The sequence below is a fragment of the Plectrocnemia conspersa genome, unplaced genomic scaffold (assembly GCF_051122295.1).
Source record: "Plectrocnemia conspersa isolate PC_06_02 unplaced genomic scaffold, ASM5112229v1 ptg000006l, whole genome shotgun sequence".
Lineage (NCBI taxonomy): Eukaryota > Metazoa > Arthropoda > Insecta > Trichoptera > Polycentropodidae > Plectrocnemia > Plectrocnemia conspersa.
In genome coordinates, this window is record NW_028277170.1 from 2,677,966 (window position 1) to 2,741,996 (window position 64,031).

General features: G+C 29.4%; 1 protein-coding gene across 1 annotated transcript; it reads left to right on the forward strand.

Moving 5' to 3' along the window:
* The first annotated feature begins 26,044 nt into the window (after positions 1-26,044).
* LOC148234040 (uncharacterized) lies at positions 26,045-59,972 on the forward strand. Its single transcript, XM_088187705.1, has 4 exons — positions 26,045-26,240; positions 37,287-37,396; positions 37,647-37,801; positions 58,857-59,972. Exons 3-4 carry the CDS (start codon positions 37,660-37,662, stop codon positions 59,771-59,773), a joined length of 1,059 nt encoding a protein of 352 aa, XP_088043831.1. The 5' UTR covers positions 26,045-26,240; positions 37,287-37,396; positions 37,647-37,659; the 3' UTR covers positions 59,774-59,972.
* The last annotated feature ends 4,059 nt before the right edge of the window (positions 59,973-64,031 follow it).

Here is a 64,031-nt window from a genome sequence, read left to right on the forward strand (position 1 = left end):
AAAGCAATAAAAATATCGTCGTTTTCGTAGTTCTAAGCTAGGCAAGCCTAGAAGTGGGACACCAAAAATCATCAATGATGACCGCATAGCTGCAGAAATTGAAATCAATACAGATATGTCGATTCATGAGTTACCAGATAAGACAGGGTATATTCATAGTCTAGCATAGTGAAGGCGCGAAAATAAGACGTGTGGATTCCACACGCATAAAGCGACGAGAACAATGCGACGCGCCTGCCTCATACTGTGAAAATCACGTGAGAAAAAATGAATAACGGTGGCGCACCCTCCATTAACTTTCAATATAGCACTAGCATATTTTAATTTACTTAAATCTCTACAACATAATTTAGATGATAAAATAAGTAATAGTGTTAGTGAAGTTAAAACATTTCTTTCTGAATATTTTAATTCACAGCCAGTCAGTTTTTACAAATGTTGGATTAAAAACTTGCTTGATCGATGAAAAACAGTTGTATCTTTGGATGGAAATTACTTAGCAATATATATTTTTTAATGAATAAATACTTTTCATTAAAAAAACGTCATTTTTTTTGGGTACCCCTAATATTTATTTTATTGTCAAAATATTCCGACAGCCTCATTTTTACATCGTCTGCATTATTTTTTACCATCTAGAAAGTCTTGTATTGATCGAAGTATATGATAGTTGGAAAGAGCAAGGTCCAGAAAATACGGTGGATGAGCTGACTGTTAAAACCAGCATTGATATAGGGATTATCTAATATGTACTTAGCGTTTAGAATTTACATGCTTTTATTATAACACTAATCACGCATTGTTCAATTGCCCTTATCCAGTCATTGTCTCAAGTAGTTTTGATAGTGTATGTACGTGATACAGCTTAGTGCTTCGTGAACGATCGGAATCGTTTATCTGGCCTAATTGGCGATAATGGGGACAAATCGGAAGACTATTCATTATTCGTTCCGATCCGGTCGTCGGTCAGTTGTGACGCAGAACGGGTGTCATGTCACACGAAGAGGATGAAGCATGGATCAGATATACATTATAGTGGATACGTAAAACGTATACGTGTACGTGATGTCACGCGACGATTGCTGACGTGAAAATTTAATTTATTAGAACAGTAAAAGCTTACGATTGACGAATTAATGTGAAAGCTTTAAAAAGCTCATAAATTGACTATTTAATCATAATGTAAAGCATTAAAACTTAATTATTAGGATCATAGATATTGAATGAAATCTGTTTTTAGTAAAAAAAAATTATTTATTCAATATATAATTATCATTTTTTCTTAGCTTGTCCGATTTCAGACGTTATCAATTTTTTTATAATTTTAATATTTAAGAACTTAGGACTCTATTAGTCAACTTAATTGCTTTCGATCCATAATCATCGTTCTTATATTTGTATTTCAATTTAATTCCTATATTTGTCTAACATGCATATACAAATGCAATACGTAATTTGGTTGTTGTATATATTGCCAACATTAACTGATTTTTTAAAATATGCCATAGATTATTAGTAAGAAAATATACGCATCTTGTTTATTTAGTTAAAGTGTGCTCATACTTTTTAAGTCGAAAGCCAAATAGATTTTATTTTCAAAAGAATAAAATACAGATTTTACTATATTTCATTTTAAAAATTCGATTACTTACGTATTTACATAATTAAATGTAACAATACGTCAAGTAAATGTTATTAAAAATAGAATATATGTTATATAGATAGTTGATAAAAATCAGAGAAATTAAAAAAATATTATATCTAATTCCACTTATAAAAATAAGCATTTGAGCAGTATCAATTAAATCTTCACTTTCATCGATGGCCAGTGAAAAATTTGTAAACTTAGTTGCCTTTCTATTTAGACAAAAAAAAATCTTTGAACTGTACTATCAGATAAACTTATATTGTCAAAATGTTATATTTTTGCTGAAGAAGAAGAAATATTTAATAAATTCGTTATCAATAAATGTCGACATTCCTTGGTAAATATTTGGGTAACACGGTAATGGCTCTATATTTTCGTTAACGCAGTCTGTTAAGAGCTATTCATTATTCATAATTGCGTTAATTAATTACGTCTCTACTATAAGCTGTAAAGCACACGATACATATATACGATCAATATACTTATCACACTCTGATTGATTGATAAATATAAAAAATATAGTAATGATTTCAATTGCTATAAATTTGTTTAAAATATAAACAGAAGTAATGATAGTATCGTGTGCTTTAAAGCAAATAGTAGGGTCATAAACCTAAACTTGCCACCTCTTTCGCAATTATGAATAATGATTAAATGGATAACTCTCGAACTGACTGTGTTAACGCAAATAAAGCTGCGGCAATATTTTTCTTTGTAATATTTTTTTAATTTTATTGATCTGTTAAGTTTTGCTTATTACGCAGTACTAGAAGTTCTTGAAATTTATTATGATGTTTACTAACGTAATGCTGTTTTAAATTGTAATCTTTGATTACAGCAACAGTTTTTTTACATATAAGACAAATACATTTACTTGTGAAAAGTATAAAAAATCCCTATCTACTGTTTTTTTCTTGACATTTTGGGTATTTTTTAAAAATCGAAAAACATGCAATCAAAATTTTTACAATGATTTTCTTCAAGTGAAAAATAGCTAAAACTTTGTTATCTGGCAACTATGTAAAAGTTCGGATGATCAAAGAGAAACGATTTTAATTTTTATTTAGATTTATTCGTTGCTTTTTGGCAGATATTTAGATACTATACTATATAATTCGTAACTGAACTTTATTTTTTAGGAAAAATTCTAGTCTTGCTACTATGAAAAAAAATTGACATGGTCTTTATTTTTTAATAAATATAAATATTTTTTTAATAAACATATACAATAATGTAATGGATAACTCTCGAACTGACTGTGTTAACGCAAATTTATTATAGTATTTTGAGATGTATGTACTGACGTACGAGTTTTTCAGGTAAAAATTCTTTTTACCTTTTTTATACAAAATAAAAAGAGCGGAACATTGCCTTCAAAAGCACCCACTTTCTAGGTAGTACAATAAACACTTTTATTCAAAGAGACAAATTGTAATTTTTTGACACGGCTCCGTTTGTGTTAAAATTTGTTTGCATATTATTGTTGCTATATTGCTTTTTGAACGTTTAAAAATATTAAACATGGGAAGACAAATTCAACGAATGTAAATTAGTAGCAGTAAATTTAGTTATTCGATCTGAATTTTCAGATCGACGAAAAATCCACATGATCACTAGCTGAATTATGCAAATTTAATGTTTTTATAGATTCTATTATTGTTTTTTTGGCAAATAGATTTAATGCAGCAAAATAAATAAATAATACATTCAGATTCATGTGGTTATTCCTAAAAAAAATATTTGTTACAATACGGCATTTCAGTAAAATAATATCGAAATACATTTTCACTAGTAGATATATATTTTTACCAGTGAAAATATAATTTATCTAGCAGATGCTAGTAAAATTATTATTTATTTGTATAAATGTGAATTTTTTGGTAAAATTATATTTTTACTATTAAAGTGCAAATACATTTCCACCAGTAAATATATTTCTAATAGCGAAAATATAAAGCTGATAGGCGCTAATATGCTGCTTTAAAATGTCTATGAAAGTCAATTTGACAGTTGCGAAACGTCCATTTTCTGTTCAAACCCAAACCTAATCTAATGAAAGTTCTAAAACTAATTATAGTTATAGAACTTACATTGTGTCAAGTCCAAAATACAAACTAAGCCACCTCGCCTCTCATTGCATCTCACATATTGCTCCATAGTTTGTCTGATTTTCTATTTTACACTATGTTTTAAAAAAGAATAGCTATCCTTACCGATATTACTATGGACTTCTAATATAAGAGGTCTGATCAACATATATTCAAACCTAATTTTGTTTAATAGGAAAGCGCAAAAACAAAAATCACTTCTAAGAAGGCAAAAATTCACGTCAAAAGCAATAAAATTGTATCGGCGCGTCGCTTATACGTCACTGTCAATTGTATCAATAAAGAATATGGACGCATTAACATATTAGCTGTTATTCAGCTGCTCTTAAAAGCCATGCCATTTGGCTTCAGAATATACAAAAAATATGTATCAATTTTCTCAGCACAACGTCTTAGCGTAAAAGTATCCGGCAGATGAACTAACGATAACTGCTGCAAGGTCTTGAACGCCAAGCTGTGGAAGTTTTTGCAAATTGCTAAATCGAGCGTTAATGGCCTACCTTTGCAATTGTATGTGTGCGTGTCAGGAAATTCTAAATGTACGTCGCGTTTTTCCAATACATCTAAAGGTATTGCCATTTTAGTTTGAGTGTCTACAACGAGTGTCTTGCGTTGAAATCCCACGCAACAATTAAGCAATCTCCGGTAGCGATAATTTTACAAATGTCCCTGTGAAAGGGTCTGCCTTGTTTTGGATAGTATGCCAAGATTAATGTGAGCTTTTTGTCATTATTAATAACAGAAACAACTACCGCTTTGAGAACACTACTGTAATGATGCTTAATCCTCGTTTTTATTAAAATTGCGACCCCGAGCCTATCGTTACTATAGCAGTCAATTAAGCGATTTTAAAATTTTGTTTCAGCTAGCAACATTATATCTGCATCATTAAATTTCTGAATACCATAAGAGCGTAGAACGAGACCATGCTATGCCTTTCTGTCATTGTTTATGCAAGCGCACAAACGCATTTCCTACTCAGACCCGATGAGATCAAACACGCGCTGCTTACATATATTTTTACACATAAAACAATATATTTTACAAATAATATAACAATACTTCTAAGATCTCGATGGAAATTTTCTTACTAGAAAAATTTACACTTAAGATCTCGGAACAACTTTTAAGAGCAAGTAGCAATTTTCTGCGAAAAACCACCAAAATTCTCAGCTTTAGTTTTACTTTAACAATACGGAAATTATATATAGTATATATATATATATATTGTTTATTGGCTATATTTAAAATTATTAAAAATTAAAAGATACAAGTTATTAACTTTTTAACAAGCTTTGATGCAGCAATTTTGAGTGTTCCTGAAAATCTAATACGAATTATTTTATTCAGAGTAATTGGATTGGCTGAACCAATCAATTAAAACCCTATTATGTGCTTTGAAACTAAAATTGTTGTTGACTTCTGCTCTAGGAGATTCTGCGACGCAATAGAAACCATTGAAATGTCAATTATTAGTCAACTGTAAAGGGAAATGTCTGCGTGCGGTTTCGTCTGATTTTCATTTCGGCTTACAGCGAAGGGTGCAATTAGAGACAATTATGTTACTAGATAACTGTTGACAACTATGTAGGCTTAGGAAATAGCGTTGCTGACATTAGAAGCACAAATATAACATTATACATAAGTAATTTAAAACGTTAATTAGATTTAATATGTCTGATTCGCGCTGACCGCTCGCACTGTTATAGCAGCAAATACTCGTTTTAACTTTTAAAAATATATCTACGCAAAAAAATAGTCCTTTTAAATTATGGTTTAGTGTTTTTTAATAAAAATAGTCCTTTTAAATAATTTTTTAGTGTTTCCATCAAGATCATATTAATAGCACAAGGTAAAAATGAAATTATAAAAATATATTAAAATATAAATTGCTCTGATCAATATTCATGATTAGTTTTTTATGATGATCAATTTTATTTACAGTAGAAATGAAATAAATTATAGATATGTTTTTAACACAACTTAGTTATAAAATAGCATATGAAATTTCATCATATTTATTTCGAATTTTTTTAGAGGAGAAAAATTGATGTCAATGAATGCAAAAAATTTTGCCTCCAAATATTCTAAGGATACTAATTCTAATAAAACAGTAAAAAATCAGGCATTGGCATTAATTCCAGATCTCAAGACAGTTTAGATATATTAGTGAGAATAATCCGTGCATACAATATAATACAGTCATATACTAATTTGGATATTGCGTTAAATTTTAACATTGCCGATCACTATAGCCTCTGCTGAAAGAGACTTCAGTTAATTAAAAATTAAAAAAACACATTTAAGATCCTCACTTGCTCAGAAATAAATCTAATATGGCAATTTATAATAATTTAATTGATAAATTTGCTTCAAAAAAATACGAAAAACACAATTTTTAAAGTAAATGGTAAGAGATATAATTTTGTTTTAATTTTAATCACTGAATTATTGTAAATTACATAACTGAAATTTTGATGATATTCTAAATAATTTTATGTGACGATCTCAAATATGTTTTTAATATTTTTTTACTGTAACTTTAACGAAATAAATAAAGCAAAATAACTATATAAAAATATATAACTATCCAAAATACAAATTTAACTGAAAAATAATATTTTTTTTGTTAAAGAGTCATTTTATTTTTAGTAAGTTCAAAACTAAATGATTTTACTACTTTTGTAATATTACTCTGTTTTATACTACTTTTTTTATATAATATGATCATTAATAAATCCATTTTATTTCAAAATTAGTGTAATATATTATTTTTGCTTAATATTATATTCATTGAAAGTAAAAAATTTACGCAGGGGCGCAAATTTTTCCTTTTGCCTCATGTGACAATTTTTAATCTCTGCCCTGATTTCTAACTAAATTGAATGCATGTTTATATTCTGAATCATGTTTTATTTGGAAAAAATGTTCTGGAGAAAATAATATTGTAAATTAAAATACAATAGATTAGTATACATCTATAAGACATGTATATCCTAATTGTAAAATTTTATTTCGAATTCTATTAATTTTTCCAATCAGTAAATTTTTTTTCCCCGTTACGATGCTGTAAAAGCTGGTTAATAAATCAAATGAGTAAAAATAGAATAGTGGGTCTGGCTATACTACACATTCATTGGGATATGAACCTAGATCCTGATTTGTTACGTCAAAAAAACGATAATTAGAATTTATTTTGTAATTATTGTGCTTTCAATTGATTGATAAATAACTGCATATTTAAAATAATATTCTCTTTTTATAAAAAAATTATTGCAATTAATCGGCTCTATATTAATATAATACACGATAAATAATTTATGCAATTGTCGGGTACATTAACTGAAACATTCTCTATTTATAATCATAAATAAGACCAGTTAAACTCATGATAAAAGCGTTTTATCCATCGAAGAAAAAATGGGTTTGTTCCTTAAGAATAAAACAACGTGGGAGACCACTTAACGGATTAAATACGCGCCATAAATCATAAGGATTAAATATTTACAGTTGACGCACCTACTCTAATATTAGCAAATTTCTAGTAAAACAACTTTATATTAGAACGTTTATAACACGAATGAGTATTGAAAAATTAGGTTATATAATACAATAGTATGAATAGAATAAATTTAATTGAAATATAAATTCTTTCCTGAAAATTTAACAACGGATGACGAATTATCTCCACGGCCAAAGGCAACTCTAAAAGCTATACCCATCAGCCGTGATATAACTAATTATTATTGTCAAACGAGATGGATTCTGCAGAATCAATTTGCAACACTAATCAATAGCTCGTGTAAATTATCTCTCCTGACATACTATAAACGATGAGGGTTTTTTGAGTATCCCTATTATTTTATTAAAATATCTATTTTATTATTTAATAAAATCTTGCTTAAGATAATCAGAGTGCTCTTCTCGTGAAAAAAATCTGCATATATTCGCCAGCGTTTTGAAGTAGATAATAACATATCAAACGTCCCTCATCATGACTTAATGAGAAATAATTGCCAGCTTTCAGCGTATATTGTCGTCGAGCTATCGAAATTGCCAGGGTTAATAGAGCAAATTAAACCACGGTCACTTGTGTGTGCTCGGGTACCATTTTGGCTTTTCCCTTTGTACAATTTGCGTGCGTTATGGAGTCATGGAAGCGGATAAAGGAACCGACCCTTCAGTGGCCATGGTAATTGACAGGCAATACTACAGTCGAAATACAATCATCGCATTTAACAATGTTGCTAAGTAACGCTGCGAGCAGATATAATAATATTTATTTACTAATGTCATACCTTGTGAACAATTAATAAATAGTGTTGTGAAACAAAAACAATGTCTGAGGCAGCAAATAAAAATGCGACTTAATAATTGGGAAATTACGAAGAAATAGTTGCAAGGCACGTTGATACAACATTACACGATTTATATGCAATTAAAAAAATAATGCATTGAAAGTAGCGTAAAAAATAATATAAAAAATTAATTTGAAAATAGACAAAACGATGAATTGAAAAATCAACAATTCACTTAATGCGAAATAATGAAATAAAATAAGTAGTAAAAGCAAGATGTACCTTAATCAATTTGATAAGGAAGGATTCTGATTCTCGGCAGTTGATGGCACGTCCATTTACACTATGGTGAAATCAAAATCCATGAAGAGCTACGTTGCTTTGAATGCCAACTTGTGCCACAACCCTAACAACAAATAATAACAAATTTTACGAAGAAGAAAAAAATAAAATATATTTTGTTTTTTTATTTTATTTTTAACGGTTACAATTTGATACATTAAGATTATAAATATAATTCGTATACATTAAGAAAAAATATACTAAATACAGTTAAAATATTTATTATTAAATTTCAAAAGAATAAATAAGAAAAATAGGAAAAAACAAAACAATAACAATTATTTAATGATTTGATATATTTATTATTTATTGACTACATATTGCATACATTGCTTATTAACACTTTACTACATATTGCATACATTGCTTATTAATTGGCGTCCTGAGTGTACCGAAAGTTAAACACCGCAGACGCCAATTGGCGTCCTGTGTATGTTTTCGTTTCCATGTCAAATTAAAAATATATGTTTAGTGTTTTATTTGCTTCTTTTTTAAGAGATGACTAAATAAATGTATGAATTTTTATTTTATTTTAATTTTTTTTTTTTTTTAATTATATTTAGACAAATGCGAATGTTTTATAAATATATTTTATATTTCTTTCATCAGGCAGTTTCATTACCAGACAAACTTATGTATCTTTTGATGTGGTCCGAATATTTTAACAAATTTTTCTAGACATGTTATAAATGTAACAATGCAGCAATTCAAGCCTTTATTTAGTGGTTCTAAACATGTGGTTCGCCGGAAAAAGAAATTATTTATTACATTTCCTTATTATTAGATTTTAAAATTGATTGATGATTTTAAAATTATAAAAGCAAATAATCTAGGAATTTAAATTTAAATAATTTAAATTGAGTTAACCAGCGGTTCTCAAACTTTTTCAAATTTTTAAAAACTTTTATCCAGCACACTTTTTTTTTGGACGGTGTAAAAAAAAATATGATATTTTATACACAAACATATAAATATGTATATTTAAAAATAATTTATTGGGTAAATGGGTTTATTTAGAAATAAAGTCAAATTACATAAAATTAAAAAATACGATGTACATATATAAAAAGTACAAGACACTAAAAATTTATCATATCATTAACCATTAGATAGTATTGGATTACTGAGAATCTCAAGATTGTCAGATTAGTAAGATTCTATTGTATTTTTTTCTATCCTGTTATAAGGAAATTCCAACATATTTTTTGTGAGTAAATATGATCTCCCGTCAGATATTACTGGCTTACTGAAAATACCAAATCACAGTGACACATTATTTTAGAAAGTGGGAATTTTTTCGAGTTATTATTTTTTAATTATTAGCACGATACACATAAAAACTTATGGATAAGGATTAAGTTTAAGTTATACTACCGTGTGAAGTGCATCTGGTTTTCGTTTGCTCGAGTGAATATTCAAAAATATTACGAACTGTTTATAAAACATAGTTTTTTAGTTAGATACGAGTGTAGAATCTACGTGAAAATAATTACAGTTTATGTTATTTAATATAGTGTTAAATATATATAGATATTCCAAGTGACAATGAAAATTATAGTGATAGTGATTCAGAGTCCTCTGTTCATGAAAGAAATCGTCCACATGCTATGATGCTCATGAGCAATGAGGAAGATGAACAAGAAAAATATTTAGAAGACACTTTACAAGACACAAAACTTTATTAAAGATGACTTGTTTCCCGTTATTGCAGAAGAAACGAATAGACACCATAATCAACACATCAACAGATACAAACTGCAAATAAAATCTAAAAATGGGTGGATGTAACAATAAATCCACTAATAGGAACCTTGATATTTACAAAAACCATGAGTAGAAATAGGTTTTATCAAATATTACGTTACCTGCGTTTTTCCAATAATGAAAATGTTCCTGATAATGTAGGATTACTGTTCAAAGTACAAAGAATAATTGATTATTTCTCCGAAGGATTAAAAAATATGTACAAACTAAACCAAAACATATCTCTGGATGAAGGTATGATTCCATGATGTGGAAGATTAAATTTTCACGTATACAACCCCAGTAAGCTCACAAAGTACGGTATAGTGATAAGAATGGTATGTGAATTAGTGTCAGGAACATATCGAAATTTAAAATATATTCAGGACCTGGAATTTCGTTACAAGATTCAATATCACATCTAACATCAGACAGTAAATACAAATGGCATCATCTTTATATGGACGATTTTTATAACAGTGTTGAAATAGCAAAAAAAAAATATGAAAAAAAAATAGAATCTGTGGTACCATAACGAAGAAGCGGGTTTTATCAGAATATCTGAAAAATGCAAAATTACGAATATTTGAAACCAAATATAAACGATATGGGGTAATATTGTTGCAATTGCGAAAAACGGTAAAAAATCGAGACACTTTAAACTTTCATTATATAACTAGTTATTGTGAAAAGTGTTTTACACGTGAAAGACAATGTAAATTATCTGTGTATGTGCCTGGAAAATTTCACATTACGATGGAGTGAATTACAACGGTTAGTGAATATTTTATTGCAAATGAATTATATATCAGTAAACTCGTATCAGTAAAAATGTCACAATACAAAAGAAAAGTTTTCTTGAAAAAAGTTTTTACAAATTTAAAAAAGTTTGAGAGCCGCTGGTTAGCTCAATTTAAATTATTTTTATTAAAATTTCTAGGTTATTCGTTTTTATAATTTTAAAATCAAGATAATCATTTTAAAAATCTAATAATAAGAAAAAGTAATAATTATTTTTTATTTCCGGCGAACAACATGTTGAAAACCATCTAATAATAACTTAAATTGATGCATTGATACATTTATAACATGTCTAGAAAAATTCAACGAAATATTCGGACCGTATCAAAAGATACATAAATTTAAATAAAAAAGGTAAAATTCGCGAAGTTTTGCGAAAAAGTGCCGGTATTTAGCGTAAGTCTGGTAGTGAAACTGCCGGTCGGTAAAGTGTTAAAAAAAAAATTTATAACTATTCCGAGAAATATATTTCGAAGAATTTGTGCCGAACTTAACAGGAAATACTTGAACGGTGTGTGTAAATCATCTGCAGATCCAAGTATGTAGCCATTTTAATTTATAATTGCTTCACTCTCTAGAATTTTATTGATTACCATTATTAGTACATATTTTGGTAGCACAGTTATATTTGTCATATATGAGCCCATATTTGATCCATGTCTCCGTAATCGACATAATATATGTTTAATTAAATGGTATATTGTACATCTTTAATCTTGTTTTTAATGCTACATGATAAATAAAATTTTACCACAAATCTATTTTACATTTGAATTAAAATAATTTCATATAAACTATTTTTGTGATACATATATACAAATTTCAAGCAAAGTTATTAATTGCTGCTACACATATGAACCCTTAGTTATTTTTTCACATGTACACTACTACTTAAATCATAATAAAACATACACATATATGTGTATATAATTATGCACCCACCCTCACACTTTGAAGGCGCGGGGGTTAACATTAATTTTATCTCCCATTCGGTCTTTTTAAAACGGTTGAATAATTCATACGAGACAATTCGTGACTTTTGGCGACAATTCGTCTAATCGCATTACACACACCCAATTTAGTCCTGTGCATCAAATTGGGAATTGTAATGGATTTGAGCCCAAAATTGGGATGACAGTAAAACGCTGAGCCGACCCCTCGATCGAAACAATAAAAAACTTTTTTTCCTCTTTTTACGTCACAAAAGTATAACGATAAATTTTATACCTTTTTCGCAACCGATCTCCTCCCCTTCTTTTTATATACATATATCCCACGCTCGTCTATTCGAATTAATATTATTATTATTTAATTATTTGAACTATATCATTCATCTCAAATTTAAATTATGACACAAAAAATATTATTTCTGTGGACTTCTATAACTAGTTATTTCTGAGGCACTTTTATAGCGACTTGAATGCAGAATCTTAATCACCAGGAAATGCAAAACAACCCCTCTCTATAAAATTGAAATCTTTTTGTTTGAAAAAATATATAATAAATGGTTAACTACTTGATATTATATAAAATACCATACCTTTCTCACTGCAAATGTGTTTTTGAAATGCTGATATATGCATATTTTAGTTTTATTTAAAAAGAATTTTTAAATAAAACTAAAATATGCATATATCATTATATATTTATATTATATTAATTATATGACTTTACTCAAAACATAAATATAAAAGATTAAAATATAGTATTATTATCAGTGGCTTTTATACTTTTGATTTTTTTTTTAAGTTTTTCAATATTTGGAAAACATACAGTTGACTAAAGTCAAACTATTTTGAACACATTTTATTTGAGATGCTTGAACACTAGAATATGGTTAATCAAATACTGTTGCAATTTTGCTTAAACATGTAAAATTTGGTTACAATAACGCTCAACATTATATTTCGTTAATGTGATCGTGCTTTGAACACATTTTAATTCTATTTTTTTTAATTTAAGAAATTTAATATATTAAATTTGAAGCACATTTAGATCCATTTGTGTTATTATTATAGCTAAATATTGAACCATTAGCCTTTAAATTCTTCAATCTCGCGTCAAATTCTGTTTTTATAGCACTGATATATTTTACAATTATATTCTTATCTACATCTTCAATGCTTTTGTGTGTTTTTATTCATAAAAATTATTAAAATATTATATTTTTAATATAATTTTCAAATACAGATAATTTTATCATTAAATAATTCTAGAACAGTTTATTCTGAAGCTGTAAATTTAAACTATTGAAGTAGTTTGTAATATAAGTAAAAATTAAAATCCAAGTAACTAAAATTTCTCGTCCAATTAAGGAAAGTTTTCTTCAATTTCAATTAAAAATATTTGAGTTGCTTTTATGCAGGCTTAAACCCTATTTAAAACTTTGCCTCTGCTAGCGAATGTCTGCATTCATTAATAAGTCTACATATTCCAACTCTTCCTCCAAATCACACATTAACTTTCTATGACGTAAAGCTGAACGTCCTACAATAATATTGACGATTTTAATAACAATTTGCATATTTTTTTTTGATGTATCATACAATAAAGCGATAATAAGGGTCTCCCGAATTTTTTCTTCAAATTGACAAATTCCAAGAGCATATTTAATACATCAACTCTCCTTGTGTTACCAAAACTTCACGGATTTTCATGGCGTGCTAAAATAGCAAGTATTCGAATCTCATTGATATTGTTGCTTTCATTAATTGTAAAACAAATTATGTTACTGCATAATAAATCATTCTGTATTTGCTTGTCAACATCTTTAGATATAGCTTCAATACGGTGTTGCACTATTCTGGTAGATAATGGTATTTCCTTGATTCTATTTAATATCTGAGTTTTATTAGTTTTATATATTTTAAATATTCACTATCTGTAAAAGGTTTGCAATATTTTATTATTCCCATAAGTGATGCTTGTTTACAAATTTAATATTTTGTCACGCACACATTTAATTTTTTTTTTACTTCCAATGCTATTTTGTCTAGTGAAGTGTTAATGTTTGAATGAATAATGTCGTTTAACATTGTCTTCCCAAACTGACTCAATGTTTCTCGTTTTATTTAACTTCAGCATGGGTATGAATAAACTGCAGTTAAAGAAAGAGAAATAATACACACGATCAGGAGTATTATAAGTGTTGCCACGTCATATTTAACCCTTTGAGTAGTGAGTTATTTTATACACATTTATTATATGTGATTTATTTAAAATTATTTTTTATTGCATTCATAGTAAATTAGAGAAAAAGTATTCTCAACGTTTCATTGCTTTGATTTATTAAGCTACCTTTTTGTAATAACACTTTTATGTTATTAAAATTCATTAATTTATTAAACATATTTTTATGTGTCATTCTCCTTTTGTGGATATTTTACATCAATTCAAAACCTTTCAATAGTTTTTATAAAATTAATGTAAAATATGTTTTGTTATGTTAATTTATTTTAATTACATTAAAGCAAATTTAAAAAAATCATTTACATTAAAGCAAATTTTAAAAAATATGATGTAAGTATATCTTATCTTTGGGTTTATAGATAAATATATATCTATGTAAGGTACCTCAAAACAGAGAAAGATTGACTACCGTACATGTACGGCGATATTGCTCAAAGGGTTATTAATAACAAGGCTTGTTTTATTCCATGTTTTAACTATTGTTTTCGCTGAAATACATATTTGATATAAAAAAATTGCTTAAAATTTTTTAAAGAGCCAGTATTTTTAAATAAAATGATGAATCAGGGGATAACCTATCACTGTCTATGGAGAATACAGTGTCCAAATTTGGTTTGCATATTTAGCTCTTTTCTTTTATTAGTCTTCTCTGAGAAGAAAAAAATCATACAGGAGTTTTTTTAACACAGATGTTTTCTGTGTAAAAAAATAAAATTTAAGATAAATTATAGATCTTGATATGCCACTAGATTGCACTTAACTAAAAGGTAGTCGTCATTTTTAATTAAAATTCATAGATTCGACCAGACAAAAAGCAGACCAGTTACACCGACTAATACCTAATATGGGCCGTTCGCCTGAGGGCTCGTCCCACCGACCAATCGCCAAAGCCGCTTTAACCATGAGAGACCTCCTCCACAGAGAGATGAAACGTACACAGGAAATACATCTTTTTTATTATATTTAATATAAATCTGACCATCATTATATATACACTATATTATATGTACAAACATGTAAAATTATAGTGGTGCTCGCCTAAAAAAATATGCACCATTATACACTACTTGGATTACTTCTGATAGAGCGACACAGCTGAAAGTCATTAAGCATCGATGGATTGTCGACACTGCCCCTCAGAAAATTCAATAAGTGCTTCATTCAATCCATGCTTCGTCTAGAATATTTTTTATATTAGCATTGTATCACAATGCTACTATAAAAAAGGCACTACAATAGCAAAACCCATTGTAAGTCGTTTTTTTATTAAGAAATTTGTTACTAAATATGATGAAAGTACACTACTTTTTGCTATAGCCCATAATTCAGGGTAAAGTATAGGTATCTGCTCTTACAGCCAGAACTTTTGATAGCCTTCTTTGAATTGGAATTCCAAATTCTTATTTTCTGCTACTTATATAAGGTATTTTCATAATTTTAGAGATTTTCTGTGTTTGTATGGAGAACCTCTAAGAGCTAATAATAAATAATCAAATCTTTGTCATGTTTTTTACTGTCAATATATAATACTTGTAAACTTGATCAATTTTTTTCTTCATATTTTAGTTCGTACAGAAAAAATATTTCCCATTAAGTTAAGTATCCGGAGTTGCTTTTAATATTATTTCATAATAAATCGCGTCTTTTCTTATTTCTGAAATAGTTTAAAGTACTTTTCAGCACACGTGCTAATATACTCTTTTTGAGAATGCTACGTCAAATTATGAGCTTCTATCTTCAACTTGATAATTTTTTATTTTGACGTGATGTTGTCGTATTATCTCATTATATTTACCAATTAATTCTAAAATTCGTTATAAATTCCCATTGCGAATACTTCCAATCAATGTGCTTTCCCCTTTAAATTTTAGACTTCTAGATGATAAAAATAATATTACGTCTAAAATATACGTATTGTAAAATTGCTTTCTAATTAGTCATCTTTCATTGAATTTTCAATTGTAATTGTTTATTGATGCCATGTCTTTTTAACGATTCCAAAATAAATTTACAACTTAAAAATTATTTTTTGATATGCAATTTTTTTTATGAAATATAAAAATATGGTACAACTGTTTCAAATGTTTATGTTTGGATGAAAATCCATATTTAGCTAAATTGCTTATAAGATAATAGTCTTTATCCAAAAAAAATCTACATGGTAGACAGTAAAGATTTTTTTTAAAAACACTCCATGTTAACCATTCTCGTGGAAAATGCTCTCTTAATCCTTTATCTTATTAGTATAAATAAGCATATCTTGCAATTCTTTACAATTAATATGGTTATAATACCATGGTTTTTATTTTTAATAAAAATAACTTGTCTAACATAATAAAATCATCTTTAAATATCCACTATAATACAAACTTGTGGCTCAAAACAATAAATAAAATCTTCACAAAAATGCGAATGTACATTTGCTGTTGAGAAAAGCGTGAAAATATATACAATAATGAAAATATAGGCCTTTCTAAGATTGCGACAAACGAATTCTATGAACTTCGGTCATAGCAGGTGCACCAACAAGTGCGAAAAAGGACTAACAAAAGTAATCGATTTCATAACTTTATGCTTCCATGGCGTTAGGCATGCAGTCGTTACATATAATTTAATTTAAATATTTTTTTTAAGCAACATTGCTCAAATTAAATTACTACTTTGCCAAATTCCAGATCTTTATCTGCTAGCGTTTACACAATGATGTTTTGGCGATAATTGCGAAGAGCTGGAACAGTCGTTTTTTTATTTTACAAAATATGTCAGTTGCATTTTTAATTTCGTTATGATTCATAGTATTTCATATAATAATATTTAAGGGGGTCCCTGCTTAGCATCTAAACTGAATTTTGACCAATAGGAGCGCGAAAAACATTATCCCTTCTCAGAAGTCAAAAATCCACGTCAAAAGCAATATAACCGTGCCGTCGCAGCAGTAGTGGGTACGCTCAATAACCTAGCGTTCAAATTACGGTTTTTATAGTTATATTAAAAATTAAATTAGGAACATATAAACCGAATTTGGGCAATAGGAGAGCGCAAAAAACAATTATCCCTTCTCAGAAGGCAAAAATTCACGTCAAAAGCAATAAAATCGTGTCGGCGCCCACGCAGTAGAAACGCTTGCTAACGAGCGTCTCCACTGCGACGGCGACGGCACGATTTTAATGCTTTTGACGTAGATTTTTGACTTCTGAGAAGGAATAATTGTTTTTGCGCCCTCCTATTGACCAAAATTTGCTTTGAATATACTTTAATCAGCCAGAAGTCCATGGTAATGATAGCTATTATATTTTTTTATTATCTACAAGTGAAAGTGTACCGAAAATTACACATTAAATAAAAAAATGATACGTGTGTAAATGTATATATTACTGCGTATGCAAAAGTTGAAATCATATGCCAGAAAAAATATATTTTCACTGGTAAAAATACATATCTACCAGTGAAAATGTATTTTAATATAAATTAACTGCAAAAAATTTTTCGAGATAGATTAGTGAATGATTTTTTTATGAAGAATAACCCAAAAATTTTTGGCGTAGAATCAGGGGCGTCATTTCAGCTATTTCGAAGGTGGTCAGTGGTTATTTTATTTAATGTTTCGATTTCATTAAAATTTATAATATTGCATTGAAGGGCATGCATTTTACCTGCCTCCCAAATGACGCCCCAATTAATCAAAATGGTGTCCCTAATAACCGAAGTATATTACAATTAGTTCCTTTATTTGGCCCAAATAATCAGCTGTTACGATAAACTAGTGATCCAATTAATCGGAATCGACTGTATATCATAATCACAGAACAGGTAATTAATTATTGTTTTGTACAAATAAAAGCCGTTTGCAGCGCCAATTCGACTTAGGCGTCGAAAGCCTGAACAATTACCAGACAGGACCGTACTCGTACATCATACATATACATTTTTATATAAGAAAATATTTCAAGTAAGAGTTTTATCATTATTATAATTATTTTGAAATAAAACAAACAAATGTATCTTAAATAATATTGAATATTTAATTCCGAAAACAAAATATAATTATATATTATTGTAAATTTATTTACACGCGCTCGTTTTCGATGCGCTATTGTATTCCGTTTGAAAACAGCAATTAGGTTTATTTAATTAACATAAAATATTAAAATACAATTTAAAATTTACTTATTTCCGCTATATTATTATATTTTCAGATAATGCCAGAAAAACTGCAAAGAAAACTGCCAACTTCCGTGAGTAGAATAACTTAATAAATATACAATATACCGTCTATGTACTGACAAAGGTCACTGATTGCAAAAACTCATTATAGAGATATAATAATCAGACTTTATAAAATATTTCGATAAATATCAATATAAGTGATTTTTCAAAAGCAAGATGCCGGTATGTAATAGATAAAGACTATTGTCTGACAACAATATTTTTTTGTATGTGACAATTTTATAAAAAATATAATTAGCTAATTTTGTCAGTATGATTTTCAATTGAACATATGAACCATTTATTTTGAAAGTGGAACAAGTCTATATTATGTTATTGCTGGATAATTAATGGTTTGATCTGATTTAAATATATAAGTAAGCAATAATAGACTTATTTTATATTGTTTACAGTCTTTTCTTATAAAAATTTCATATGCAATAATTATATTCGTGTTATTTAAACCTTTAATGCATGGTGTTGCAAATCTGCAACAATTTATTTAAACGCTACGTTTAATATGGGAACTCTATTTCATAGTGTAACAAACACCGAGTCATTGTGCTTTAAAATTATTCCGATAGATGTCTCTGTACGCGTGATAATGTCATTTTAGAAAAAAAATCGTTGGGTGCAGATGTGTCACATTTTTGGGAATTTCAACATTTGTTTTCATTGATGCTAGTGGATATAAAACGAAATAAAATTAATTTGTATACTCCAAAAAGGTTAGTCTATCATTGTTTATTTATTTTTGATTTAAATATTTTTTGTATGTTTTTAATTTTAATATATTTTGTTCGCGTTTTGCATGATGTTGCATATTTACAAGCATTTTTTTATAAATATAATCCACGAATAAGCCTTAATATTTTTTTAATTATTTTTGCTGTTTCATTTTTAACCAGTTGACAGTTTCACTATCCATATTTTTGGTACTTTTCAAAATTGCCTTCTCCAGAGATTTGGTTGAATAAAAGTTTTCACTTTTCATTTTGTGTAGTAAAAATGGATTTTGTTTGCGCATGTTTCTATTAATTTGTAATAGTCGTCTGTAATGTACAGGAAATTGATTTTTCGCATAGCTATTTCTACAACACCAAATCGCGATCATTTGGCATGAGTGAATATCCAGATAATAAGAATTTATGGTTTTTAATATCTATAATATTATCGCTTAACTAAACATTTTTCATCCGCATAAAGGCCAACTTTATATTTCTATTATGTCTAGTGCACATATCGCTATAAGCGATAACATGTTTTTGAATTGTCACATTTTGTAGATGTTTTAAACAATAAAAAGCTACTTCTTGTGATCCTCTGGATGCAGTTGGTTTATCCTAGGTATATATATCAATTTCATCATTATGTAAATTGCGGAAACCTTGATTTAAAAATACATGTTTCGTTTATAGTATGAAAAATAAACCGTCAATTTTGCAAATCAAATATAAAAGCAAATTAGTTTCCTGTGTTTTTTGAGGCCAGCACTTTATTTTCTTGTAATGCTTTTCTAGCTGGTTCGGCATTTTTAAATGAAATTCATGTTGCGTCATCAGATTTGCTTTTTCTTCAATATTGCGTGACGTTTTAATTTGCATATTGAACGAATTGCACTTTTAGCACGTGTCTTTATGTGAATGATGAAACTGCAAATTAAATTCTTTGTAAAAATATTACAATATATTTTCTTCTTAACACAACTTGTGTTATTTTCATTACTTTTATCAACTTATAAATTGTACAATATATTTAATTCAAAGTTTAAATACTTTTTATTTGGATTGTGAGACCTTACTAATTCTGTTTTTTTATCTGAGCTAATAAAATCGATAACCATAATATGTTTTACCAACCCATTCTAGTTTTTGCCTAATGGCCATTTCATCCAAAACTAAAGAACAATTAAATTTATAGTTAGAACTCTTGGCCTTTAAAGTGATTTGCTGGTTCGTCTATGATGCATACTAGTATTAACCCTTTGCGCTCGTAAGTCGACTATGTGTCGACATCGTATTTCAAGCGTTGTACTCGAACGTCGACAATATGTCGACAAAACTTTGAATGCATTTATTGGCTTTGTGTTCAAGCAAATTTTGAAAATTATCACCACAGCTGATATTTTTGAGCGCCATTTCGAAATTTGTTATTATTAGGGGCACCTATTCATGCCATATTTTTAAAAATATTATGGTTCAAATAATTTATTTACAGCCTTAAATTATACTAAAAAGCCATTTTATTAGGCTCAAATGCTTACGCCACCTTTAAATGTCTAATGAGTACTGGCGATTTTCTTGATGACACCTATAGAAGTCATCCGCGGTGAAAGGGTTAAAAGTCTTGTAAAACATATTTTTTTCAGTGAGTTTTAGGATTGTATTACACTTATATAAATTTATCCATATTTAACACTTTAAAGGTGGATGACTCAAATATGCGTCATTGAAAAACTATTGGTAAAAGTCGTTTATGCACAACATAATCAACACTTACACGTTTAATTGGATAATATTTAAAACACAGTTTGTAAATTAGTGATATCTATTATATATTGTTAACTATAATTACAGCTTACAATCAATAGATGTCGCTTAGCAGTTAGGGCTTAATTTTAATAATAGCGCATTCTTAATATTAAAATGTTTAGTTTGCTGCGGGACCTGAACCGATAGTCTCTAGGATATCAGTTCAACGCCTTAAGGACTACGACATTCCGGTTATACAAGACAATCTAAATATAAAGTTGTAAAATCGCCATGACGCGTTTTGAATGTCTCTCTGTAAAACATATGACTGAAGAATATAGACAAGGTTATTTTGCTCGTGTAACACCATAGACCAGGGGTCGGCAAACCTTTTTTGTGAAGGACCAGATTGTAAATATTTTAAGCTCAGCGGGCCAGGAAGCAAAATTAAAATGAGCTTTATCATTTCTCTCAAATATTCAAATGTATTGCAAAAGGCGTTACGTGGGCACTGAAGATGCTGTCAAATTTAAAGTGCATAACGTCACGGTGAAATACAAAGCAATAGGAGCACCTTATAAGGTGATACCTAGCTAGCTCCTTAACTCGACGGTTGGCCGCTCTATTATAGCACATATTTTGATTTTTTTATATGTCAAATCTAACAATTACTTGCAGCCCGGATTAAAATAAGCAGAGGGCTGGATTTGGCCGTAATTTTCAGACCTCTGCCATAGACAGTGAATATATTAAAAAATATCTAATTTAATTTGGCCTTCTTTTTCGTATTTTAAATATTCCTATCCTAAGTGCATGTAAACGCAGGACAAATACTCCCTGGATAGATATATCTCCCATCAAAACTCCCCTGGACATTAACCCCCTGTACAAATAATCCCCTGTGCAAATAACCCCCTGACAAATAGCCCCATGAAAATTAACCCCCCGTGTAAATAACCCCCCTGACGATTAACCCCCGCCACGTATAGAGATAAGTATTTTATATAAGTTGTTATTATTTATAATAAATGGTCATTATTTTAATAAAATAGTGTTTAATACGAATAATCAGTATCAATACTAATTTATTTCATTCAGCAAAATACAGAGTTTTTAAAATATCAATAAAACTAACACATTTACGAAGAAAATATACGTATTGTATATTTTGTATCGGTGACCGGTGCGAGCAAAATTGTTACAAAGAGCATTAAAAAAAAATAATAAATATTATTAGGCTAGATACATATGTATGTATAATACAGCTAAACTTTGGTAATGGCGTCAGTATATGTTTTATAATATAATAGGGCGTCACGAGACGTGTTAAGTAATATCTGTATTATCTTTATACGTGGCGGGGGTTAATTGTCAGGGGGATTATTTGCTTGGTGGGTTAATTGTCAGGGGGTTATTTGCACGGGGGGTCAATGTCCAGGGGGGTTTTGACGGGGGGTTATTGTCCAAGGGGTATATTTCCAGGCAGTTAGTGTCCTAGAACCATATTTCCTAATCTAGATTCTCCTTTATATATGGACCTTCGCTTTACTTTCTTTGGAATCTCATTATCGGCAACTTAGCGTCAAAAGTGTTAAATTTTGCTTTTAAAAATCATTGGTTATATCGTCAAAATGTATCCTTTTGCTTAAAACATATGTGCTGATGTGCATATTGTTTGTGTTTTATTTATTGTAAGGTGCATAACAATTTTTCGTATTAAATGTGTTTTTAAACGTTATTATATGTTGATATATGTTTTATTTAACTAACAGTATATTTTTTTATTTTTTATAATACGTTTATTGTAATGTGATTTTCTAAAAAGTCTAAAACTTGTTAATGGGAATATAATAACTATTTACCAAGAAAAAACAACAATTTAAAAAACTAAAAACTAAGGTTTTACTAAGAAAAAAAAACAACAAGTAAAAAACTTGTGCTCTTTGTAATTTTAATCTTGATTAAATTTTATTGTAACCATTATTTTTTTGTATGAACGCAAATTGTTGATCGATGTTATGAGCGCTAAACGCGATAGAACGAGCGCGATGCGCAAGATAATAAGCGCATTGCGCAAGATAATAAACGATAGGTGCAAAAAAAATACAAACAGTCCAATATTTTAATTATTCAGAATTCATATGACATCTAGCTATTTACAAATTTCTTAATGGTTATAAACCCCTGCCGCTACAGCACTCAGCTGTTTTTTTAAATAATTCATTTATTTGTTTTACCGCGCATTTGATTGCGATGGACGAAAAATCATCTAAAAACATCATTACATTTACCTTCCTATACTATGTATACCTAATACTATTTCATTTATTTTTTGTGAATAGTAAGTACAATTCTTCGTAAACACATTTTAATAAATTATTCTTTTCTAAGTTTCATGGTTAACGTTTTACAAATTATTTAAAAAAGTACAATAAAAAAAGTTATTTTCCGATTAAAGTATTTAAATTATAATATATTTTAAATATTTAATTAATTTTTTTTAACTAAAATACTGACAAACTATCAATCTTTCGCTGTATTAATTTTAATTTGTAAAAAGATTAATCAAAACATGTTTTATTTCATTTTTACTTCCAAAAATTGAACATAAAAAAAGTCTCGAAATTAAATACGAGCTGGCGCTACCCCAACCAAAAAAAAAATACGAGTGCAAAGGGTTAAAATATTTTTGGATATAAGCGTATGCCTTATTGGAATAAAAATGTTCTTAGTTCAGGAGAATATTTTTTAGTTCATTAAATACCGCAACTTTGTTAATTTGACGTTCTACCAAATCTTTATATTATAAATTACTTTCACTTAATGAATCTATAGCTTTATCGACAATTATTTTTTTCTACGCAATATATTTAAACTATATTTAAGGTCAGATTTTTTTATTCTGTCCCTTTTTTGTAGCAAGCATCTGAGTTTTTTAAGCCAATTTTCTGAAAGAAAGTAAATTTATTTTCGCTTTATTGGGGTATCTTTTAAACTTATTTCACGAGGTTCTGAAAAAGTATCTCAGTCCATTGCTGAGACGCAAAATCGATATGTGTATTATTCAATGGAAAATTAAATAAAGATACTGCATGTTTTTTTTTCTGAAAACCATTTTTAGTAGTGTAAAATAAATCTAATGAAAAATGTTTTGAACAAATTGTGCTTCTATCGTTAGTCCAAACGGCCTTTTAATGGCAGTCTTTCATTTATCCTTGGGAAATCTGAAATTAAAACAACGATATTTCAAAAAATGCAGTTCGCACAAAATCTTAAAGATGTGTTTCAATTTTTCTTAATATTTCACTGAAGATATTTTTAATACAATTAATTTTTAAGATGAAAAATATCCGGAATTTAGTTGATTTTAAACTTTTAATAATCTATATTATTTTTAATAATCTATATTATTTTTAATAATATATTTTTTTTAATAATGTATTTTTAATAATATTTTTATTAATAATCTATATTAATTTCATCAAAAAAACGTATTTGTATATATAAATAATAAAAATAAATTCCAATATTTTTAACACCGATTAAGTTCGGCCCTGTCAAACAAATCTGTTCTGTGCGCGAGACGTATCGAGTGACGCTTAAAAAACTATTTATTTGGATTAGATAAAACGTATTAATTTGTGCTTACGCGTGAACAGTTACGCCATTTTTATTCTTTGATAGATTTTTACTATGACTTTTACACCTTATAACTGAAGAGTTCCCCATAATAATAAATTCGCAACCGAATTTTGTAAAAAATAATATGGAGATATGACATGGACGTTGTTTGTTTTTTACCGCGAACGCCGTTTCTATTATATTCTCTGTTCTGTGGCCCAGTCAAATACACGCGCGAGATGTATCGAGTGGCGTTTAAAAAAAACATTTGTTTGGATTAGATAATAAGTATTAATCTGCACTATACGTGAACAGTTGCGCCATTTTATTCTTTGATAGATTTTTACTATAACTTTTACACCATAAAGCTCAGTGGTTTTCAAACTTTGTCAAATTACGGAATCCTTAGAATTATAAGTTTATTTTGCAGAGCCCCATCCGATCCATAAAAAAATAATATTCAAAGTAGATCAATGTGTTATATAATAGTTACTTTATGTAAAGAATATTAAAAAAAATATTGTATTTTTTATTGAAAAATTTAACATAAAATAATGTAATTTACTCATTAGTAGCATCAAATCGTTCCCCAGCTGTCTCCTACCCTTGCATTATAGTGCTTGAATATTTTACACAATTTGTCGAAGTCTAGCTTTATTGATGTTAACTGCAGTCGCATTTCATATTCTGCATTTAATTTGTTTCTATATTTTGTATTTTTGTCACAAACGCTGAGAAAGATTTTTCGCTTAAATTAGTGGTTTCAAATAGCATTAAAATGTTTATTGCTGTGTGAGAAACTTCATGGTATTCTACATGAATCTGCAACCAAAAATTTAGGAACTACTATGGCCTAAATTTAGATTTTAATGTCGAATCTATTGATATCTCGATAAGTTGTTCCCTCTTCTTCATTGGCATGCCTTCTGATTTAACATAGTACTTGAACGGATCTTTTATTAAGTCTTAAGTTGAAAAAGGTGCTCGATTATATCATTTGTAATACTGTAGTCCAAATTCAATTAATTTTCCATTAGAGAACTATTTTGCAAAGCATTGCACGTCATTCTCTTTGACATATAATGATCATATGTTAAGTTTTAAACCCAATGCATTAATTTTTATTACTCCTTGAAGGAATATGTTTACTTCATTTATTGCTTTTTATTTATTTTTATTTTGCCTCGCGGAAACCTGTGGTTCCGCGAAACACAGTTTGTAGCCCACTGCTATAATTGAACAGCTCCTCATAATATTTAATACACAATCGAATTTTTAAAAAGTGAATGTGGAAGCCGAACTAGACCAAGTTTGATTTTTACCGCAAAATCCGCTTCTGTATATTCTTTATTCTGTGATAATAATATATTCGTAGTGGTACATCTGCAAGAGAAGCGACCGGCAACATCGGTTTAAAAGTTATTTGTCAAGAATAAAGCCGCGCACTAAAATATTTTTGCTTTAATTTTTTGAGAAGCGCTGTGCGAAATCGATCTGAATCCCGCGCGACCTACAGGTTGATAATCCGTCCCCCTCCGTAACAGGTGTCGACATATTGAAAATCGATGGTCGGGGGGTGGCGAGGGCGCAGGCGCCGCTCGGACGGCAGCGCCCCTCGCGGACTCGGCAGCCGAGCGTCGCCGGCGTCGGACACGCGAGCCTCCGCTCCCGACGCGCACGGGCCAAGATGGCGGCCACCGGTACGTGACATGCGCCGCCGCTACGTGTGCCGCGACGGTGACGCAGGCGACGGGCCGGAGCAACACGTGTCGCGCCGATGGCCCAGCGCGCCGCAGCATCTATCGATCTAACTGTGAGTACCCGCACGCTGCTCCTCACCGCGTCCTTCCCTCGCGTGTTGTTGTCGAATGATCTTTACGCACAACTTTGGCGTCGTTGCAATACCTACCGCGTATGTTGCACTGTTGTTTATATCGACCATATAACATCAGAGCCTTTACAATCATAGTATTAACTTTGAATTTCTGATGCTGACGAAACAATATAAAAACTTTTCAAAGCAATGTTTTCATGCATACTTTCAAATACATCTAAATATTATCAACTTACTTAAAATTAAATACAATAAATCATTTTCAAATTAAGTAAAAATACAGTTTTTTTAATGATTAAATTTAAAGTGTAAACATTATGTTCACATGACATTAAAAAAGTTGATGATATATTATTTTATTTTATTGATGGGAAAATTATCGTTGCTTTACCTTTTAATTGTACTTTTTAGTTTAATATAAAAATATTTATAAAACAGTTTAAAACAGGTAATAAAGCAGCATACACTGCTTATTAACTAGACGATGCTCTCGGTGTGGATACTGTTAAGGAATGTACGGTAAAATGCTGTCTAAATATCTTGTAGGCGTCATTTTTCGGTTGACAACTACGCACAATAATTTAAGAGTTTGTACAAAGGTTAGGCGTTAATAATTCAAGATTTATGAACTGCTTAAAACAGCTGAAAAAAGGATACCGTTCGAAGTAAATATGACTACTCATGTTTCAATTGATAAGGATATAACTAAGCGCAACAATCAACAGCTTGTTTAAAATTTAGGAGTTGATAACCCAAAACTTTTGAATTACTTGAAAAATAAAGAAGGGCAAAAGCATTAACGGATAACAAATCAAAAGCTTGCATAAAACTTTTTTAAAACTACTATACTTTAAAAAAAAAATGGGTGCCGCACAAACTTAAAATAAAGAAGGTTGAAATATTATTCTTTTTAGGTTTGTGGCAAAATAAAGGCGTTATTAAAATCAGAACTACTCACAACAATTCAAGAGTTTGACTAAAAATATAATATTTTTACTAAAATATAAATACAGCCCAAACTGAAAATCAAGAACAGCAAAAGCTTTTTGTATTGATTTAAACCATCTGAAGATGTTATTGAGTCAGAACTACGGACAACAATTAAACTTAGACGAATTAAAATAGCAAGAAATTAATATGAAGAACATTAGAAGCTTCAATAGATAAGAAGCAACTGAAGTGTTCATTTGATTCAGAATTTAGGCATTAGTAATCCAAAACTTCTGTACAATAAAAAAATAAACAATTCAAGAATTTGCATTTAAATAATATACGAGCAAATAATAAAGCAATTCACTACTAAAAAATGCTGAAAATATAAATTTGAAACTCTAAACTCTAAACTTGAAGACGGCCAAAAGCTAATGTTCCAAGAGTATTAAAAATATCTTTAAAAATAGCTACCGCAAAAAATGAAGATGCAGAACGTTAGTGTTTATTTGATTCAGATCTTAGCCATTAGTAATCCAAAATTTTGGACTTTAAAAAAATGAGTGCCGCACAAATTAATAATGAAGGTCAGAATATTTTTTATGTGGTTATTAAAGACAAACTAAATGCGTTATTTGATATAGAACTACACAAGAGTTTGCACAAAAATAATAAATGAGTAAATAATAAAGTTATGTACTACAAACTAAAAATAACGAAAGTCGGAATTTTTCTTATTTAATTAATATGTACAAATTAAAGTCATTATTCGAATCTGAATCACGCATAACATAAAATCATAATATAATAGTAAAAATTAAATATTGGAATATTTAAAAGGCTTTAAAATATAAGTACATTCCAAATTGAAGATGAAGAAGTACAAGAGATTTTTTATTTAATTGCTCTTACTGAAGATGTGATCTGATTCAGAACTACGCACAGCAATTCAAGAGACCATTTATTCTGCAAGAAATGAAGATGAAGAAGATCGAAGGCTTTATTATTTAATCGATAAGGAGCAACTTAAAGGGGTATTTAAATCAGAACTACGGACAATTGACACAACTGCACAATTTTAACAAAAATATGTATTAAATTTGTATCTCAGTGTAGTCACAATAATATTTTGAAACTTAAAGGTGAAAAATTCGGAGGCTTCCATAATTAATTGATAAGGACCAACTTAACTTGAATCAAAGAAGAAGAAAGTTTTTTCATTTTATTAAATCTAATATCAATGCCGGGAAACTTCATGAAATATATCTAATAAAAAATGGCACCATTTTTTGTTTACTTACATAAGGCTTGCATTTCTAATTCTAATCAAAATAATGATAATAATTACTGTAATAATATAATGTTAGAATGGTAGACTTTTAAAAATAACCTATTTTTTTAAATGCGTATTTATAATCGATCTTTTTCCGCGAAATCAATCGAAAAGGGTCAATTCTCTAGCACGACACATCGCACGATTGACCCTTAAAAAGTTGAACGGGTTGAGCTTTGATATATTGCCTCTCTCCAACAAATTATCTTTTGTTGAAGCATTTCAATCACTTCTTACATCTATCAGAGACTTCAACAACCAAGCTTATTCCTAAAGTGCATTTCAAAATATTTACTGGAACTATATCGTCGTTTAATATAACGAAACTACTTAGAATTAATAGCATTAATTAGTACAAAACACTATTTAAAGTGTATTAACCATTTTATTTATAAAAAGTAGCAGATCAAAGTAGAATATCTAAAAAAATGCGTTACGCAGTAAAATGTTGTGCCTTATCCTTGTCATAAATTAAACTTATTATTAACTTTTATAATACATGGTTTCTAAAAATAATTATTGAATTATTTTAATTTCTAATTTAATTTCTATAAATATTTATGACATAAAATTATAATTAATATATAATAAACTAATTTACAGCTGAGTTTTGTACTCTAAATGTAACTCTCTTTAAAAATGTAAATTATTTTTTTATGATCAAAATTAATATTTTTATTTTCATTTGCTTCTTAGCATCGATTAAGGTTTACTTAGTCGAGTTATTATTTTTACATTTCCACGATTTGGACTGATAAAAGCACACAGGAACAGTCATTGCGACCAATGAACCTTAACGTTAATATAGCACTGCAAATGTCATGATCAATGTTTAATCAGAAAAAGTAAAAACGTGCATTTTCTTTTTAACCCTTTAAATGCCAGTGACTTTTTTGTGAGTCACTTGTTATTTCTCTTCGCGCGTCATTATCTCTTAATAAATAAAAAATAAAAAATTCTTTAATAATTAAAAATATGTTTTTTTAATAATTTTTTAACTCGTTTTAAAAAAAAAATATTTTTTTTTTAAATAATAAATTATATACTGATTAAAAATCTATTATTATCTATTTCTATAAATATGATGTTCACTCTTATCTTATCTTTTATTAATATTTAAATGGTGAAAATTTTACTTCTTGCGAGCCGCATGCGGCTTTTAAGGCAATTTTATAAATTGCGTTTTAGATATTGTATATTGTATTACTATAAACGAATTTATTTTTTTAAGAACAGCTAAACATATGGTCTTTTGATATACTGCTTTGTAATATGGCTGTAAATTATTTTTGTACGAATCTTTGCTTCTATAAAATAAAATAATCATAAATACAGGCTTCGCCATAATAATGGGCACCATAATTAATGTGTTATATCTTTAAAAAATCGTGAAAATATAAATAAAGAACCGTGTTTATTTAAAGTTTATTTTTAATATTTAGTAGGTCTACTCTTAGCTATAATTACAGCTGCAACCCTTTTTGGCATACTGTCAACCAGTGACTTGAGCGAGTGGACGGAGACAATTTTCTCCATTCCATCTGCAATTTTTGTCACAGCTTAAAAAATTTAGATCTGGTGACTGTATAGGCCATCTTAATAGCGTCAAACCTTTGGACGAAAACAAAAGCGAAATTTTTTGTTAGAATCGAATGATAGTGCTTGAAAATATTTTTTAGTAGAAATCCACTAAAGTAGATTCCAACATTAAAATATAAATGTCACTATTCATACTACCCTTGCAAGCTTACAGGAGATAGCAATATTTTTTTCATTAGAACATTTGCTTCACAATAAAAAAAATGTGATGCACATTACTCACACTTCAATAATATAATGTCACTATTTTAAAAACAAACATATTTTTAACTATATGTTATATGTATATCTACTGTCTAGATAACCAAGTCAGTTTATTACAGTGCCACTTGAATCTGAATCACCGGGTTGCCATAGAAATGCTTATGTAATCATATATATATATAAAAAAGACTGAGGGGATTTTGCTTCGTCATCTTTGCAAAATCCAACAAGAGCAATTCGACACTTGAATTCAAATCCTCCAAATTTATATGTTTATATAACTTAATATTTCGCATTAAAAGGCAACTTTTAGACAAGAATAAGAATGACACGCAAGTTATTATCGACTCCAAAAACCAATTAAAATCCCGTTCTATGGATTAAAAGAGGCAACGTTCTAAATTGCAATATATTTATAAGACTAGTCTCGGAAGACTAGTATTAGTGCCACAAACTGAGCAATAATACTCTTTGAACAATTGCGATTAAGCGAAATCGAGTGTCCCGCATTGCGGACCAACTTACTTTGGCGCGAATTGGATTCGGAACTCTCGCCATAACCGTAGATATATATATATATATGTAGCTAGACCAGTGGTTCACAAACTGTTTATACCACGACCCACTTTCAGAACGACCAACTTTTGCGAACTACTTTATTTATGCTGTTCGAAATAATAAGTTTACATAGCTTAATGTTCGAAGAGCGCAGCGAGAAATTTACGATTTTTCGACACGTAAGGATAATTTTTTATTGTTAAAATATTTGTATCAAACGCTTTTTGATCCATTTATAACTGAAACACAAAACACTTAATTTAAATTAACAATTTCATTGCCCCTCGGCGACATTTTGGACTGTTGTTAGCGAGACGCATTGACAATATATTTTATATGTTTCACTCCGTGGATGCAGCTTTTAAGGCTTCATTTTCATTTGATATTTATACAGATGCTTTAAAAATGAACCCATTCAACCAAATACGTTAGATTAAAAAAACTTTTGTAGTCTTAAAATGCCATAAATGGCTAACTAAAGACGAATACTTTGCTGTGTTGACCTGACAGATTAACCTGTGAGGTCACGATTGGCATAATTTTAATAAATAAATTACGTTTCTGCAACTCTTAAATAATAAATAATAAATATTATGCTCCAGAGCAGAAAGAACTTATTCGATGGGCACTGTATGATGTCTCTGCGGTTGCGTATTATCAATTAGAGATGCGTGGTGCAAAACCGATCCGTAGTTATTCGAATAACTTTATTCGTTTATGTCGACCGTAAAATGGACATTAGTTTGTAAGCGTTGTTCTTTCGTATGTCTTTCATGATGAAATGGCAAACCAAACTGAGCACAAATCAGCTGTCAGCTGTCAAATTGGCTGTCGCTGGAAAAAGTGTTGACAGTTCGAAATACAATTCTGATAATTCTTTGAAGGCGCCACACACAAATCCTAGATCCAATATTTTTGGGTAGATGTATTTTTTATTTGGAAACCTTCATTGGTGCATTTATAATTTTTATCTTTTGTAGGATCATGCATTGCTACTTAATAATTCAAAATTATTTCATAGTCAAAACTGTACGCAAACTAAATGACACTCATCGGGTTCTAAATATTCTTCTAATTTTCAGCAGCTCTGCCCCAAGTAATTCTGCACATAAATGATTTAAATACATTTATTCCTGAAATTTAATTGACCAATAATTCACATGTCAAACTATAATAGAAGGGATAGCAATTTTTTACTCCACTTTTACACCCTAACATCACAGCAGCGCCCTTGCACGCCAGAGAAAGCAAAAAAAAATTTAATATATTTTTCTGTCATTCCATAAGAATGAAGACTATTGACCTAAAAGACCTGGGCTTGAATACCATACGGAACTTATTATTTTTAAATTTCTATCGTGTCTGAGGAATCAGAATAAGTGATTATTAAATACTTATAATTCCGATGGAACATCACAGATTAGGTTTACCTAGATTTTCCAAATCTCGCGGATGAATATCGTGATGAATAATTAAAATCGAGCTAGATCTTACATATCTAGTATTGAAAATTCACTAATAATTATCTAAGAGAATATCTTAATGTATAAAAATAATAAAAATCATAAAATATGTCAGCACAATCACTGTTGCAATGCAAAATTTGTATTACTGAATTTTACCTTATCAGTTTTAGGCTCATATTTTGCATTAAATTCCGCACCATAAATTATTTCGTGCTAGTCGAAACATCTTCTCTCATTTCTTTCTTAGAGAGACTATCTTATACGTATTAAAAATCGAAAATTTTTGGTGATATAGTGACGTTAAAAATATTCTTAAAGCTTATATTTTTCTTTTCAGCAATTATTTTTAATGCTGCTTTTGATCACAGGTTCTCTATGACCGAAAATTTGCTTTTGATGTGAGCTCAACTGTTATTTGGTACATTCTTTAGAAAGTAAGATTTCAATTTTTGTTTTAAATATTATTACAGTTACACTTTTTTACAATACGTAGAAATTTAACTTTGTAAATACAGAGTAGTTTATTTTTAAAGCAAAATTATTATTTTTTTACCATTGGTCTGTAGTTTCATTTTACTTATCAATAAAAAGATTCAGAAATATCAACAGGCATCGTTATTTTCGTGTGTTCTCTCGTTGTCTCTGTTAATATTTTGGAATTTTTATTAACAGGGCGTGTAACAAACGTTAAATTTTCAAAGTTACTTTTTAAAATGTGCCGCATCGTTTTGGTGCGTTCTATGACAAAAAACATCACTGACGGTATCTATCATATTTTATTAGCAAACGCTCCGGCACGCACGCTGAGTCATCCAACGTAAGCGTTGCGTGTTTAATATAGTTTCTCATTTTATGAAGTAGTTTATAATAGTTTTGATAAAATTTTAGGTCTAATTTTCAGTTGAATATTTTTTTAATATTAAAAAATAAATTTTATTTTGATTCTAACGCACTTGTACATTATATTGATCCTGAGTGTTTGCAAATTAAATGATTTTCAAGTGTCTTTTTCAAAAGGTACGGAGAGAGCAACAAGTAGTTAGGAGAAAGAGCCACAGGTACGGAAGGCGGCTCATAAAGACGCAAACATAAAAATAGCCACAGCAAATTACGGACGCTGCTCCTTATTTTTTCAACTTGCGACTAACGACCCTTAATAAGTCACGAGAAAGATACGACCTACTATATTATTTATGTATATGCTTATATACTCACCTCTTTCTTGCAAATAATGTAATAAAATATTTCAAATATAGGACAGATTTTGCGGTATATATTGCACAAAACTTCCTGATACATATTAGTGCAATATATACAGCAAAATCTGTACTATATTTGAAATATTTTATTACAATATTTGCAACAAAAAGGTGAATATATAAGCGTATACATAAATAATATAGACAAGCGATTTTCTTTCACTCTAACCGGCCGGCGGTTTTATCTTTGCTTTGGTGATCTAGTAACTCGCTCCGATAAGCAAAAATTGCGCATTGGAATCGGCAGAGTTCAAAACGATTTAGGCTATCTTTTTTTTCGACAATACAAAAAGGTTTTTTTTATATTGTTTTTGTAAAGTAACGACAGCTGTTATTGGCAATTGTCTCACAATTATTATTGACAGTCGAAGAGGCCTTAATTTTTTTGTTAAAACAATTCTGAGCTAAGCTCGAAATTTTAACGAGCAGTTAGGCCGGTTTCACACGTGCCGGGTGGATTTGCCCGGCACCGGGCTGGTGCCGTGTTGTATGGGCTAGTGCCTACCATTTCAGACGTGCGGGACGAATCCATCCGGCGCCGGCCCGACGCTGCCCATACAACACCACCCCCACTACACGACGCCAGCCCGGTGCCGGGCAAATCCACCCGACACGTGTGAAACCGGCCTTAGAGTATTTATATAATCAAAGAAGCTCTCAAATTGTTTTGTTTGATTTTGATCCAAAAATAAATTCCTTTACTTGTGCAGTATCAATTGAAAAAGGACGCCCACGATCTTTAAGACTTTCTAGCATTAAAACAATATACACTTCAAAAGTAAATTTTAGTTAACTTCTTTACCACCCGTTTTGAACTTGTTCAATTTAAATCAAATTAAATAATGAAACTTAATTAAATGTTACTAGAATAAAGACCGAATAATTCACTTTAATATGCTAATAGAAAATATCTTCACAGCAATAAAAAGTGGTTTTATATGTTTTCTAAGAAAATAATAGTATTTAATTTTTATTTTGCCGATAACCAAAACCTTAAAGTCCTGGGTTTAATCTCATATTGCTCTTGGTGTTTATTAATTTCAATCTTGTCGGGGAGACTAGGGTTTATTATTTAATTATAATTTCGATTAATAGGTTTTCGTAGATTTTTCTAATCTCACGGATGAATAATTAAAATAAAACCGAATTAGATGCATAGTGATCGTAAGCTGTAATAATAATAAATAGTTTAAAGTTAATAAAATACATGTCATTTTAATTTCAGTCTGATGTAATTCATTGTAATACATTGTAATGAGAAATTTACAACAAATAAACAAAATTAATTCAGTAAAATAATGATCGATTCTCATTCCATAAATTTGATTATTTTTTTACAGTAAATAAATTAACTATGATGTAATAAAAAGATAAAAGTTGAATGATTAAAACATTTTAATAATTTAAAATAAAGTTTTAATTTATTAGTGTTGACAACCAAATTTATTATTTAAAAGCCTAAGAAAAACAAAATTAAATGATCGTGAATTTGACGGTCAGTAAGTTAAAGAATATTTAACAAAGTTAGTTAGTTTTCAATGCTAATGGTTCAGTTTGTGAAAAATAATTTATTATGAGTTATACTGAACTTTATAAACTTAATTAATAAATACGCTGAATTTAAATGCTTGGTTAAATAAAATAATATTCAATGAAAAATTTGTATTATAATTTATTAAAGATATAGAGTAATTAATGTGCATAAATTAATTTAATAGTAAAGAATAACAATAATAAATTAAAAACCAATTATTTTTTTTCATCACTTAAATCGTTCTTAGATAATTTTATTTATCTTAATAACAAAACATGTTTATAATGAATTGTTATGTTGCATGATTTTATTATTAATCCCCCACTTAAAAATTTACTATATCAATGGTTCTTAAGGGATCTATCGCGACAATAAAAACGGTTGAAATCTTATTCAATTCCAAATAGTACAGTCAACGTATACAAAAATATTATATTTGCTGTCGGTGGCAATGTTCCCTTTAACACAAAAATCAAAAGGCTGAGTAAGCTAAACTACCAAATGCGCGGCATAATTTTCACATTTAAACGAAGTGCAATTTGTTCTATATACTTTCCTTAAAAAATATATTTTAACGCTACTAAGCTCAGATGATAATATTTATTTAAAAAATATAATATATTAAATTAGCTAAGCAAATTGGCATCATATTTTCTCAGGAAAAATAATCACTTTTCACGAGTGAAAAGTGATTATCTTAATTTAAAAAATATATATAAAATATTATATTTAAATAACTTTTCTCTAATTAAAATTTCACTTATGTTTGAGATAATTTTTGCAACATCACAAACATAAAATATATATTATTAATTCATGTTTCTTCTATGTTAAAATTAATTCAAGTATGTTTTAGTAGAAAGTTTGAATTAAAAATGTCCACTGATCAAAAATATTCACATCAAAAACAATAAACCCTATCGCCATTTTAGTGAGAACGCTTGGTTGCTGGCTTTTGTTATGAAAAATGAATAAACAGCCATTTCTACGTTTTTTCACTATTTACGTCCTTAGTAACACTTTTATTTAAGTGATTAAAAATTATAAATTTTCTTTAGATACGTTATAACATATAATATATGTTTAATAAAAAAAAACACAATTAACAACTAGTGAGACATCAGTGTTAAAGTATAGCTTTTAAATCAGTGGGATCATCTTACGATCTAAATCGAATTATTTAAATGTGAGATTAGGAAAATTTAGGAAACCCTAATTTGTAATGATCTGAAAGTAGCAGAGTAACTGGCTTTTTCTTAAGCAACTGATAAAATGGCAATTAAATTCATACGTTTCGTAATAATAATATGCATGATTACGCTTTTTTAATTAAATAAAAATAAGAATTATTATTTATATAAATGTAAAAATATTAAAAATATAATATTTTTGTAGTTAAAATATAAAAATAATGACAAAGAAATGCAAAATTATATTATTTTAATTACAAAAATGACTACTTTATAACTTAGCATCACAGATGAGCTAACTGATAAATAACAATAATATATACAACCATCAAATGTCCTTTCAACCCACAACCAGCACACATCATAGTTTGATTTTCTAATGAAAAAATGTATAATTTGAGCATTGAATACTTAAAATATATTTAAAAAACAGGATGAATCAAATATAAAATTTAATACCCAAAAAGTTGAGGGTCTGGTATTTACACACACTCGCTAGCTGCGGTACCTCGCTATAGTGAGGGACCGACAGCTAGTTAAAGAAAAATGACAAATAATATTTTCGTTTTCAAAAATAATTCAAAACAGATTATTTTATGACTTTTGAAATAAGCATAAAATTTAGGTACAGCTTTTTTAGATCGTTGCACCTTTCAAAAAATAAAAAAAGTGATAACGGTTTATTTCTCACAATTATCTACTCACACTTTTCACACTTGCTCTTTTACTTATTTTTGAGATGTAAATAAATAATAACATTACGAATCATTATAGCCAATCAAACACGACAAAAATATTAATCATGAACTTCTCCTAGTCATTTATTAAATATTTTGTTTCACGACAAATCGTATGTACCGCCGCTCGTCGTCGTCATCATCCTAAAAAATACAAAATTGATTTTTTTATGAAAATTAGTATTCTAGATTATAATATGTTTTTATTTTCGCAGGTTCTCTTGTCGTCAACATTCTTCAAAATTTCCTAAAAACACTTCTTGCTGTTCGAATTGGCAGGGGTCCACGTCGAATCTTCTCGGAACGCTGCCGAGTACAACTGCTGGTACAAACCTCAATTATACCAAACCTATTATTTTTATACCAAACGAGGTAAAATCGTTTATGCACGCGGGCGATACATACACATACATACCATGTATTTTATGGATAGTGAGATTCGCTAGCGATTATGTGCGTTTTTGTGACTCAGTTGAGCCTCTCGGACAGGTGTGCGGCGCCACTGAGGGTCGTCCGATAGTTTATATATTATGTTTGTTCTGGTCTTTCCATGTCTGGTGCTGTGGTGGTTTTAGCTGCAACAGCAGTATGCCCCGCTGCTATATGGTGAAAAAACAGTGTAGCAGACTGGCTTCTCCAGGACAAGAGTGGAGGCCTGCCTCAACCAGCCCCGCAGAGGGCAGCGTGGCTCCACCGTACTACAGCCCTCAGGGCTCATACTCTCACCATGGTAAGTACTGGTTTAAACATTATTATTAAAAATATAGATTCCTTGTACGGGTTATTCAAAATTAACTTTATCTTTAAAAAAATACATCAGATGTTGTAGTATCATTTTTATTTTGAGTGATATCTTTTACTAATAAGTGTTTTTTTATAAATAAAACACATAAAAATTATGGTAATAGCCATGGTATTGACTTTAATATGATTTTGGGCATATGAGTGCAACAGCTGGCTTGAATAAAGCACAATCTAGGGCCGTATATCGGCAATAACGCGGCGAATGTTGGCTTTATCGGCGTATACTTTACATATCTCCACAAAAAATAATTCAAAAATGTTAAATCACGCGATCTTGGAGACCAATTTACAGGTCCATTGCGCGAAATGTTTCCTTTAATAAATTAATATTGCGGCTTATTGCGCCATCTTGTTAAAACCAAAGCTCTTTTACATTAATGTCACACAGTCAGTAATCATAAATCTATAGCGCTCTCCATTGATTTTAACGTTCTGTCCGGAATCATTTTTGAAGAAATATGGAGCAATGATTCTACCAGTCCATAAAGCACACCAAACAGTGACTTTTTGTGGATGTAACGACGTCTCAATAATGGTTTGTGATTTTTTTTACTTCAAAAACGACAATTTTGCTTGTTGACTTGATTTGCCTCATCACTGAACAAAATTTTGCGGCAAAAATGAAAATCGAGAGTTTTTGGACCATTCACCGAACGTACGACGCACACGATTGTCAAGCGGCTTCAATTCTTGCACTAGCTGGATCTTGTAAGCTCGTAAACCAAGATATTTCCGCAAAATCGTTCATAGAGTAGATAAACACAACTCAAATTGTTGTGCATGATAGCGAATCGACTCATTCGGGTCTTTTGCAATACTATTCTCTACAACAGAAACAACTTCTTCGGTGTGCACTGTACGACGTCTCTGCGGATGCGTATTATCAATTTAATGCGATATCGATCCATATTTATTCGAATTATTTGCACAGATTGACGTTTATTTTTCCCGTAAAATGGACGTAGCGCTACGTAGTAGAACTACGATTTTCGGAATAAATTTGCACAATTTGCAAATGTTGTTTCGGTGTAAATCTATTCATGGTGAAATGGCAAACCAAACTGAGCACAAATCAGTTGTCAGTTATCAAATTATCTGTCGCTATAAAAAGTGGTATTTACTTAGTAAATGCCTTTCATTTTCATCTCTATAACTACATTTAATATAATTTGCTCTTTCGCTCTGATCTTTTCATGATTATTGTTCTTTAGCTTAAAAAAACATTTAACTTAATCATCAAATATTGATAAAAATAAATCCAAATGCATTAGATTTAATATAAAAACATTACAAGACGACGTCATGTTGAAGTGTCTGGTTGTTTATCAATTTACCATTAATATAAATGCCAAAGAATAGTAAAAATAGCTGTTTTTAAAAATAAGCTTTTAGTGTGAAAAGTTTACGGTAAATTAAATTCCTCATAGTAATGCTAAAATTCCAAGCTCTTGACGAAGTGGTGTGGAAGCGTTGGAATATAATTCATTGCATTTTCGGCGTACATATTTTCTGAAATCATATTTTATGCGAAATATTTCAATTAGGCATTATACATATTACTAATATTAACCTGATAATAGGCCGTGTTTTCTTTGCTGCTCAGTGTTGCCATTAAAGCGTTTAAATTGAGAATTTTCATATCAATATTATGAGTGAGAATTGATTAAAGTACATCTAAACCAAATTTTGGTCAATAGGAGAGCGCAAAAACAATTATCACTTCTCAGAAGGCAAAAATTCACGTCAAAAGCAATAAAATCGTAAACGATTTTATTGCTTTTGACGTGAATTTTTGCCTTCTGAGAAGTGATAATTGTTTTTGCGCTCTCCTATTGACCAAAATTCGGTTTGAATATACTTTGATCAGCCCTCTTATATTAGAAGTCCATAGTAATATCGGTAAGGATAGCTATCATATTTTTAAAACATAGTATAATATCGAAATGCCGATAAACTGTTGAGCAATGTGTGAGATGCGATGCTGGTCTGTACTTATTCTTCCGCTTTTTTCCCATGAAAGATGAGTTGGACTTGACTTAATGAAAGTTCGAAGACTATAATTAGTTTAAGAATTTTTATTAGGTTAGATTTGGATTTGAACAGAAAATGGACGTTTCGCAACTGTCAAATTGAGTTTCATATACATTTTAGAGCAGCGTTTAGAAACAAATTAAATTCCATATCTATTTTTAAATTGCATATTAAAAATCCATAAATAGTTTCAATCAATATGCAATACAGACTATACACAATAAATACCTTAGCGCTTTGTTACCCTAATAAGCGACTTATTAAAAAAATGCTATAAACGCAATTTTATAATGTATTGGCAAATATTCCATTTTTAAGTTTTCATGTATACTATTACTTGTTATTCTATGAAGAATGAGCACAAAAGATACGACCGAGGAACGTATAAGAATAAAGTTGAAGCCTTAGTTGTGACAAAAGAAAGGCCGAAGCCATATTTTTTCATAAATATTATAAGAAGAACTCGGTGGTTAACTATAAGCACATTTTTACCCCTTTACGTCAGATTTTCGTTTTGAGATTAAAGCCGCAAGATTTATTATCGCTATTATTTTTAAAGCAAATACAGCACAAGCTCCATTGGGTTTTAATGAATAAACATATACTCGTCGCATTTAACATAAATTGTACACATATGCATATTCACGTTTCTATAACTTCTATATGTTTATTCATCAATGCATAATTTATATTAAAATATAAACACATAATCCGCTAATTGCTGACATTCAATACAACGCAGCTTGTATTTTTATTTTCAATCTCTGCCTTTCTCTATTTAAAAAAACTTTGATTAAACTTTTATTGGAAAACGAATATTTGTGCTCATTTTCTGTTGACTATTATACCTGATTTGTTGCTTGGATTTGTATAAATATATATTTCTTCCTATATTTTCATCCAAGTGATTTTAAAAATTTTAAAAGATGCTCAGGCACAATGAAAAATATATTTTATGAGACTCTTTTAACAAGTCGTTTGCGACTAATTTCATTGCAACGATTACAGGTGGTTCCGTTTTTTATATTTTCAATCATTATAATCACTGAATAGTTACTTTAAATCTACATAAATTCAAACAAGTATGGTATTAGAACGTCTAGTGTGGTCCAGATAAAATAAATACGAAAACTTTAAGGGTGCCATAAACTTCACACAATAATTAAACACGAAAATATATTAAAGACGTAACATTCTGATAATTTTGCTTATTTGCAATACAAATATTCTTAGCTTATTAAATTTAGGCTGTATTGGTAGTTCTATTCTCAATTCTTGCATCAATTTACTAAATCTTGTAAATATACTTTAAAGTGTAAATTCGGCCTCTTTAGATATAAAACGCAATATTTTAAACTTATTTTCACATTTTTTATTTTGAGTTTTATCTAACAAATATTTTAAATGGTTTTAAATATGCACTTAAATATTCTAAAATAATAAAAACATATGTTACATATATTTTAAGCTATAAATAAAATACTTGTTATTTTTTTGGTTTAAAACCACAGTTTCGTTTCCTTTATCGGATGGATATTAACAGAACCTTGCTATTTTTATGTTTCTTAATTTTTGTTATTCTTCCTTAGACAGATTTTATACACACGTCTTGACAGACTTCCTTCGCTGTCACCGGTTTCAGTCTATCAATGCCTGTCTCGACGTTATTAATAATATCTTTCATGGGGAAACGTTGCGGTTCCACTGCAACATTTGATAAAATATTTATTTCGATTTACTAAAATTAAATTCCGCCGAAGTACATTTACCAATTTATTGATTAATCTTGTGATTTTTAAATCTATATTGCCATGTGTTTTTGATTAAAACGCATACGAAAAAGCGCGATACGCAAGCCCTCATATCGCATAAAGTAGCGTGTTGAATTCCGTTAAATATTAAATAAATATATACGTGTGAGATAATATTGAAAATAATAATTTAATCCTAATACAGGAAATATTTTTAAACGCAGTGTTTCAATAACTGCAATTCAATGCTTATACATCTTTACAAGAACAATGTGTCTACGACATCGTGGGCCAATCGATTTTTGCAAGGATGGACAGAATCGCTGCAGCAAAAAGTAGAAACACCCCATTCAATTCAGCACTCGCCATATCGCGATTGAAAGCGTTCGTGCAGAAAAAATAATCGTATCATTAATCACAAAAAAATATATACCTGTTTTAAAATTAAGGCATGATATGCTTTGTCAAAAGCCAAAAACATCTGCACTACAAAAATTCCAATTAAGTACAGAATCAAAGCTTGTTCGCGGGTATCGATCCACTTAAGGGCTTTTCATCAATTCATACCTACCGATGTTTCCGCGCGTATAATACCTAGCGAGACGTAGGTGAGTAATTCAGGTGGTTGACGTGTAAAAAATTACCTATTTACCGGCCGGGAAAGTTGGGAAATAAATTACGAGCGTAATGGCGATAAGTCATTGTGGATTAAATAGCTATTCTATACTCTCCCTCCCACCCGCGGATCTACACGTGCCTTCTCACCCCTTGTTACCTGAGCGGGCAGAGGTGGTGGGGTGTTCGTCCTACCGCCACCCCCCTAAGCAACAAGCGCGGACCCATTCAGATTTTTAACGGAATTTACACAAAACGCCGCAAACCGGGGCTTACATCGCTTTCACAAGTGGGCTTAAAAAACAGGTGGGGGCCGCTTGTTACTTATTAATTGGAAAATGGACGTTTGCGAAGTGCCTACCCCGAAGTGGACGTTGAATGGATTTTAATTTATTATGTGCATGTAGGTATTATAGCCATGGAAATGTGAAAGGGGGTAAAACGTAAATGTACAGTTTGAACCGATTAAACAAACACGATAAGCCATGAGTTCGAGGAAGAATAATTTTGATCGATCACCTCAGATTAAGTTTCCCTAGCTTTTGTTAATCTCGTGTATAAAAATAAGTGGCCATAATAGCTCGCGAAGCTTCTACTCTCAAACTAGTTCTAAAGATGGAAGTTATGTATTGGGGAGATAAATAAATTGCTTTGGCTTTATTAATGTCGCTCACTATTAAAAAAAACAGCGTAGGGAGGATTTAGTATATAATCCTATTTCATACACACGTCGATCTGTATAGGGCCCTTGCCTTCAATCTCCAACGAAGCGTGCAACTCAGCTCCCTTGTTCGGGAGAAGTAGGCACTCCCACAGCATGTGCTCGGAGTCCTGCCAGTTGTAATCTCATGGATATCACAAGTGGTTCCTGATTCCAAAACATGTCTGTGATGAAAAGCAATTACTTTTTAGTCAGTAGTCTATGAGCTAGACTCCTTCTCTTGTTGATACTCATGATCGCAGCTAAACAGGCTTTTCTTTGACGGGTGTGACGTCTGGGTCTTCAAAAAAATCGCTTATGAAAGTTTTTAGTCTAGTCAAATAAGGCGAAACAAAGACTAAATTATAGATAGCTGATATTTTGCATATACTTTTGTTTCGACGTTTTAAAGACGAGCTGAAAAGTCTCATAAGATGATCAAAATATCAAATGTCAAAGATCAGGATACTGCGGTAAAAAAAAAATGATACCGAATTTGTGTACTGAAGTGGTTGCTTTCTTTGTACCAAATTGACACATTTATACCTTCAAGATATGACTTAATTGAAAGAAACAATGGATAAAGATACTTTTGAGAACCTTGAAAACGATAAATTGATCGTGATCGAGCAAAGTCTAATACCTCCACTACACTCTCTGGAAGTTGTCCGAACCGAAGTTACAACTGAAGTCGGCCGAGACCTACGACTTCGAGTAAGCGATCACACTGCCACAAATTTCATATGCCGTCCGGACGGCGGCTTCTGTCACGTACAGATGGCATATTTGCGCGCGATCTAAAAATGTACCAAATAATCGCAATTTTTAAATTGTCATTTTATTAAGTTTGTGTGGCCACTCACCAATACAATATTAGTAAAAACTTTTCAGTCGTAAATATTCAATTTATGCAAAACCTTTTTCTGCTTTTGCAAAATGCCATAAGGCATAAAAATGATACTTCATCTGTGACTATCCTAGAATTTGTCGCCATCGATTCTAAATAAGAATTCATTATGGTGTGATATTTATATAAACTGATCTAGGAAAATACATAAGGATATTTGAAACGATTTTTTTAAACAAAATCAAGTACCACTAATTATTTAATTTAATATGAAAAAAATATAATAACGATATCTGTTGGAAGAATAATTAATCATTTTTGGTGCACTAAAATATTGAAAGATGTGGTATTATAACTTGACCACGTGACTACGATGCAGCGCTCGACATGCGTGTTGACCATAGGACGCTTACGCGCATACTGAAATTGAAGCGAGTTACTCGTTCTATCTCAATTTGCGAAAAACCATATCATTATTTCTCTCACTGTCGTCACTTAACACGCGAGAGAACGAAAGGGGAAGTATCTCACCGCTCGCGCTCGAAAGAGCAGCTCTGACTTCGGTCCGTTTGCTGAAAATGTTCTTTATCTCCCGTTCTCGGTAACCTCGGACAACTTCCGAGAGATTTTAGGCAGAACCGAAATCGACCGAAGTAACCCACTGTATCCTTGGCCAACCATGGCCAGCTTCCAGGGAGTGTAGTGCAGTCATAATGAAATCCATGCAGACAGAAGGAGTTTCTCGGGGAATATTTTGTCAATATTGAACTGAATCAGGATAATGTAACATACATCATCTATGGTGGATTTCTTCTGCGTCGCGTCGTATGGAGCAAAGATGATACTTTCTCCATCGTTCTCAATAAAAATGTCAACTATTTGCAAACGCATTTCGGTTCAAATATTGTTGTTGTATTCGACGCTCAGACTACAGTAAAAATATAAAAGCAATAGAGGAGCATCTGAACAATAAAAAAAACACCATCATCGTGGAAGAAGATATTGATCTGATGGTTATTTTAATAAGACGAACCTAATCACGTCAGCAAGAAATTTTCTATAAAAAAAATTGGCAAAGGAAATTTGGAGATACGCATGTATTTGTATAATAGCTTCAACAAATATAATCGTTCTAAGGAACATATCTTATTTTGATACAACATCTGCGGTGTTTAAGAAAGGAAAACTGTTCGAGAAGCACACGAGTTGTACTTAGGTATTCGATCTGAAAATTCAGATCGAATACCTAAGGTAATAATTTGATGATCGATCAAAATTAAACTATTGTGTGAGATCATTTTCTATTCACATAATCGAAAGATTTTATAAATTATATTATTCAAGACTGTTTCTTAAATGATTTTTAATGCGCTTAAAATAAATTCTTGTTTTATTTTATAGCACACATTATTAAATCGACTGCTAAAGTTATATTTTAAGAGTATTTAATTTCATCCATTTATAATTATTTTGTCAAAGACTTGATATTTATGTTGACAAAGTTTGCAATAATGCGTTAAAAAACGGTTTGTGTTTTGTATGATACGTTAGTCCGTTCTCGAATTTTACTCTATTGTCTGGAATCCCAGCGAAGCAAACTATTTTTGGTAGTTAAAAAGGGTTCAGAGGAAACTTCACAGACATTTGTACAAGAGGAGTACGATTGTATTAGCATCTTTGCGCATTTTCGTTAGGAACGTTTGGAGCACAATTCATTGTATTCTCGGCAAAGCGGGAACACAATAAAGCACTTTCTAAAGTTGCTAAAGGGTTATGTCAACAAACTGTCGAAGCTTGGTGACTTTTAGCTGCGGGATGCAATTGTGCCTCTTATTCGAGACGCAAGCACTCTGCTTCTCAAAGCTCTCCGAACAAAAACATGCTCAGCAATATCCACAAGGAACTGATACAATTCGTATAAATAGTATTTGCTTTTCGTATCAGATTTTGATCTGAAAAAGTATATACTAAACAATTTTATTGCTCTCATATAATTTTCACACGTGAAAATATGTATTTTTGTGTTATGTTTTGTACAAACAATTCACATTCGATGCACGTAATCCATTAAGTTCCGATTTTCATATTCTTCTCCAAAATATCATTTACTAATTAATTTTCAGTAGTTTTAATAATAATTAATGAATCACTGTCACTGTGAAAATTCATTTTCTAGGAAAAGTCGTATCAGGAATTATTCACATAATAAAATAAGTTGTTTTAGAGCATCTAAAAAAAAATTTTAATTTTAATTTAAAACTTTTTTCCATAAAATAAATTAATAAATAATTAGAACTCGAGCTGAATATTTCACTAGAACTTAAATTGTATTTTTAAAATATTCGTGACCGAATTCCTGACCCTTCATTTGATGTTTGCTGTCATATATAACAAAGCAGATTAATAAATAGTGCGGTTAGAATTGCGATCGGTTTTTAAGGGGCCATCCTGTATAGATTATAAAAACAAATATACTACATAAATATGTATGTGTGTAGAGATCACCCTTTTGTTTGGGCAATAAACCAGCGTTGCGTATCCATTTATGTATAATGGCCGCTGTCCCCAAACGGTGCCATTGTTTTGGCTATGCAAATAAAGCATTTTGTGTCGCTCTAGTTAATTTCCAACCCAATTACAATATTTCAGTAATTCGTAACGGCCAATATCCAATTTTCCGATCGCGTGCCACAGCTCCCGAATGTTCCCATTAACAATTATTCGAATACACAATTTTTACGGTGCTCAAATGGAAAAATCCATAAAAGTAAGTCTACTATACATTTTGCATATTTTATATAACTAGATGTAACAACTAGGTCTCAATGCTTGTAATTTTGATATAGATTAAAACATATAAGCTGTTACTATATAACCAAATGATCTAACTTTAAAAAATATGAAGTACTGAAAGTACAGGCAAACGCTCTCTATATATTAATAGACTGAAAAATTTATGGTATACACGAGGTGTGATCAAAAAATACAGTGAAAGATTTTTTTATAGCAGCAACTGCTGACGCTACATCCATTTGAAGTAATAATACCGATAGCCTGATCCTTGAGTTTTTTTGTTACTTTATTATCAAAAATAATATTTTTTTATGTAGACTATAATATATGACGTTGAAAAATATTTCAATCATTTTTATTTTGCGATCGATCCCATGTGAACCATTAAGTATCATCTCAGACTAGTAACTCTGAAGTTGCAGGTTCGAGCCCCGGCAGTGGCATTCGAATTTTTATTTATAAAAATGCGTTCTTATTAAAAAAACAGTGACATCTATTGGTTATAGATTGTATATCAATTATAATTAATAATATAGACGGCACTGATTCACAGACTTTTAGTCTGATAGTTACATTGGGCTTACGCCTGTCAGATTACAACGAAAAATTTAATAAAAATATAAATATGGGGGGTTAATAATAAAAACATGCAGCATAACATATGTGATACTAGACATAAATAAAATTAACTAAAAAATGTTTAATTTATTATTTTTATTCTCTACTACTGAATTTATTTATGTGCATTGCTTTTTCTAATATATCTTAAATAAATTTTAATTAAAATTTTATACAAATTTTTCGTTGAATAATGTAATCTTGTTTTTGCTATTAAGTTTAAGAGAGCATTTAAATATATTATTTTATACTTTTGTATTTAACCAAGAATTTAAATTCAACATGTTTATTAATTAAGTTTAAAAAGTTCAGTATAACTCATAATAAAATACTTTTCACAAACATTGAAAACTAACTATTTTCATTAAATATGCTTCAACTTTCTGACCGTTGAATTCGCGATCATTTAATTATTTTTTTATTCTTTACTTTAACACTTTATTTTTAGTGATTTTATAAATTCATAATGAATATTTTTATTATTTAGGCTGTATTGTCATATTTAAAAAAAAATACTTTTAATCATCGTTAATTTATTTAACGTAATGAAAATTAAATAATTAGATAATTACAATTTAAATCAAATACTACAGATTAGCTTCTCACGAATAATCAAAATAAAATCAAAAAATCTATTAATTAATAGTTTATAATTAATTGAATAGATGCCACTAAATAACTTTATAAACTATTATTTCAATCTGGTGTCTCACTACTTACTTAGTAAATGTGGATTGTGTTTATCCAGCTGTAACGAATTAAGGGGTGTCATGTTGCAACAGAAGATTTACAATAAATAAATAAATGTAAACACACTTATGCTACATATTTTAATTATGTATATTTTTCTCAATGTGCAAGTATTGCACATAAAAAAATAAAATAGAAAAATTAAAATAAATAATAAAACAGTCAAATATATTTTTAAATTAAATATTTAAAATTTTAATATTTTATTGCACCCCCTTTAGCATAAAGTATATAATACATCAACGCTTTAACGATCTCGTGGTTTTATTCGTCATGGAATATTCTTTTAATCGCTAATATGCGTTTTTATTTGTTCGTTGAGTTTTATGGATCATTATTACTATTTCAAGTCCAGTCCAAAGATTTATAGCTATATCTACATTTACATTTTAAAATAATTTGTAAAAATGGAATGAAAAAGCTCCTAGAACAATTATATAATCCACCGTCCTCAGTGTCGTCTTTGAAGTGAATACCTTCTATTCCTAAATATAAAAAGCATCCTTAGATCTACATATATTTCTTTCATTTTTTGCTATATACTTTGACAACGAATTGCCTTCATCTGACACGTATAAATTTATTTTATTCCTATTATAAAGCGTAACTCTTCTTCGATCCAAAACATGCATGTTTCGTGTCATGCATGCTTGCTGCATTTATGTGGTTAATGACGGTTTTTATCAGGTATAAGGCTATATAGAATCCCTTCTCTGAACCACATATATTTTAACAATATTTTTATAAATACTGGTGATTTTAATGTAAGCAAAGTAGTAGTATCACTCGAGCTTAATTATATTCTTAAAAGTCTTTACACTGATGATTGGTTATAATAGACAAATACACAATAATATAACATTTTTTACTGAAACAATTTGGCATTATATTTTTTATAAATATTTTCACTGTGAAAGCTGATTATTAATAGTATAGAAAACCACTCAAAAACGGTATTAAAATACTTTTAAATGAGCAACAAAAAACAGTAATTAATTATATATAATTATAACGAAAATTTTTTAGAACAATAAATCTAGGACAAAATTTCGTAATAATTTGTAATTAAAATATTTAATATTTTAATTACAAATTACTTTAATTAAAACACCAAATGTTTAAACCAGGGGTCAGAGCACCACTAGCCAATTTATTCCAAAAAAATATGCTACTCATTATCTTTTATCAGTTACGATTATCTGAAAGAACGTTATGAGAAAAGAGTGCATAAAATATTTTAAATCTGTTTGATGTATGATTGTGATATTTTTGTAATTGATATTTTAATAATTGCATATTTAATATAAATTTTAGAGTATCGCAAAATTATTTATTTTCGAAAGATTTATCTCTCGTATATTTATCTATTTTTACTCATGTAAAAAATATTATTAATTAGATTTGAGTTATAATATTATAGAACAAATAAATGCGTAAAAATCGTATGATCCTTTAAATCCCAGTCAATTTAAAAAATTGATTTTTTTCGTGTTCTCTCAATGATGTGTGGTAATAAAAAGCAATACTATTTAGTTGTTGCAACAATAAAAAATATGAGTCATTGATTTTAAAAGTGAGGCAAGTCCATTTTGGTAAAAAAAAGTTAAAGCTAATTTTCATTAGTGTAAATTTTTTATTGGTAATTTATTTTGCTCAATTATAATAATTGTTTGTTGCTTTTGAAAGTGAGGCAAGTCAGAGTTAATTTCCATAGTAACAAGGAAACAATTTGGAGTCTTACAGACTAATGGTTTTACACAGAAGTGTGCTAAGGAAAGAATGCGACCCATAAATTAAAGTGGAACGCAAAAAAATTGGTATTTTAAAAAAAATTTAGACACATTTAAAATATCTAAAGGAAGAGTATACCGTGCTCTCAATGCAACAAAATTTTGGATAAGATTTTCGTGATAGAATGAAAGGTTCATCCAGGAAAACCAATGAGGAAAAAGTAAGACGCGTGAAGGTACACATTGAGAGTATTCCTCAATAACAAAGGTCTCACAATCAAGTATTAAAACTTTGAATTGAATATAATAAAAATGTACAAATCATACGTTGATAAATGTAAGGAAAATAACACAAGTTATATTGAGGAGAAAATTTATGGGAATATTTTTAGCAAATAATTTAATTTGCACTTTCATTATCCACGTAAAGACACGTGCCAAAGGTGTCAAGCAATATTGAAGAAAAAACAAATCTGATGAAACATCATGAACTTCATTTAAAAGATGCTGAACTAGCTAGGAAAGCTTTACAATAAGATAAAGCGCTAGCCTCAAAAAACCCAGGAAACTATTTTGCTTTTACATTTGCTTTGCAAAAAGCACTACCATACCGTTTCTGTTTCATATTATAAACGAAACATGTATATTTTAAATCAAGGTTTCCACAATTTACATGCTGATGAAATTCATGTATATAAATACCTTGGATGAACCTACTGCATTCAGAGGATCACAATAAATAGCTTCTTCTTGTTGTTTAAGACATCTACAAAATGTGACAACTAAAATATGTAATCATAAACAAGTGCCAAATCAAAAACATGATATTATTTTTAGACTATTCCAATATATTTTTTTATTCGAAAACTAACAGAATTTTCTTGAAATAAAATATAGATCTTACTGTGGTTCTCCGAATTGAGGTTTCATACGTGCATTATTAAAGCTAAGAATACAATACAATACGAGTGCTGAAAACACGTAAACCCATTATTCGACACGGAGGAGTTTGTTGAATTACGATCGATAAGCACTTTGAGACACAACTACGTTGTTACTGTACACTAGCAGTGGAGGCTCTTGGTGGAAAATAATAGGGGTGCCATTATTTTGTTATTTTGCAAAATCCTAAATGTTGCTTTAAAATAATCAAATTTCATTAATTATAAAAATAAATAAATTAAGTAGCACTGTATTTTTTTAATAAATATAAAATACTGCTTCTTAAATCAATATTTATATTATTGATTTAATACACTTTTGCTATAGTCTTTAACTGATTCGTTAATTGTGTCTGTATCTTCTTTATTAGCAAATCCTTGTAATATGACTTGATTGCAAAAAACGATATTTTCATAAATCTCGGATCTTTTGCATAGATATTTCATTGAAAAATATTTGCGTATATATCCTTATATGACTCAATTGACCCAAAAATAATGATCCTCAAAATTGAAAATGTTAAAAAGCAATTTAAGCAATTCGATAATTTTGAAAATATCACACTATTTTTTACAAATTCCTTTCATAAAGACATATTTAAAGCAAAGAATGGACTAGAATTTGAAATAATCAAACTTTAAAATTATTTAAAATATTGAATTTAGAAATAACTAATCTCCACAAATGCGGTACAAAAATTATTGTATTGTTTTGGCCCTACGTAATAGCTAAATCTACATTTTCTGACATTATAACATCAGAGATACGAAATTATTTAATTGATGAACATACTATTCAATATTTACATTTTTATCGAAACTATATGATTTTTTATAATCCTTTAAAAATATTGCCAAATCAATGATCTCATTATTAATATTGTATCGAATGCAGTATTTTTTATGTGATTATATTTTTGCTTTTTTGCGTTTTTGCAGTATTAAAGTCTATTATTAATAACATGCTCAACTATTTGTCATGTGTAATTTTAAACTATATTTTACCACATGATGTTTTAGAATTTAATGGGAATTTGACTTTTTTATTATTTATTTTATTTTTTATGTGCAATACTTCAACATAGATAAAAATATATAACATATCGTTAGTTATTTAAGAGTTTATCGATCAAAGAGTATTTAACAATGTACAATACTATTTACTTATTTATTGTAAATCTTCTGTTGTGTCATGACACCTAAGGCATCCAAATACTCGGCCAAATTAATTACCCGGTTCTACGGATATTTCTCGGGAAAGAACCGGGTACCCGGTTCGGTTCCGGGTAATTTTTGTAAGCCGTTAAGAGTCTAATTTTTATTATATTTGAATCTTTAATTAAATATGACATGATATATTTAATTTTACTTAAATAATTAATATCATTTTTTAAAAAAATTATGTATTGAAATAAAATCAATATATTATGTAATTATTAATCAAATTATTTTTACATTCCATCGTTAGGTACATATATACATATACTTACATACTACATACATGTGTAACAGTACAAAACCGAAATATTTATTTTAACACATATTTGGGAATATTAATACAAATTGCACATGAAAAATACCGAGGAAATAAATTTTATTAAAATTATAAAATAAATTAGATGACTGTATTTATTATATGTATTATATGTAGGTAGAGAAACAAAGCTTATTTTGGTGATGTTCTTTTTTGTAAAAAGTTATATTTTAAAAACACTAACGAATCTAATGTGTTATATTTTCACCCTACAACGCATTAAAATTTATTTTTATTTACAACTGCAGCCTTTCAAATTAATCCTTATCTATGCATTCGCTTATCTCGAAATCTATAGGCCGCTAAGTGCTGTCCCTTTTTTTGTCGTTCAAAGACGTTAGTCGTTTAAGAACGCCGATTCGGCTCTTCCATTTAATTTGAAGTAATGGAAAAAAAATTTAAATGAAATTAACCGGATACCCGTAAAAAATTACCTGGTTTTCGGTTTCATAAAAAACATGGCGGGTAACCGGGTACCCGGTTCCGGTTTCACCCGGTTCGAATGCCCTAATGACACCTCTTAGCTCAATTCGTTAAGCTGGATAAACACAATCAACATTTATTTAGTAAGTAGTGAGACACCAGATTTAAATTAAAATCTGTAAATCAGTGACATCTATTTTACTACTTATAAACTATTATTACAGCTTGCATGACTTAGCTCGAATTTAATTTTTCGTCACGACATTTATACGTGAAATTATGAAAACCTGATCTGTGATGCTTAATTGGAATTATAAGTATCCCTAATTTTGCTTTTATCAATATTAGTCACTGACTTTCAACATTAATCTATCGAGCTAGTATGAGATGCATTTAGCTCTCAATACTATATAGTTATAATTATAATCTGCACTAATATCAATAGCAAGACACAATATAAATGTATAGTTATCGGTGTTTATATGAGATATGAATCAGAGTACTTTTATCTAAAAAGTTCAATCTAGGTAATCTCGAAATTTAGTCAATTTTTTTAATTCCATTAGCATAACATGTTTCTCGAACTTTTTAGGATTTCTTGCTTGACGGTATTTTTAAAAAAATTTGATAGCTCGTGGACCATTTTAAAATTTAAAATTTAAATAAACTACAATTAAATACAGGCTATTATTAAAAGTATTTCGCCTTCGTTTTTATTTTAATAATTGGTTATTAATTTACATACATATATAAGAAAATAATAGTTTTTTATTTATTGATTTGTGTGTGAAAGTACAGTTTTAAAAACTATTAATAATCAGCAATAAACCTATAAAAGTGATCCTGGTAAAAAAAATGTGTAATAAAAAAATATTATCAAGATGATTCTTGGGATCGTACATATTATTATTAAAAAAAATAATAAATTGTCTAATTATAGTTTCCTCAAAGAAAGTAGTATGTTGAATTAATCTGATTGACCAAGAAAAGTTTTTTCTTTGTTTTGTAAAATTTTCAAAGCTAAAAATATCCTTAACTCTATATTAGAAACGGTTTTAATGCAGGAGTTTTTTAAAAACGTGAAGTTATAATAAATTATATTTTAAATTGCAAAGTAAATAATTATAGCTGATTAATACAAACAGAATTTAATTTATATATCTAAAGATTTTTTTACACGTTCTAGTGAATGATGATAATAATAATTAGGTGACCATTTAGGATAATTATATTTCCTTTGACTTTTAATAATCATATATTGTATATATAGTAATAAAATTATTTGTTTTATATCATATTTTAATTTTATAGAAATGCATAGTACGAATCGCATGGTTCTTAAATAAAATTAAAATGACCGTTAAAAGTCAGTTTTTTTTTAATACAATAATAATAGTAGTCGCTTTAATAATATTATTATTATTTTATTTTATTAATTTATTTAGCTTAATAGCTAATCTTTACATCTAACAAATTTAGTAAACATATATAAAAAGTATATAAAAAATACATAACAGAAAGAAAAAATAAAAATATACAATAATAATATTATAATTAATATTATAATTTATTTCTATATGTACGAAGGTGTTTTTTTATTCCATTTATGAAACCCGTTATATTTTTGCTGTTTCGGATTTCTCTTGGAAGACTATTATATAAATCAAAACCTCCGTACATAATTCCCCTAGCCGTACTCGTTTTCTTATACTTAATTATCTTTAAATTTTCTCTATTTCTAGTATTATATTTATGTACATCTTTATTTCTTATTAAATACTTATTAAAATATTCTGGTAACATATTATTTTCTAACTTATATATAAATACTAAAACATTCATACTCAATATTTCTTGAACATTCAACCATTCTAATCTATCAATCATACTTTTACAATTAATTAATCTATTTTTATTTAAGATTACTCTCATTGATCTATTTTGTAATTTTTGCAACATTTGTTTATCTAATTTATTTAACATATTTAATAGTGTTGCACAATAATTAAAATGGGGCAATATTATACTATTGTAAATTATTTTTTTTATATTTATATTAATTATATTTCCTAATCTAGAAAATAAACCTATTTTTCTACTAATTTTTTTTAATATGTAATTACAGTGTTCTTTAAAATTTAATTTTGTATCAACAATTACTCCTAAATATTTTATATTATCCACTATTTCTATACTCGAGTTATTTATTACTATTTTGGTACTATTATCTAACACATTTTTATAATTAATAAACATACATTTAGTTTTATTCTCATTTAATTTAAGTACATTATTCTTTAACCATATTTCTAATATACTTAATTCATTATTTAAATTATTTACAATTTCTTTAATGTTATCACCTATGCAATACATTAATGTGTAATCCGCAAATAGATGAATTTTACATTTTTTCACGTTATTAACTATATCATTAATATACAAAACAAATAACAATGGTCCCAATTTAGACCCTTGTGGTACTCCATAAGACACTAATTTCTCTTCAGAATATACATTATTTATTTTAACTTTTTGTTTTCTTTTATATAAGTAATTATTAAACCATCTTAAAACTATATCACTTATACCTATACTCTCCAATTTCTTTAACATTATTTTTCTGTCTATTATATACTATATATGACTACCTATAAAATAATTGTATTAAATTGGAACACGAATATTATCATTAATTATATATAATATATATATATATATATATATATATATATATATATATATATATATATATATATATATATATATATATATATATATAATTCAGATTGTATAATCTTTTATTATTTAAATAAGTTTCGTTCCAATTAAGCATGCCACCACTAATACCCAGCTTTCGAGTTTTACTAAAAGCACTTCATGTGATACTTAAAACCCAGATAAATCAAATCCGTTTACTATCTTTTAAACAAAAAATAACATTAAATCTATATCACAACTAAAGAAAAAGCTCATAATCTACTTTTACAGAAATATTTATATATTATTGTTTTATTCTTGTTCATAAATGTGCAAACTTTAGGGAACTCTTTTATCAATAAGTGAAACATACTAAAATATTTTTATGAGATCAATGTGACGTGTAAGAGCACACTTTTCAAGTTTCCTAACTTAGTAACTTATTTAGGGTTAGATCTCGCCGCAAACTGACTTGTGTCCGTTGTTTTAAGCCTGCAGGGAACATTAAAGACTTTCTGTATAACTGGACGTTTGGATAATTTGGAGGGGGGGTTTATTTATAGAATATAATTATTTTATTTATATGATATGGTATAAGTCGGTGACTAATACCTGATAGACTTGGGTTTAAATGCTTTATAAAACTTTGTGTTTTTTGTTTCTAGATTGTAATTATCAAGTATTATATAATTAAAATTACGGTTGATCAATACAGATTTACATAATCTTACAGATAAATATTGTGACGAATATTTAAAATAAAATTGCGCTGGGTCATGCATAGTGGCATCTATTCTAGAGACTGGTAGTTTTTTTTTTGTTTATTTTGTTTATTCCCGTTGTAATGCATTGGGCTAACGCCTTAATAATTAATAAATAAAAATTATTTTTTATATTATCATATTCTTCATTGTTCATGGCAAGATATATAAAATAATATTATAAATTAACAAGCAGCGAGAAATGTACAAGTGTAGTGGTAGTGGGTGTAGGGGTAGTGCGATCGAAAACGTTTTTCACATAAGAACCATTTTATCGGGGGTAATTCATTTATAACGTGACTCGACTCGCACGCAATAAAATAATAATGCTCTTTTCGGGATACGGCCTATCGATCGGAGCGGGTAATTACCAAAGGCCCATTTTTTATTTCCCTCCTCATTGCCCGGGTCCATCGGGTGGCCTAAAACACCCCACCCTATCCCATTCACGTGAAACAGTACAACCCTCTCTTGTTTTCTCTTAAGGGATCGTCACCTGTTACTGAAGTGGTTGACGACTCGTCAAAAATAAATCTGTAACAATCACTATTTTCGCAAATTGTTATGAAAATGTATTACATGTAGATTTAACAAATTTTATTTATTTTTATAGCGGAAAAGTTGTTTAAATATTTTCTAGTTTAATATTTTTTTATTAACGTATAAATTGTGTAATGTTAAATGTTGGGTTAAACTCCGGACTTCGCAAGTCGTAGTTAGACCATGGTTGACAGGAAGAGGGAAGCGGCTGCTTTCTTGGTCGATCCTTGTTTCGGTTGAAGTCTCGTTTTTCGCAATCAGAAGTAACTTGTTGTGCGCTAAATGAAGGAGGTTTCTTTTCTCACATTAAATGTTACCCAAATTTATTCTCAATGTTCTCAATGAATGTTCTAAATAAGTCTTACTTTACTAATTATCTTTGTGTTACGTTTGAGAAGCACTATAAATACAGATTGCATATTACAGAGACTCACCGCAGATCGATAAAAATGTTTTATTTTGAAATGTATGCTACTTTAACAACACTTATAGTATTACGCACTCTTTATGATGCCCTTTTCCGCAACATACTAGAAGCTGATTCCATTCTATGAATTGCAATTGACTGCGGTTCGAAAATTAATAGTTATGGATTTATACTTAATGGATATATTCATTCCTGTATCTCAGTGCTCTCATTTTGGGACCGCTATAATATGTTCCTTTGTCAACTCGCAAAGTGTTATCTAATAAAACACTTGGAAATTGCTCAAAGGCATAGTTGAGAACCCTTCGGTTCTCCAGCAGCTTCAAATATGGACCCCGGAAGACCGTCATAGTTCTCGGTCACTATCTCTATTCTTGTCTGTAAAGGCTGAGACGGAAGGGTTTGTCAACTCTTCTCTGGCAATAGCCGTCTGACTGCAGATACTGCAATTTTCTGGTGCATCTACGGTGAGTTGTCTCAGATTGTATTGGATTGAATTTTATATTTTTTTTTATATTTATGCTTTTGGCCATTGTGGCGCATTATGTTAAACTGCCAGGTTACAGTGGTACTAATTCTAATAAATAAAATACGAATCTTCACATGACTATTGTAATTTGAACATGTGGAGATTTGGCAACCCTTATGAAACACATTTCACGGACGGCTATCTGCACCTGTAAATGCCAAACATTATTTTATGTTTGTAAAGACACTATTTTTGTTTGTGTATATGTTTTTAAATATATAGTTTTCAACTTTCTATATAGTTGAGTACTCTTCCTAGAAGGCAAACATTAATCACTTTCGTAATCGTTAAAATGCTGTGCCGTCATTTGTCTGTGGACGTCATTTCAGCTTTTTTAAATTACCAGTGATTGAATTAAACCAACGAAATTGCTAGAATATTTTAAATACATAATATTACCGATATTAATATATATACAATAGTTAATAATGTTTGGAACGAATTTGATATATGTAAATAAAGATCGGATCAAAAATTTGCGAAATACAGCTGTTTTTTGAATAAGCGGTAAACGATAATAAAGGACTTTCCAGCATTTTTTTTTTCGTTTAACGAACGAATTCTGCGAATTTCGGTCATAGTAGATACCCCCGATAAACATTCTATTCACAAATGTTGTTTCGAACGCGTAAAAGATATTTTTGTTGTTGTAAGAAGCGTCGTATTTGCTCGCATTTTGAAACAAAATAAAGGCGCACAAAACACCATAGATTTTGGAGCGGCACTAGTCACTCGGGTATATTGAGAGAAAAACAACTACATATGTTGCTCAAGTATACAAATTGTTTCATTTTAATATTTTTTTCAAATTACATTTGAGATAATGTAAGCGAATATTTTACCAATATTAGATCAATTATTCGAATAATCAATTGAGAGCTCTTGACAGTCGATGAAACTAAATTAATTTTTTTGTAAAGTCACATAATGAATCCTTCTGCAATAGTTAGTATTTAGACATCCTCTGTAATAGATTGACCAGGTTCCAAACAACACTTTTCGTTTAACCTGTTTTTTAGTTGCTAAAATGATTCAGAATTGTTGTATAACTAACACTTTTTATATTATTTTCAATAAACCTGTTTTTTTATTTAATCAAAATCTAATAAAATCAAATATAAAAAAATAATTATCAACAGAATTTAATGTCGATATACGTTCGTACATAAAAAGCTAGCAATCAAGTGACACGACGTGACTTGAAAATAAAACTTGGATATGCGTGCCGCATATCGTCGTCGTGCGACAATTACTTATTCATGTAATAATGCTTTTATACGTATACTTTCAGACTACCCCGGACTCGAAAGCGAAGCGGCGCTCCACGGGCGCTCTCCCGAGGAGACCGCCGCCGCCCATGACCTGCTGTCTCTGGCGCAGAGCCTGCCACCCCTGGCCGCACCGGGAGTGCTGGCCATACTGCAACCGGCCGCCGGACCACCGCCCACCGCCTCGTGCCTCTACGTAGTCTCGTCGCTGCAGCCTCGCACCCCTTGCGAGTACTCCTCCGACGCCGAAAACAACAACCCCAACTCTATCAGGCAGCAGGAGGACTGGCAAGAAGACCAGACGACCAGCGACGCCACCCCCAACGACTCAGAGTCTTCTGCGACCTACACCTACGACACCCTGTCCGTGACGGACGGGCGGTCCAAAAACAAAACCAGAAGAAGCAGCACCAGGAAGTGGAGTTCCGACGAAGTGTCCAACAGCGGTGACAGCGAGTCGTCCACCAGATCCGGGAGGTACGCCTGCGGGGAGTGCGGCAAGAGGTACGCGACGTCAAGCAATCTGTCGAGACACAAGCAGACTCACAGGAGCTTGGACTCTCTGGCCGCTAAGAAATGCATGACCTGCGGAAAGGCCTACGTGTCTATGCCTGCTTTGGCCATGCACGTCCTTACCCACAAATTGTCGCACGTCTGCGGCATTTGCGGGAAGCTCTTCTCCAGGCCTTGGCTGCTCCAAGGGCATCTCAGATCTCACACCGGAGAGAAGCCTTACGGATGCGCGCACTGCGGGAAGGCCTTCGCGGACAGGTCCAATCTAAGGGCGCACATGCAGACTCACTCCCACGACAAAAACTTCGAGTGCTCCAGATGTCACAAGTCGTTCGCGCTCAAGAGCTACCTCAACAAGCACTTGGAGTCCGCGTGTCTCAAAGACGGCTCGCCCGACGAAGACACCGTGGACATTGAGGTCACATAATAAGTCAAGAAATCACAAGTCTGAAAGCGTTGTTTCATTTACATGCGTATATGTTATTTTTTTAGATAAAGACTTCAGTGTGTGCGTGTGTGTTAAGCGTACCCATTCTATTTTGATTGCCTAAATTGTGAAATTGGATATGGCTGCATCCAAATATATTAGAACACATACATACATCAAATAGCTCAATTTGACAAAATATTCAATTTATGTTGAATATTTATAAATAAAAAAATTAAAATATTGCCTATTATAGTAAAGTCAACTATAGAACAAATTAACTAATTAATAGAGTAAACTTAGTTTTGAATCATTGCAATATACATATAAATAAATATTCAAAAAAATAATTCATATTTATTTATTCTTGAACGTCAATTTTATTTTTTGGCAAAAATTTTTTTAAAAAAAAAAACAATATTTTAAAAAAATTAGATATAAACAACAAATCGAAATCAAAAAATATTATTTAAATCAAAACTTATAATAAAAAAATTAATAAATCAAAAATGAGTTATTTAAAATAAATTGCCAAAAATTAAAAAAAATATTTTTTCAAATTAAAAAAATTAAATTATCTTGCGTGTTTATATTGAGTTATCTGATATTTGTGGCACAGCTGTTAAATTGAATTTAATACAGATTAGATCATTGACAAAATGATACAGCCTACTATTTAACCACAGAATGTAACAAAAAAAGTATAATTCATTTCACAAATTAGGCAATTACATGAATCGTAACGCAACATAAGCGTGTATTATATACACAAATATATATTCATATATATATCAAGGCCTCCAAGTGGAAGTATGGGCAATAAAAAGCAATATTATATTTACACATATTATTTATAAACAATATACCTATATGATATATTTAAAGAAAACTATATATATAGTACCTTAGATCGATTCGTAAGCATTGCTTGGATAGTATTAGTTGAGATTAGATTGAGCTTAGAACAGATTAAAAAATGATACAAATGCAACGAAGGCAATGATACATTATGTTTATTATTATTATAATAATATAAACAATAATTAATAATAATTTATAAACTAGTAGCGAATTTAGTGGATAAAGAAACGACATAAGAACATAAATGAATTAAAATGTTTTTTGTACTAGTATTTTGTAATTTATTAAATAATGTACGTAATTATGAGACATTTTGAATTTACATACATTATACTCATTTTTTTAAATTATTTATTAAAAATTAATTTATTTTCACGTTAATTACAAATAATTTTATAACGAAACAAGATGAATATCTTAATGCCATAATTCATAGAACTTTATATAGTGCGACTAATTTATTTAACCGGCAGTGACCGAAGGCTTACATGGTCTAAAATATATATATTTCAAAAATTAACATAAATAGAATAATTATACATTCCAAGAGTATTTTATATGTATATTCAATATGTCTATTAGTACAAAAAAATGGAAAAGAATGCAGCCAGGTACTAATTATTATTGTTATTGATATTATTTGCTTATGTATTAAAAACAAGCATCATCTGTTGAAGAGACTGTGGTTTTGTTTTCAAGACAGAAATGTGGAAATTAGAGTGGGACTGGTGTAACGAGCGATTAATTCCATAACATTTGCGCTTTTGCTGCGTATTTTTCACTCGTCTAAAATCGGACGAAAACAGCATTCGCGTATTCGAACATTAACTGAAAGGTGTATCATTAGATTTTAAAGCTCGTGTTTTCTTATGCCTATAAAATATTGTACTAACGATAATTAGCCATTTTCACAAATTGCTCCCATACATTAAAATAAGTGATAATATATGTATATTTTTATACGCAGCTATTCTAACGCTCGTTACGACAGTTCTCTATATCATAAATTTCAATTAAATCGGTCGGTGCAGAAAGAGCTTTAATAATTCTAAACTCTCAACAGTGTAGACAGTCAATTTCCTATCACAGAGTCACTTTGATTGCATGGAATTCAAAAGCAATGCTTATTTTATCACTCCTCTAAGATGTTATGAATTCAATCAAATTCTTCTTTTTCTGCAAAGACCGATCCAATTGTGATAATTTTAAACGAATAAAGTAATATAGCAAATCTTCCATAGTTCGTAATAAATATCGATACTTAAACATATAGTTGATACCTGAAACCTGATGATAAGCAATTTAATTGTTGTGTGTATTTTGTTGGTAAGCATTTTTGTAAGCAATTCTCGGAAGTTTAAGATAACCTATTTATTTTTTAATATACTCAAAAGTCATAGTAAAAGTGGATTGAAAGCTTTCAAATCAACGGTCACTCAATTAATTGATTCGGTCAATTAGAATGCAATTAGAAGATTGTTCAACAGTCGAAAATATACTAGTACCTTTGTCTTTTTAAACCTAGAGCTTTTTGATACTTCGAAATAAATTAAATTTATACATACATATATATTTATTAAATTATATTTTACGTATATACATGAACGAAATATATATGTATATTAAAAATAAATATGAAGAGGCAACGAATATTAAATTTTTCCCTATGTTCTTCTATACATCTGTGAAAAAAAAGTGTATAAATAGGAATGTGTATGTATGTATGTGTATGTTAGTTTACATCTAAACATATTATACATACGTGAGTGGATGAATTTCTCAATTTCCATTGTAAATGCTTGTAAAACCAAGGAATGCTTGTATGCGAGTGTCAATTTCATAGTTAAGCGATGGCTAAATTTAAATATGGTTTTAATGCAAAAATTAATCAATTAAATAGTAACTAAAATTACAGCAAATCTTATAAAATCAATATTTAATTAGAATCAGCGTTTTCCGTTTAAAAATTGTAAATTGTGTAAATCTTATGACCTATTAAAGTTTATCAATGTCATGAATCACAGAATCTTAATCAGTGGCAGTTCGTCCTTATGGTCTGTGGGTCTGCAGCCCTCCCAGTCTAAAATAAATGTTCCTGTTTTAAATAATGTTATGTTTGTAACTTATAATATCATATTTAGTACATATTTTAGTTTTATTACTGATATTTTGTTCAATATTTTAACTTTTAATGCTGCAGTACCTTCACTACAAATTCTTACGAGACGCCATTGATATATTTATACATATTATTTATTGGAATACGCTGCACTAATATTTTGTGAATTAAAAAATGCATTATATTAATTTTAATATGTTTATCCCTTCAGTAAGATCTGCTTTCAAACGTCATAGATAGTAAAGTAACATAATTGTCAAAATAATATATGATTTAAAATATCAAAAACACTGTTTTGTGTAGTTGGAAGTGAAGTTAAACGTAACCAAAATATTGCCTTAGCTGATTTTTTATTCACCAGCAATATATTATAAAAGGACATTTTTTGGCGTTCGCTATATTTTTTATTATTTTTTGAAACTGACACAGATACATTATATAAATAATAATTAATGTCAATATCGCATGCTGCCATCGTGTACAAGAGCCTATTATAGAGACTGAAATTTTGTATGTAAAAAAATATTAGTATTAATCGATTTAAAAGAAAAATAAATAAAAAAGATCTCGTTCTTATTTTGCTTAAAATCACACTAAAAATGGTGTGGTTTTGAATTTTTCAAATTAAGGAATTGTATTTTTACACTTGTAGTCTTTTGCAGTCTTGTGCGAACGTCGAGTTACACTTTTTTTGCACTGCGTGTCGAAATATCCAAAAACAAGTACAAATTGCGTCTTAAATTTTATGTATATAAAATATAAGCAACGATAGGTTTTTTAGCAGAAAGCTAGAATGTGCAACACTTATTACTATAATTAATATTTATATTAGCTAAATATATATATATGTATATATATATATATATATATATATATATATATATATATATATATATATATATATATATTATATATACAGATAGTTCAAAACCAACTTTATTTTAATTTAAAAAATCATTGAAATTGATTTTTTATAATCTGAATAAAGAAATTGATAAATATTATGTTGGTTTTGTGAAAACTGTATGTATTATATATACATAGTTTAAATGTGGAAAACCTATGGACTTTAATTATGTAATACATCAAAGAATTGAACTTTTTTATCATATTTGTTGCAATAATATAACATACAAACTTATAACTGGTGTGTGTTATTTGAATATTATATATGAAATATCCGGTTTCAAATCAAAATTTTGCTTTGCTGTATACATATACCATCTTAACATATGCTTGTATCGAAAAACCCTTGATTTTATTATAGCTAGTCTAGAG

Coding starts and splice junctions, on each gene's coding strand:
- LOC148234040 (XM_088187705.1), top strand. CDS start 37,660: ATGCCCCGCTGCTATATGGTGAAAAAACAGTGTAGCAGACTGGCTTCT. Junction 37,802..58,856: donor GGGCTCATACTCTCACCATG/GTAAGTACTGGT, acceptor GTATACTTTCAG/ACTACCCCGGACTCGAAAGC.